Genomic DNA, 72,089 nt, shown 5'->3' on the forward strand with positions numbered 1-72,089 from the left:
AAAGTAAATAAAAGATTTTACAATCTTTTCTCTCTTTTACTTATACACGGTAGAAAAAGTAACCGTTGAGACACATGTTAGACATGCGGCAGTAAAAGATAATTAATGGGCACGGGTATTTAGTAATCATTACTTATCACATGCAGTTTTTCAAGGAAAAACCGTTCCACTTACCAAGTATCCCATTAATCAAGGTAGTTCAGTTTTATTTTAAAATTTCAAACTGTTCCCACTTAATAAATTTTTATCACTGCGTGACCAATATTCTGTAAAAATATGACCAATGAGAGAATGACCATTAATAAACCAAGTAAACAAATACTGCCATGTCAGAATCAGAACTTGATTTGTATCAGAGCTAAAAAGGTCATCAGAATATGGTTAGTATCAAGATTTAAAATGTTATCAGAATATCAAACGACTCAGAGATAAAATCTTGCATAAATATAAATTTCATTAATATATTGAGCAAATACATTTCATGAAATTTAAATTACAAGCTCAAAAGTACAAGATTGTCCTAAGCTACAATTATCTCTTCTTCCTACTCTCAACAAAAAGAACAGCGAGACGAATGATTCACTCCTGCTGTCGGAGAGCTTCCCTCCGTTCCTCTTCCAAACGCTCAAGATGGCGATGGTAGTCCATGTAGAAGAACAAGAGGTCTGTGAGGACCTCTTGGGGAACCGAGTCCCAGACATCATCAGGAATGGCAGTGACATGCCATTCCTGATGCCATTCAGGACACCTCAAATTTATAGTGAAAGTGTCATAGTTCAGAACTAAGTTAAAGTGAACCATGGTTGTGATGAGTGAAAAAGAAATGAGTTTGAGAGTTTGAGAGAAAATGAGAGATGTGTTGGCTGGAATGAGGTGTTGGTTTATATAGCCAATAGAATGTCAAGACACGCAAGGAAAATTGAATGGTTATAGGTAGAAATAATTATACCTCGTCTCCCTAGACTGATGAGAATAAAAACAGCCATTGGAAGTTTAAAACAGGATTTAATGCGCACACGAAACAAGTAAAAATTACTGTGCATAGACGTGTACCACTAACCCAAATTATGTTGACTGTTAATATCTCACCCAAACATATTCTGATTTTAAATAAGACTGTTTCAGATTTTAATAACAAATAAGTCAAGTAAAGAATTAGAGTTTATTATTAGAACTTAGACTTATATCAGAACTTAACAGTTATCAGAACATGATTCCTTAACTCGAAAAGTGAATGCCTATATCTGTAATTCTTGACACAAATTCTGATTTCGTTTCTTCAGAACTTAATCATCAGAATTTCCATCAGAACTTGTCCTCAGAATTTATGCAACTGACACTTAACGTTCATTTAAAACAACATTTATCACCACAGTAATTTTCATCATTCATATGGAGTGTATGTGTGTGTAGTAAGCTAAATATCAGATAAAGATTAAAGTCTGATTCACTTCAGTACATCTTAGAAATAAGGCATAACTAAGAACTTTGCTCAAAATCTGTCATGATTCTGAAGTCTACTTTAGAATGAGTTCATGCATGAATCCACCTCAACTATTTTGTTCTCATTTTATGCATTTTTTGAAATTCCATTTTACGGTGGCTTCTCAGTGTAAGTGAGTCACGACTGCTTATCAGAATTTATGCTGTTATCAGAGTATTTCTCCAGTAATCATAGAGTGTGAAAAGTCACCAAGAAAATATTTATGTTGCTTTTCTGATGCATATTACTTAATACCAGCAATGCACTTGGGTCTTCCCTTCCACATTTTTACTCTAGATCTCAAAGGAGTGCCTGATTTTTTATTTCTTTTCTTTTCTTTTTCTTTTAATAAGTGAGGCTTATCAGCACTTAGTACATTCACCAGATTTACTAACATCACAATTTAACAGATAAGAAGCATTATTCTAGTTTTTTACTTAGTAATAAAATAGACAAAGTAAACTTAACTAAGCTCAATATCAGAATTTGCTTGTGTCAACAGATTTCCACATAAATAATTACTTCATACATGGGACCTTTAGTATATTAGAGATTACTAGTCAGCATCTAGCACAGTTATCCTCATTGGATTGAATAGTCACAGAAACATTCATATCACTATCAGAGTTTAGAAATTCACATCAGACAACAATCAGTACTTAAGTAATTTTTAATTAAGCACAGAATACACAAAGATAGTAATATTTGTAAATACTGATCATAAAATCGGATGCATCAGAACAAAAACTAAGCAGATTTAGAGAAAGAACCTGAAACCATGCCAAGTTCATTTACCGATCTTGTAAAAGTAGCTTCACACAGTGGTTTTGTGAAGATATCTGCTAGTTGTTAATCTGTGGGAACAAAGTGCAATTCCACTGTACCTTCATCCACATGTTCCCTTATGAAGTGGTACCTAATGCTGATGTGCTTTGTCATTGAGTGTTGAACTGGATTACCTGTCATAGCAATAGCACTTTGATTATCACAGTAAATAGGGATTTTAAAAAAAGTTAACCCATAATCCAGTAACTGATTCTTCATCCAAAGAATCTGTGCACAACAGCTTCCTGCAGTAATGTACTCTGCTTCTGCAGTTGATGTGGAAATTGACTTTTGTTTCTTGCTAAACCAAGAAACCAATCTGCCTCCAACAAAATTGGCAGCTCCCACTTGTGCTTTTCCTGTCAATTTTACAACCTGCAAAATCTGCATCTGAGTAACATATTAGTTTAAAGTCTGATTCTCTAGGATACAACAATCCCAGATCAGTCGTTCCCTTAAGATACTTGATAATTCTTTTCATAGCTGTTAAGTGAGGTTTTCTTGGATCTGCTTGAAATCTTACACAAAGACAGGTAGCATACATGATATCAGGTCTACTAGCAGTTGGATAGAGTAGTGATCCAATCATACCTCTGTAATCAGTAATATCTACTGATTTACCAGTATCCTTATCCAATTTTGTTGCAGTGGCCATGGGAGTGGATGCACTTGAACAATCTTGCATTCCAAATTTCTAGTGTACTTGGTTTCACAAATAAAAGTTCCTTCTTCATTCTGCTTGACTTGAAGGCCCAGAAAATAGCTAAGTTCCCCCATTATACTCATTTGATATCTTGACTGCATCAGTTTGGAAAACTTCTTGCAAAGTCTGTCATTTGTAGAACCAAAAATGATATCATCAACATATATCTGTACCAAAAGTAAGTCTTTTCCATGGTTGAGGTAGAACAGAGTTTTTTCAGTAGTTCCTCTGTTAAATCCACTTTCCAGAAGAAACTAAGCTAAAGTCTCATACCATGCTCTTGGAGCTTGCTTAAGGCCATAAAGTGCTTTATCAAGCCTGTAGACATGATTTGAAAATTTGGAATGTACAAAGCTTGGAGGTTGTTCAACATATACTTCCTCTTCCAATTCTCCATTGAGAAAAGCACATTTCACATCCATTTGAAAGACAGTAAACTTTTTGTGAGCAGCATAAGCCAAAAATATCCTTATGGCTTCCAATCTAGCAACTGGTGCAAATATTTCATCATAATCAATTCTCTCCTGTTGAGAATATCCTTTTGCAACCAGCCTTGCTTTATTCTTTATAATTATGCCATCACTATCAGTTTTGTTTCTGAACACCCGCTTTGTACCAACAACAGATCTGTTCTTTGGTCTTGGCACTAGGGTCCAGACTTTGTTTCTTTCAAATTCATTTAACTCTTCATGCATAGCTTGCACCCAATCAGCATCTTGAAGAGCTTCTTCCACTTTCTTTGGTTCAGTCTGAGAAAGAAAAGAATTATAGAGACATTCACTTGAAGTAGTTGTTCTAGTTCTGACACCTGCATCAGGATTTCCAATAATTAAGTCAGGTGTATGTGATTTAGTCCACTTCCTTCAGATGGAAGGTTTTCTCTAGAACTGGATGCTCCCCCATGATCCATGCTATCTTCATTAACATTTTCTGATGCTCCCCCTGAAATTATGCTCTCTGAGATGGATCCTTCAGAAATTGAGTTTTCAGAATTATTAGAATTTGGCTTATCAGAACTTGATGAATCAGAAGTTGAAGAGCCAGTTGTATGTTCTGATGCTTCTTGAGATGTGGTTGTATCACTACACCATATTTGGCCTGTAGCAAGATTTTTTTTGGTGTTACAAGCAGAAATGTTACCTTAGATCACTAAAATTTGATCTAGGGTCACAGTTTTTTTTGTGTTACAGTAGAGGATACTAAATGTTACCATACACATGATAAAATTGCTATTGTAACATAAAATATAGTGTTAGTATTGACACTACAATTAGTGTTACCATACAACCAATTATTTAAGCTGCATTGTGATGGCGGGACAAAATTTGGACAAATTTTGGTCAAATTTTAAGCGGCTCAATTATAAAACTTTGACCCGCCTAAATATAAAATACTCTCTCACTTATCCAAAGAACCCCGTCAAAAGACAATCTCAAGCCTAATACTCTTGGTCTTGTTCGGTTCTAGCAATAGCTTTCTTTTCAAATTTGGGGCTTTCTTCTTGTTTGTTTTATTCTCTGATTTGTGTGTATGTCTTCTTGTTCTCTCATGTGTGTGTATATTAATTTTTTGTTCTCTTACTCCGTCTCTTATTTGTGCTTATATATTTATATGTGTTCAATTCATATTTATCTTATCTAATTTATGTTCGTCTTTATGTTTAACCCAAACAGATGAATTATTTAGATTTTAATATTCATAGACACTAAGAGAGGCTACTGACACTTTCGTGACGTTTGGTCTTCCTTCACTTTCGCGATTTGGTGCCCTTGCCTCATCTTAGTTTTGAGTATTCAGGTAATGCACTACTTCTTTAATTTTTGTTTAATCGATGATAAAGGGTATTGAAATTGACGATGCCCAAATTTCATTTTTATTAGTTTTTATGAAGTCATTGATTAATGTATTAAGTGTTTGATGAAAGTCCTCAAAGAACTATATCGAGCATTTACGTGTTACATTAAGAGGGCTTATTTCAATTTTGGAGCAATTACTTGACAACTCGTTTTTAGGACTGAAGAGTGTCATGAGTTTTATGTTTGTTAAAAAGGAAGGTACGGTATTAATGAATACGAGCCTGGTTTTGTGAAGATATCTGCTAGTTGTTAATCTGTGGGAACAAAGTGCAATTCCACTGTACCTTCATCCACATGTTCCCTTATGAAGTGGTACCTAATGCTGATGTACTTTGTCATTGAGTGTTGAACTGGATTACCTGTCATAGCAATAGCACTTTGATTATCACAGTAAATAGGGATTTTAAAAAAAGTTAACCCATAATCCAGTAACTGATTCTTCATCCAAAGAATCTGTGCACAACAGCTTACTGCAGCAATGTACTCTGCTTCTGCAGTGGATGTGGAAATTGACTTTTGTTTCTTGGTAAACCAAGAAACCAATCTGCCTCCAAGAAATTGGCAGCTTCCACTTGTGCTTTTCCTGTCAATTTTATAACCTGCAAAATCTGCATCTGAGTAACATATTAGTTTAAAGTCTGATTCTCTAGGATACCACAATCCCAGATCAGCCGTTCCCTTAAGATACTTGATAATTCTTTTCATAACTGTTAAGTGAGGTTTTCTTGGATCTGCTTGAAATCTTACACAAAGACAGGTAGCATACATGATATCAGGTCTACTAGCAGTTGGATAGAGTAGTGATCCAATCATACCTCTGTAATCAGTAATATCTACTGATTTACCAGTATCCTTATCCAATTTTGTTGTAGTGGCCATGGGAGTGGATGCACTTGAACAATCTTGCATTCCAAATTTCTGGTGTACTTGGTTTCACAAATAAAAGTTCCTTCTTCATTCTGCTTGACTTGAAGGCCCAGAAAATAGCTAAGTTCCCCCATTATACTCATTTGATATCTTGACTGCATCAGTTTGGAAAACTTCTTGCAAAGTCTGTCATTTGTAGAACCAAAAATGATATCATCAACATATATCTGTACCAAAAGTAAGTCCTTTCCATGGTTGAGGTAGAACAGAGTTTTTTCAGTAGTTCCTCTGTTAAATCCACTTTCCAGAAGAAACTGAGCTAAAGTCTCATACCATGCTCTTGGAGCTTGCTTAAGGCCATAAAGTGCTTTATCAAGCCTGTAGACATGATTTGGAAATTTGGAATCTACAAAGCTTGGAGGTTGTTCAACATATACTTCCTCTTCCAATTCTCCATTGAGAAAAGCACTTTTCACATCCATTTGAAAGACAGTAAACTTTTTGTGAGCAGCATAAGCCAAAAATATCCTTATGGCTTCCAATCTAGCAACTGGTGCAAATGTTTCATCATAATCAATTCTCTCCTGTTGAGAATATCCTTTTGCAACTAGCCTTGCTTTATTCCTTGTAATTATGCCATCACTATCAGTTTTGTTTCTGAACACCCACTTTGTACCAACAACAGATCTGTTCTTTGGTCTTGGCACTAGGGTCCAGACTTTGTTTCTTTCAAATTCATTTAACTCTTCCTGCATAGCTTGCACCCAATCAGCATCTTGAAGAGCTTCTTCCACTTTCTTTGGTTCAGTCTGAGAAAGAAAAGAATTATAGAGACATTCACTTGAAGTAGTTGTTCTAGTTCTGACACCTGCATCAGGATTTCCAATAATTAAGTCAGGTGTATGTGATTTAGTCCACTTCCTTGCAGATGGAAGGTTTTCTCTAGAACTGGATGCTCCCCCATGATCCATGCTATCTTCATCAACATTTTCTGATGCTCCCCCTGAAATTATGCTCTCTGAGATGGATCTTTCAGAAATTGAGTTTTCAGAATTATTAGAATTTGGCTTATCAGAACTTGATGAATCAGAAGTTGAAGAGCCAGTTGTATGTTCTGATGCTTCTTGAGATGTGGTTGTATCACTACACCATATTTGGCCTGTAGCAACACTTTTTTTGGTGTTACAAGCAGAAATGTTACCTTAGATCACTAAAATTTGATCTAGGGTCACAGTTTTTTTTTGTGTTACAGTAGAGGATACTAAATGTTACCATACACATGATAAAATTGCTATTGTAACATAAAATATAGTGTTAGTATTGACACTACAATTAGTGTTACCATACAACCAATTATTTAAGCTGCATTGTGATGGCGGGACAAAATTTGGACAAATTTTGGTCAAATTTTAAGCGGCTCAATTATAAAACTTTTACCCGCCTAAATATAAAATACTCTCTCACTTATCCAAAGAACCCCGTCAAAAGACAATCTCAAGCCTAATACTCTTGGTCTTGTTCGGTTCTAGCAATAGCTTTCTTTTCAAATTTGGGGCTTTCTTCTTGTTTGTTTTATTCTCTGATTTGTGTGTATGTCTTCTTGTTCTCTCATGTGTGTGTATATTAATTTTTTTTCTCTTACTCCGTCTCTTATTTGTGCTTATATATTTATATGTGTTCAATTCATATTTATCTTATCTAATTTATGTTCGTCTTTATGTTTAACCCAAACAGATGAATTATTCAGATTTTAATATTCATAGACACTAAGAGAGGCTACTGACACTTTCGTGACGTTTGGTCTTCCTTCACTTTCGCGATTTGGTGCCCTTGCCTCATCTTAGTTTTGAGTATTCAGGTAATGCACTACTTCTTTAATTTTTGTTTAATCGATGATAAAGGGTATTGAAATTGACGATGCCCAAATTTCATTTTTATTAGTTTTTATGAAGTCATTGATTAATGTATTAAGTGTTTGATGAAAGTCCTCAAAGAACTACATCGAGCATTTACGTGTTACATTAAGAGGGCTTATTTCAATTTTGAAGCAATTACTTGACAACTCGTTTTTAGGACTGAAGAGGGTCATGAGTTTTATGTTTGTTAAAAAGGAAGGTACGGTATTAATGAATACGAGCCTGGTTTTGTGAAGATATCTGCTAGTTGTTAATCTGTGGGAACAAAGTGCAATTCCACTGTACCTTCATCCACATGTTCCCTTATGAAGTGGTACCTAATGCTGATGTACTTTGTCATTGAGTGTTGAACTGGATTACCTGTCATAGCAATAGCACTTTGATTATCACAGTAAATAGGGATTTTAAAAAAAGTTAACCCATAATCCAGTAACTGATTCTTCATCCAAAGAATCTGTGCACAACAGCTTCCTGCAGCAATGTACTCTGCTTCTGCAGTGGATGTGGAAATTGACTTTTGTTTCTTGGTAAACCAAGAAACCAATCTGCCTCCAAGAAATTGGCAGCTTCCACTTGTGCTTTTCCTGTCAATTTTACAACCTGCAAAATCTGCATCTGAGTAACATATTAGTTTAAAGTCTGATTCTCTAGAATACCACAATCCCAGATCAGCCGTTCCCTTAAGATACTTGATAATTCTTTTCATAGCTGTTAAGTGAGGTTTTCTTGGATCTGCTTGAAATCTTACACAAAGACAGGTAGCATACATGATATCAGGTCTACTAGCAGTTGGATAGAGTAGTGATCCAATCATACCTCTGTAATCAGTAATATCTACTGATTTACCAGTATCCTTATCCAATTTTGTTGCAGTGGCCATGGGAGTGGATGCACTTGAACAATCTTGCATTCCAAATTTCTGGTGTACTTGGTTTCACAAATAAAAGTTCCTTCTTCATTCTGCTTGACTTGAAGGCCCAGAAAATAGCTAAGTTCCCCCATTATACTCATTTGATATCTTGACTGCATCAGTTTGGAAAACTTCTTACAAAGTCTGTCATTTGTAGAACCAAAAATGATATCATCAACATATATCTGTACCAAAAGTAAGTCCTTTCCATGGTTGAGGTAGAACAGAGTTTTTTCAGTAGTTCCTCTGTTAAATCCACTTTCCAGAAGAAACTGAGCTAAAGTCTCATACCATGCTCTTGGAGCTTGCTTAAGGCCATAAAGTGCTTTATCAAGCCTGTAGACATGATTTGGAAATTTGGAATCTACAAAGCTTGGAGGTTGTTCAACATATACTTCCTCTTCCAATTCTCCATTGAGAAAAGCACTTTTCACATCCATTTGAAAGACAGTAAACTTTTTGTGAGCAGCATAAGCCAAAAATATCCTTATGGCTTCCAATCTAGCAACTGGTGCAAATGTTTCATCATAATCAATTCTCTCCTGTTGAGAATATCCTTTTACAACCAGCCTTGCTTTATTCCTTGTAATTATGCCATCACTATCAGTTTTGTTTCTGAACACCCACTTTGTACCAACAACAGATCTGTTCTTTGGTCTTGGCACTAGGGTCCAGACTTTGTTTCTTTCAAATTCATTTAACTCTTCCTGCATAGCTTGCACCCAATCAGCATCTTGAAGAGCTTCTTCCACTTTCTTTGGTTCAGTCTGAGAAAGAAAAGAATTATAGAGACATTCACTTGAAGTAGTTGTTCTAGTTCTGACACCTGCATCAGGATTTCCAATAATTAAGTCAGGTGTATGTGATTTAGTCCACTTCCTTGCAGATGGAAGGTTTTCTCTAGAACTGGATGCTCCCCCATGATCCATGCTATCTTCATCAACATTTTCTGATGCTCCCCCTGAAATTATGCTCTCTGAGATGGATCCTTCAGAAATTGAATTTTCAGAATTATTAGAATTTGGCTTATCAGAACTTGATGAATCAGAAGTTGAAGAGCCAGTTGTATGTTCTGATGCTTTTTGAGATGTGGTTGTATCACTACACCATATTTGGCCTGTAGCAACACTTTTTTTGGTGTTACAAGCAGAAATGTTACCTTAGATCACTAAAATTTGATCTAGGGTCACAGTTTTTTTTGTGTTACAGTAGAGGATACTAAATGTTACCATACACATGATAAAATTGCTATTGTAACATAAAATATAGTGTTAGTATTGACACTACAATTAGTGTTACCATACAACCAATTATTTAAGCTGCATTGTGATGGCGGGACAAAATTTGGACAAATTTTGGTCAAATTTTAAGCGGCTCAATTATAAAACTTTGACCCGCCTAAATATAAAATACTCTCTCACTTATCCAAAGAACCCCGTCAAAAGACAATCTCAAGCCTAATACTCTTGGTCTTGTTCGGTTCTAGCAATAGCTTTCTTTTCAAATTTGGGGCTTTCTTCTTGTTTGTTTTATTCTCTGATTTGTGTGTATGTCTTCTTGTTCTCTCATGTGTGTGTATATTAATTTTTTGTGCTCTTACTCTGTCTCTTATTTGTGCTTATATATTTATATGTGTTCAATTCATATTTATCTTATCTAATCTATGTTCGTCTTTATGTTTAACCCAAATAGATGAATTATTCAGATTTTAATATTCATAGACACTAAGAGAGGCTACTGACACTTTCGTGACGTTTGGTCTTGCTTCACTTTCGCGATTTGGTGCCCTTGCCTCATCTTAGGTTTGAGTATTCAGGTAATGCACTACTTCTTTAATTTTTGTTTAATCGATGATAAAGGGTATTGAAATTGACGATGTCCAAATTTCATTTTTATTAGTTTTTATGAAGTCATTGATTAATGTATTAAGTGTTTGATGAAAGTCCTCAAAGAACTATATCGAGCATTTACGTGTTACATTAAGAGGGCTTATTTCAATTTTGGAGCAATTACTTGACAACTCGTTTTTAGGACTGAAGAGTGTCATGAGTTTTATGTTTGTTAAAAAGGAAGGTACGGTATTAATGAATACGAGCCTGGTACTAAATTTAAGGTCATGTTAGATGACCAAGGTCTGGAGGTTTGGGATTAAGGTGTTTAGAGAAGTTACAGAATGGAGTTAATACCTTTGACATAGTGCTCACTAATTAGTATGGACAGTTGACACGAACGGAGTACTTTGTGACAACATGGTAGGGGAATCGTATATTGAGAAACTCAAGATTTTAGACTCTAGGAAAGTTTGTTAGCGTAGATATTAGTCTTTGTGTAGTTAAAATATATCCTTGAGGTTCATGTAGTAGAAACAATATCACAAAACCAGAGTATGTAAATGGCTTCAGAGAGCATTGAGTTCATCAATTTGTTTATATTTCCAGGCATTGCTTGATCTTTTGGATCAAGTAGGAGATGTTCTTTTTGTTGATGATCCAACATCTGATGGTGCAAAAAAATTTACCTCCGGTGGTTTTGATGATGATATATGCACAAGATCCGGTACTACAACGGAACCAACTGAGGCTAGAAGAAAACCTTCAACTCTATGTTTTCTTGTGTAAGAGGTTTGATGCATTTTATCTATGATGTGCCTTTTCTTTTCTAAAAAGAGATGTATCTCTTTTAAGCCAAATTTTTCATTGTGTCTTTGAACAGGTGTCAGAAAAAAAGGCTTCTCAGTTTGACAGGTACTCACTATTCTATTAAGGTATGCATTGTACTGCCATTTTAAATTACACTTATTTAATTATAGTATAGTATTACAGTGATTAGATTTTCTGTCAGGTACTCCGGTTATTAAATGAACAAAGTGGAGAAGAGCGGGTTGTGCATTTATACGATGAGTGGTAAGTATTTAAAAAGACTTCTTCTTGGGATTGTATAACTGTTGCTAATGAGTTCATTTAAAGAATATTGACGAAAAAATAAAACCTTATACAATTAATGATATAAGATCTGTGGCCAGTTACCCTTTACTTAAATTTAATACATTCCTATAGATTCCCAGAAGCTTATTTAGTACCTTCACACCGCAGGCCTGTTCAATATGCTATTTAGCCACTTAAGCATGCCTATCATTTCGGATTATGAATTAATAGTGTAAAGGGGGTCCAAATCTTTTTGTGCCTATCACTGATTAATACCATATATCAAGTTAAAGGTTGTCACATGATAATCAGTCTAGTAGTTAATTATGTACATAGTCAGTTGATCATAATTAAGCACAAGAGAAAAAAATAACAACTTTCGGTAATGAAATTTTGAGAAATTTAGTAAGGTTGAATCAAGTCATTCCACACTACAAAGTCCAAAATAGGTACAATTTCAAATATATTTAAACATAGAAATTTAGTAAGGTTGAGCTTATATTGCTATATTTCACAGCCCAAACAACATGATACAAACTCATGTTCATTGTGCAATCCATTTTTCTCACTTTTTAATAGAGCTAAATTTGTAATAATTGATTTTCGGTTGTGCCCCTACCTTAACAATCTCTGGTTTTACAGATGACGACAACAATATCAATTGAAGATATAATGGTGTTTAATATAATGTTTCTAGCCTTACTATCTAATATAATCTCTGGTTTGATATTTGCATTGTTGTTAGGTCGTCTGCTTGTTTCTCAATAGGTTGGCCTATGCATGATGATTGTGATTTTTTCAAGTCAACAAGTGCAATGACACAGGTACTTTTCATTCAATTAAAAAAATAGTTTTCATATGAGCTTCTATTATTTCTTTCATTAATTTATATGCCAGGGAAAACAAGTATTATGTACAGCTCTAAGAAACACTGAAAAACTGTACTTTACTGAAACCCGTTCATCATGGCATATTTTTTGAAGTTTTGATCGGTTGTGGACTTTTCTGTTATATTGGTACTACAAGTATGTATTAACAACAGACAACCTAATATTATCTTTTCCCCTAAATGGATAGGCCTCTCGTATATTTTAAACAACTAGTTGAGAACGATTTCTGACTATAGTCTATGTTTATCATCGCGTGGAGTGAAATTTCTTTACTGGATGTATTTCAAAAAGATGTCTTATATAGGTTGTCCATAATATTCATCACTACTGCTTTTCTTTGCTTTCTACAAAGTATGAACTTTTACTTACATATGAATCCATCATATGTTTAGGTGTATTATAAGTCGAGTCGATGAACCATTACGTTTTATAGTAAGTCAGACAATTCTTAGCAGCATTAATTAGTCTGCAACACTGGGACCATTCTTGAAATTCTGTTTTTTAGTTTTGGATTTCAATATATTGATTTTCCTGCATCTTTATAAAATTAGTTCATTTTATAAGTTGGATGTCTCTTCTAAGAATAAACTGAACACCATGTTCTAGCCTTACACGAGCATCGATTCAAAATAAACTAAGCTCCCATGTCCCAACTGTGGTTACATCTTTGTTCCTTGATGTGTGAAATTTTTATCTTCACATTCTAAATTGCTAAATTTCTGTTGCAGCAAATCTGATAACTGCAGACAGTAAATTTTTGCATAAAGAGGAGCCCAAGTATTGAATATTGGTGATGCTGGTATGGTGAAAGTGCTCCCAACCAAGGCCATGGTGGTGGAGATTTTTTCCTTGAGTTGATGCATATACTGGCACCTGTGACATGAAGATCCAGCTTTTGGGATGCTTGCAGGGGCTACAAGTGGCGGCCAGGTGTATCCATGGATGTCGTCATGCTAATTGCTTCCAGAAATGTACTATTTGTATTGGAACTGATTCGTATTTTTAAAAAAATTAACGGCGTGTATAAAACTCCTCCCACAGATGTGACTTGGAACTTTGTATTGTGTTGAATTTGAACTTCAATTTGATTTTTTAAGTTAAATGTATATAAGTTTTTGGTGTTCCAAGTGTGACCGATTGATATATGATTGATATATTTATGTTAGTAAAAATTGGAAAAAGTGTTAAAATAAATACCAGAGTGTTAAAAAGAATGTTACAATAAGTTATAAAAATGTTACCAAAAGATTGAATTGAGTGTTACAATAGCAAATATGGTGTTACAAAAGAGTCTATTCCAACATATTTTTGGTGTTACTAAAGGGTAAAAGTGTGTTGCAACAGAACTGTGGTTACACCTTCAACTTGTTACAATAGAAATAGAAAATGTAACTATAGGTACTCTATTGTAACACATTGAGAGGTGTTACATAAATTTCAAAAAATGTAACCGTAGACCCCTATTGTAGCAGGCTCAAATCTAACACCCCCTTATTTTTAAAAAGTGTAACCATAGCCAATAATTTGGCTTTAGGTAACATTTTTTGGTCATTTTAACACTTTGTTTTGGTGTTGCTACAGGCCAAATATGGTGTAGTGTATCTTCAGTATGCTCCCCCTGCATAGGTGCATCTTCCTTTGGCGTAGTCACCACAGTTTCAATAACATCAGAGTTTAATCCATCAGAGTTTGCAGTATCAGGATTTAGACTGTCAGGATTTTCAGTATCAGAATTTAAGTCTTCATTTTCAAATCTCAACTGATCATGATCATTGAAATCTTCAAGTCCAGTAATCTTCTTATCATCAAAGGAGACATTGATAGATTCCATGACAACCCTTGTTCTTAAATTGTAGACTCTGAAGGCTTTTGTGGGAAGTGGATATCCAACAAAAATTCCTTCATCAGCTTTTAAATCAAATTTGAATAGCTGTTCAGGGTGAGTCTTAAGAACAAAACACTTACATCCAAATACATGAAAATAATTCAGATTTGGCTTCTTTTTCTTCACCGTCTCATATGGTGTCTTTCCATGCTTGTTAATGAGTATTGCATTCTGAGTAAAACAAGCAGTCTGCACAGCTTCAGCCCAAAAATAGGTTGGTAGATTTGCTTCATCAAGCATAGTTCGTGCAGCTTCAATAAGAGTTCTATTCTTTCTTTCAACAACTCCATTTTGCTGTGGAGTTCCAGGTTCAGAAAATTGCTTTATTCCATGGTATTTGCAGAACTCTTTCATGATCAAATTCTTGAACTCAGTGCCATTATCACTTCTTATGATCTTCACAAAATCTTTGACCAATTTATCCAGTTGCTTGACATGATCAATCAAGATAGATGCAGTTTCACTTTTTGTGTGCAAGAAATACATCCTTGTGTATCTGGTGAACTCATCCACTATGACCATAGCATATTTCTTCTTTGCAATAGACATGACATTCACTGGACCAAATAGATCTACATGTAGTAGGTGATAAGGCTCAAGAATTGATGATTCAGTCTTGCTCTTGAATGAAGATTTTCTTTGTTTTACCTTCTGACATGAATCACAAAGGCCATCAGGAGCAAACACTGATTTTGGCAGTCCTCTCACAAGATCTTTCTTGACTAATTCATTTACATTGTTGAAATTTAAATGAGAGAGTTTCTTGTGTCAATTCCAGCTTTCTTCAATTGATGCTCTACTCAATAGATATAATGCAGAACCATTAGTACTTGTTCAAAGCTTGGCTTCATAAATATTACCATGCCTGTATCCTTTCAGAACAACTTTTCCTGTAGATTTGCTTACAACTTCACGGTGTTTTTCAAAGAAATCCACATGATAACCTCTGTCACAGATTTGACTAACACTCAGCAGATTGTGTTTAAGTCCTGAGACCAGAGCTACATCTTTAATGATGACATTCCCAAGATTGATATTGCCATATCCCAGTGTTTTTCCAATGTTGCCATCTCAATAAGAAACACTTGGGCCAGCTTTCTCCACAAAGTCTGATAACAGGGCTTTATTTCCAGTCATATGTCCTGAACATCCACTATCCAGAACTAGGATGTTTTTCCTGTTGCCCTGCAATCACAAAGACCACTAATGATTAGTTTTAAGGACCCAGACTTGCTTGGATCCTTTGGCCTTATTAAGTTTGTTAACATTTGCAGCGGATTTAGCATCAGATTTTATGTTAACATTTTTCTTATCAGCATTTACACTATCAGACTTTGTATCAGAACTTACACTAGAAGAAACAATGCTAACTTTCTTTAAAGAAGGTTTTATTTGATAATAATCATAGTACAAACTATGATATTCCTTACAAGTATAAATGGAATACCATAAACTACCACAATGAAAACAAGGATTTTGTGGCCTATATCTAACAGACTGACTCTTAACTCCTGACTTTGAAGGTAAGGAGTTTATGTTCTTATTTTTCCTAAAAAAGAAGCCAGATGGTTAGAACTTCCACAGTTATGACATGTTTTTCTAGGAGCATTAGGAACAGGCTTATAATCATTGCTTTTATTCACACCTTCCTTTCCATTCCTATTTTTCCTAGGTGACTTTACCTTGTTTACATTCTTAACATCTTTCAGCTTATGCTTAAGCTGCTTCTTTGTCATTAAGCCTACGTTTACTTCAGTTGTCTTTTCCTGTTTTAGTTTGTCAGAAGTTAATTCCTCTTTAACTTCTGATTTCTCAGTATCAGACTTTACAGCTACAAACTTAACAGGTTTTAACTTTGGCTTTTGTTTAACAACTATAGGCTTAATTTCTACAGTTCCTTTATCATTTTTATCATCTCCATAACCTAAGCCCTCTTTCCAGATTCCACTACTTAATAAATTCTGAGTTGTTCTTCCAGAGTTAGTACAAGTCCTGATAATCTCTCTTTCTTTTTCTAACTCAGTTTTTAGAGATTCATTCATTTTAAGTACTTCATCCCTAACATAGAAAGCATCATCTCTATCTTTCTGAGTTTGATGGAACATGACTAACTCTTTTTCTAAATAATTATTCCTCTTTTTACAGGCAAGATTTTCAGAAGTTAATCTTTCACATGTTAAAGTTTGATCTCTATAACTAATGAACATGGTTTTAAGATATCTTCTCAACTCATTAATATCATCAGTATGAAAGGCATAAGTAGTTTGAGGTACCTTTAACTCAGCAGCTTCAGAACTGCTATCAGCATTTGCCATCAAGGCATAGTTCACCTCACTTTCAGAATCTGAAGTGTCTGTCCAGCTTTTCTTCTTTGTGATAAGATCCTTGCCTTTGTCACTCTTCACTTTCTTGCAATCAGGAGATATGTGGCCTTTCTCACCACAGTTGTAGCATTTGACATTTATGTAATCTCCTCTGTCAGACTTCCCTCCTTTGCCTTCAGATTTTTTGAAACTCTTCTTATCAGAACTTGCACCTTTCCTGGAAAACTTCTTTCCCTTCCTGAACTTTCTGTATGAAATCCTTGTGATTCCTTTCACCATAAGGGCACACAGCTTCATCATCTCTTCATCAGCATCCATCTCAGGCAAGCTTTTAGTTTCTGAGTCATCATCACTATCAGAACTTGATGACTCAGTATCAGACTTTGTGATGAGCGCTTTTCCCTTGCCTTTCCTTGAGGTAGCTGCCTTGGGGGATTCTTCTTCAGCCTTAAGAGCAACTATCCTTGTCTTTCCTCCTTTCCTCTTGCTTCTTTGTTCCATCTCAAGTTCATGAGTCTTGAGCATCCCATAAATTTCATCAAGAGTTGTTTCTTCAAGATTATAGTTGTCTCTTATAATTGTGGCCTTCAAATCCCAACTTTCAGGAAGAGCTAACAGGTATTTAAGGTTTGAATCTTCAATATCATACTCCTTATCAACTAGTGACAAATCATTCAAGAGTTTGACAAATCTGTCATATAAATCAGTCAATGACTCATTAGGCTTTGAGTCAAAGTGTTCATACTCTTGAGTGAGTATAGTCTTCCTGTTCTTTTTAATCGAATCAGTTCCCTGGCATCTTGTCTCCAAGGCATCCCATATCTCCTTTGCGGTCTTGCATTTAATTACCCTATTTGACATTACATTATCAATGGCACTATACAGCAAGTGTCGTACCTTAGCATCCTTAGCAATTGATGTGATATCTTCAGCAGTGTAATCACTCTTCTCCTTTGGTACAGACTTTACTGCTTCACCTGCAACTACAATAACGAGTTTTGTTGGCTTGTGAGGTCCTTCATTGATTCTGTCAAGATATTCTGGATCTGTAGCTTCCAGAAACATAGTCATCATCACCTTCCATATGGGATATTCAGATGGTTTCAGTATGGGAACTCTAATAGCCTCATATCGACTATGAATTTGAGTCTTTGGGGATTCTTCAGTTTTGGTGGGCTTGGTTGGAGTTTCTGCTTCAGACATGATTATTTTTGGATCTTAAACTATTTGTGTGTTAACAGATAAGCTCTGATACCACTTGTTAGGTCACACACACTGTAGAAGGGGGTTGAATACAGTGTATAGCACAATCAAATCAAATTCAAAGAACACAAGTAATAGAAAACAAACTTTATTAAACTCTGTTACAATGTAGAACTGTCCTCTCTCAGTGATGAACAAATATCACGAGAGCTGCTAGGGTTACAATGAATAATATTCTCGATAATGATAACACTTATAGTGTAAACCCTATGTCTGTGTTTATATACTACACAGTTACAAGATAATCGCTAATTGATATGGAATATAATTCTGCTTCCTAAAATATATCAATTAGTTATCTTTTCTTCCAAGTATTCCATTCTTCACAGAATTCCTTCTTCATGCATATCTCTTCTTACGTTTGTCTTGATCTTCTTTCCTTTCAATCTGCCGCCTTCCTTATCTGAAAGTTTCCTTTAAGTCCTGGTATTATCTCCTGATAAATATCTCCTGAACCTTAAGTACTGATAACTTAAGTTCTGACTTCAGTGTAAGTGCTGATTTCAGTTAAGTACTGATTTGTCCTATTTAAGTAAGATCTGAAAACTAAACACAAATCATATTAGACATGACATTATCAAATATATCTAACAATACTCAATAATCAACTTATACTCGCTTTAATCTCGACTATTCTTCAAATCAAACTAGTATAACTCATACGAGTACACGATTCATTCACAACTAAATCTTTACGACCGTAACTATCACTTATAGCTTTTAAAATCAATCAACTTAGTTCCCTATTCTTTTATTCCTTAATTCGAACCACATACCACAATCAAATAAAAAAATCCATAGTTATTCACATATATACATCCAATCACTCTTTTGATTATCAAAAACCAAGTTTTGACTTTAAGTTCATATGGCCTATTCGGCCTTATTGCAAATACCAACCACAAAATCAATCAAATACTCACTTAGTTCACATAAACACATAACTCATTCAAAAACCTTTAAAGAATCATTTTCCTTTCTTTTAATCATCAAAATTTGAACCATAACCATATATATACAATCAAATTTCTCAAAAATTACACCATGCAACTTTAGTTCTAGCATAATCCAACATTTAAACTAACATCCTTTTCTTTATTAACAAAATTCGAACCAAATTATACATATATGCTTACATGCAATTCAAGTTCATCTCTTAATTAAATCAAACACTCATTTTATTCATAATTTTCGAATTACACATCAAAACATCACTTAGTGACTCAAACCCTAATCAAATTTTCCAATTAAACATGCATGCATTCACTTAGCATCAAACCAATCTCTTTTAGACCCATTTTTCATCCAGCTATAACCATAAATTACAACTCAAGAACCAACCAATGACATGCATCACTAATTCTTCTTTTAAACCAACATGCAATCTCATTTTTTACTAATTAAACTTAGTTTACACCAAGATCAAGTCACAAAATCCAATTCCCTTTTTATTAGTACAAAAGCCGAACTAAAACCTCAACATGCAACCTTCAAATTTTGATTTCTCAAGCATCCAATCAACTACACAAGTCCAAATACTTTTAAAATAATCATAAAAATCCTTTTATCAATCAACACACTTAAATTTCAAAATAAATACAAAACCCTATTTGAACATTTCAAGAAACCAAGACATGCAAAGGCTACATACAAGTTTTAAAGTGCATAAAGCTCAAAAATCACATTATTTCAACTAGCAGATTATTTTCTTAAAATCCCACCGGCTCTCCTTGGATCATGGTCGGTGGTGGTCGAACTTAAGAGTGCCCATAACGGGTCTCCTCTTGAGTTTTTAAACCATAAAATCACTTTAAACTTCTCTTATGATCATATATCAAAAAATCACATTTCCTTGAACACAACCATGGAGATGGAACTATGAAACTTATATAAACACTTACATGCAAGTGGTGTTTGAGTAGTATATCGAAAATAAAGACTAAGGATGATAAAATCTTTGAATTTGGGTGAGTTTTTGTTGTTGCATGCAAGAGAGAGAAGAGAGATGGAGAGAGAGCCGAGAGAGAGAGAGAGAGAGAAAAGTGATCGAGAGAGAGAGAGAGAGATGAGTGAGATGAGTGCCACGGGAAAAGAAAAAAAGAAAGGGGGGAAAGAAATGAGTTATATATAATAGGGGTCAAAGGTAGTTTAGTAATTTACTAATTTCCCTTTTTATTTGATTTCCTTTCTCTTTTTACTCCAATAAAATAAAAATTGAATATTAAATATATCTATCTCAGAAAGTTGAAAATTATTGTGAATGATAATTTTAAGACGTAGATCTCAAAATTAGCTTTCCAACAATTACTCATAATAAACTTTTGAGCGTACGGTTGATTTTATATGATTTTTACAAGTTCACGCTAAAAATAGCATTTTAACACATAAAAATTATTTTAAAACGCAACGATCATAAAATAAATCCGTCTATCATTTTTAGAAAGTCTCTAGGACTATTTCGAAGATAACAAAACAAATTCCATGCTTTTACCTTACTCAGATAATTTTATAAAAATGTACAAAGGTTAAATAAACCTTATTTAAATCAAATAATTCCCTTAAATCCGTAAAAATATTAACAGATCACGTAATCACGCATACAGAAAAGCAAGCACATATACTCACACATCACAACTCATGTCTGATCATAATTTTTTCCCTTTTTATTATTATTATTCCTCTTTACGCGTACCGGGTCATATTTTGCCTGTCGGCCCGACGCTCAGCGTTTTAATTACGCTTCATAATTACCTTTACCAATTGACACGTCACTAGAACGCAATACTTTACTTAAACATTCATTTCACATAATAACACATAATTCACATTTTAAATACTTTAATTCCTTTTTAGGACGGGTTCCGTTCTACCTGACGGCTCGACAACACAGCTTAACTCCTGAACTGACTCTTTAAATTGGAATGCTTATATTTACACTCCCAGATACTAATATACAATAAGGACAATTAATTATCACTTAATCACATAATTTATAATCACGGCACATAAATCACACTTTATTCACTTAATTATTTCACAAAATTCTCAATCGTCACACACATAATCTAGATTCAGATGTAGTGTGACCAGCTTTGCCACAATCTCGACATTTCTCATAAGGCATCTTATACTTCATAGGAGCTCGCTTGTAACCTCCTTGAAATGCACGTTTCTTGATTGATTCACATCCTAAACCTCCTTTATCAAGAGAAGATTTTTGTTCACCAAGAAGAGCATTCAAAGTTCTTTCTCCATGAAAGCATTTTGCTAAATCCTTTTCAAGTTGTGCCATTTTCTGCTTTAATTCTGGAACCAGGGGATCAGGAATACTGTCTCTTTTGACAGTGTCTGGATCAACAGAAATTGACTCTTTCTTTAAAGCTTCAAGACAAACATTTTTCATCTCAATCTCGTTTTTGAGATATTGATTTTCTTCAGTAAGTTTTGAAACCCTTTCAAGCAAAGATTTGTTTTCAGCAACCAAGGCTTCCTCCTTCATGGGGTCATCCATTTCACTAAGAACTTCACTTAATGCTTGTTTTAAATAAGCATTCTTTTCTTTTAGCTTCTTAACCAGGACCTGCAATTTTAACATAGATGAAGATATATTTGAATTATATTTTATATTTTCTACCTCATCATTGTCACTGGAGCTGTCCTCAAGTCCTGCAAAGCAAAGTTGAGCAACTTCATCGTCTGAATCGATCTCAACATCAGATTCATCATCACTCCAAGTGATTAATACCTTCTTTTTATTCTTCAGCTTGTAACAATCCTTCTTGAAGTGCCCTTTCTTTTCACATTCAAAACATGTGTCCTTGCTTTGATTTGTTTTATTCTCCTTGCTCGGATTAGATTTGAAGTCCTTCTTTGAAAACTGTGACTTCATAGGTCATTTGGAGGCATTCCCTTTGGCAAGAAATTTATGAAACTTCTTGGTTAGAAGAGCAATCTCTTCATCAGAATCATCAGGAGACTCATCAGCTTCGGCATTGAGTGCAAGAGTCTTTTTACGAGGAGTTTCATCTTCATCATCATATCTTCGTAGCTGATTTTCGAACTCTTCCAATTCACTGAAGAGTGTTAAAGTGTCCATTGTTGAAAGAAGTGTTGAATCCTGCAGAATTATAACCTTGGGAGCAAACTTCTTTGGCATTGCTCTGAGGATTTTCCTATTGATCTCAGATTGAGAAATGATCATTTCCAGAAGTGAGATAGAGTTCATCAATGTCAGGAATCTCCCTTGAGCATCTCGCACGCTTTCATCTTTTTCCAACCTAAAACCTTCATAGTCACTCATGAGCATACTTAATTTTACTTCACGTACCTTAGAAGTGCCTTCGTGGCTGACTTTGATCGTATCCCAGATCTGTTTGGCAATAGTACATGTTGATACTTTTCTTAATTCTGTAGCTACCATGCCATTGAGAAGTGAGTTCATAGATTTAGCATTGGAGTTCATTGCATTCACTTCTTCAGGAGAGAGATCCTTGAGGGGTTTTGGCTTCCCATCTTTCATTAGAATTGTAAAACCATTTTCTACTGCATCCCACTCGAATGCATCACGTTGAAGAAAGATCTTTATCCGGAATTTCCAGTCATTGTAGTTTTCAGCACCTTGGAGCAGTGGTGGATAATTATTTGAATACCTATCTGGTTGAGCCATGGATCGCTAGCAAAATAAACACTAAAAAGAGAATTAAATGCACCCACTCTGATACCAAATGAAATTCAAAGGCTCGATAAATATGTAACAACTACTAATTGTCAAAGCAAATGGGACAGTCTCTTATGTAAATGGGACAGTCCCTTAACAAATGAGAAAATGTATGGGACAGTCTCAATAAACAGCAGAATAGAAATAACAGAGATATAAATGCAATATGCTAAAAACTGAAAAAGTAAAAACACCAGAAGTTTTCACTTGGTTCGGCCCCTACACTTAGTCTATGGCCTACATCCAAGTCCCTATGCCAACTAGCATAGAGAATGTATTATATCAACTTTAATAAAAGAACTTACACTCTTTTACTTGATCACAAGTATAGCACTTGAAAGAAATCATTTCCCAAGCTAAACTTGCTACATAGCCAACTGCTATTCCTTAGCCCTCTAGCTACCTTGCTATACTTTGGAATCAAGCTTGCCACAACCCGGCACAAAGTCGATATGAATACACGAGTACAAATAAGTATAAATATGTTGATTACAACTCAAACTATATCTTGTTCACATGATGTATATCTCGGGTATAAAGAACAAGAAGTGTTTTCAGATATAAAGAATTGACGTGAAAGCATTACTCGAAATCTGAAAATATGAGTTGTATTTATAGGAAAAGTTCTAACAGACTTTATTTTCAAACAAGGATAAGATAGATAAGATTTGAAAACAAGTTTGTTTGAAAAAATTTGAATGAAAACTAATCTGTTAGTTGTTTGAAAAAGATAAACCAGGTAAAAGATAAGTCTTGAATAATTCAAACTTGGTTTATAAGATAGAGTTTATTTGAGATGAAATTTATCCAGTTAAACAAGATTTACACAAACCCTAACAAATATATTCTGTTGAAGACTGCTTCTGGAAGATATCTTGATTCAAACTGCGTAGCTATAATCCCGGATCAGATGTCTGTTACAATCGGTTGCTAAAACCAATCATCATAAACTCGTACTGCAACAGTATGTTCCGTGAAATCATGTAGGCAGGTGTCCTGTTTCATCCTCCAGATCTGTAACAAGTTACATATGAGTCCAAACTTGAAACCCTATTCCACTTGACTGTCCATTGAAAGTAACCTTATGCAGTAACTAAAATAGTGATTGTTCTATGCAGGAGACAGTAATGAGCAAGGAATAAACTACAATGTGAGGAGTTGCATGCAAATGCATGTCATGACATGGTAATATGTTGTAAAAAGTAACTTTGCAGTTGAATCATCTGAACATAAATCCAACAACTGACCAGTAGGATCCCACTTGACGACATTCACTTCACCCTAAGTAGTTATAATTAGTTAAAGTCACGACTTATAAGTGGATACAGAATAGATTACCTTTAAGAGCTTAACAGAATAATATTCCTGTCGACATGTTCTCAGACATCGCTCTGCCACATAAAGCATTAGGAGAACAAAGATGTACATCCATGTCTGAGACACCAAAAAAATGTTTTCAGCAATTCATCAATACTATGTTATACACTGTATCTGATCTGCACAATCAATTTTTATATCATAAAATACTTCATAAGATATCACAGAGTCACGTTAACTCTGTAATATCATATTGGATATTGTATTTTTTGGCAAATCTAACCAGCCTATTACCTCATTAAACGCTGTAAAAATGTTCTATAATCATCGTCATAACGGTAGGGGCAACAATAAAATTCAAAAAATTCAATATTCGTCCGAAATATTCATATTCGTATTCGAGAAAAAAACGGATATTATTCATATCCGAAATAAATCGGATATTATCCGTATTCGAATCCGATGATTGCGGATGCGGATACGAATATAGGCGAATTATCCGTTTGACATCCATACTCAACAGGCATTCTACTAGAATTATTCGTTCACATCCTTTATCTATATAATACACCAACATGTATATAAAATTAGTGAGACATTTTATTTAGTTGAAATGACTAATTTGCCCCTATATCTAAAATTTAGTTAAAATGTGTTATTAGTTGAAATTGAACTCGAGCCTATACATTTAGAAATAAATGTTCATACCACTACATCATGTTGTCACCTATGTTTTAGTAATACACATAATATGTGTGAGTCGTAAATAATAGGACATTTTATTTTTCACTTCAAACATAATTAGTAGATAATATGAATAATTAATTATAAAAAAAATTAAGTTTATCTATCAATTCATCTATCTTCCTACATCCACATGTATCATCATGTTAGATATTTTTAGAAGGCTAAACCAATAAATAATGTATATAAAAAATGTTGGCTTGATTTATTATGATTTTTCATAGACTTGACCCGATTTTCGGAATACACTCAGTATTTATTTCAGATTATCTCACGATCAGGTGAAGATACGGGCTTGGTACTCCCAAGTTTTTTTTGCAAATTCCACTTTGTTAAAACGATATGTATAGTAATATCATTAATTAAACTATGTGTATGTGACTTTTTTAATAATGATGAATTCTTAAAGAGCAAAATTTGAGATTTTAAATTCTTATTTATATTTCATACAATATTAGAATATTTTTTTTTATAAATTTATAAAAAAAATTCTAACAGTTAATGTAATTTGGAAAATGTATTGACTTAAACGATTTTTAACAATACTCCATTTACAAAAAAATGTAAACTGTATATTGTTTCATATAATTTAAATTACATATATTAAAAAGTCTTTGAATGAAAAATGATACTTCTTTTAATTGTTTATTTGGTACGAAATAGTACAATTTTATTAAATAATTATTAATATATGAATAAAATTTATGCAGAGACTAAAAATATGATTTTATTCGATCTATTATAAGTTAAAAATGAAAAATAAATGCATTTATCACAAAAATTATTGTTCTATCAACATTAAAAATTAGAAATTTAAGTATTAATATTTATGAAAAATTTATCGAATTTAGAAAAGTTTGGCACGAGAAGCCAATATATATAATTATTGAATTTGTATATGAAAAAGTTTGAAATCACTTATGAACAAAACGAAAAACGATTAAAATAATGGTACATTAGTATTATACTAAAAAATAATATGTGGCCTGATACCTACACTATCACACACAATGACATATCCTAAAGTACACGTTTCATGCATAAAAAGTATATATGACTATCTTTGTTAAAAAACATTGTCGCTTAAATTTTAAAAACATTATACTAACACTTCAACATCAAAATTTTTATATTGGGCAGAGACATCTTTTACTTCATTTTTCATCATCTTAGACTATTTTATCAGACGTCACTAACAATAAAAATATTTTTTATCACTATCAAATCACAGAAAATAAGGAGAATAAATGTAACACAATAAACCGTTACTTAAGCGTCTAAATAATCATTAAGGCTAAATTCCTTTTGATGCTATTTTTATGGTTCAATTAAATTATTAGGGATTACATACTTTATTTTTTAACTGCAAAAAGCTTACATTTCAAAAATTATAAACACTATATTACGATATTGCTTGTAAACGGCCCGTGCCTCGCACGGGCTAATATACTAGTAGTAGATAAAAAGGGAGGTTATTGTTATTGTGAAAAATGGAGATGTTAAGAGTGCCATTTGTGATGCGCATTTTGGCACTTTTTATAGCTATTATACATCGTTCCATTAATGCCCAGGCCCCTGCACCGACTCCGGCTCCTACCCAGTGGTACATTCCTACTTCCCTTTTCCCTGCATTTATTATTTATTACTATCCCTATGGGTCCGTAACGAAAACTGGCTTCAAAATGTACCGTATGACGGTTCTAATTTTCAGTGTTTTTGTAAATGCAGGAGCAGTGATAGACCAAGGCATTGCTTATGAATTGATGTTGCTGGATTTGGCACTCAGCTATATCATTCACTGATGTTATTCTTTCAATTCTATTTAGGGTTATGATGATTATAGCTAGCTAGTTTCAATTTTATGTCTCTATTGCTTGGTTTTTTGCTATTGTTTGCTTCTATAATGATTCTTTTTATTGTATATTTTTAACTTTTTAATCTTAAGTCTTCTAAATTAATTTTTTCTGGAAATTTAATAATTTATTTAATATACTAGAATTTCAAACAATCACCTTTATATCACTTATAAAAAATTAAATATATATTAATGTTTAAAATTATAAAATATTATTTAACCACATATCAACATCCAATTTTCGATTCTAACTTTCAAAAATGTCTCCCATCCATGTACAAAAATTTCACGAAATTTGAATCAAAATCGTAACTTGGCAAATATTATTTGTAACGTAAATAATCAATACAATGTAATAAGTTAATAATTATTGTACACAGCTATTGTACATAATTATTGAAAAAAATCATGAAAATTCTATTATTTTATAAAATTGTTTTTACATAACTTTCCTATATTTAATTATTCTTTGCCACATAATAAAATATGATTATCTAAAAAAGATTAAAATAAATATTTAAAGGTGAAACATGATTTGTTTATTTTATAAAATGCATTATAAATCTTTTAACTAGTGTTAACCTAAAGTAAACAAATTAATATTAGAAAAAGTTAACATCAAATAACTTTGAAAAAAGGTGAACAATTTTATTAACAACTTTTAGAAATGAAAAGATAAAACAAAAATTTATGTTTTAAACTTCATACTACTACAGCTAACACATATTAACAAAACAAAGATTATTTTTAAAAAAATATTCATACTTAATTTAAAACTGCTCATTTTATAAAATATGTTATAAATTTTATAATATGAGTCACTTATATTAATATAAAATGAAGATAAATTGATAAGTCATTTATTAAAAACAAGAACATATATATGTTTAATGTGTTAAGTGTAACAAAACAAAGACTATTCTTAAAAAAATATTCATACTTAATTCAAACCTGCTTATTTTATAAAATATGTTATAAATTTTGTAATATAAATCACTTATATTAATATAAAATGAAGATGAATTGATAAGTTATTTATTAAAAATAAGAATATGTATATGTTTAATGTGTTAAGTGTATGTTTTCTAATGTTTGTCCAAAGACACACAATAAATACTAACTCTCATGAGTTTTGTGCATTTTGATTGATCCTTTAATCATAAATATTGATAAATATTGATGGACCCCTGCTTGTACAATAAGTCTACCAATAAAAATGTACCAAACTCATAAAATTTAATGTTTATTCTGTGCCCATTAGAAAAGACAGTTTAATATTAACCTGTTGTCAATTCTGCACATAAAACAAGTGAGGTGAATAACTCTGCACAGAAAACAAGTGAGGTGTATCTATTTAATATTAGCATTTTGTATAACTCTGCACAGAAAGGGATATTATAGTAATTTCTGATTGAACAAATTTTTATGATGGCCTCAAAAGCCCAAAGTGGAAAGCTGAATGGACATGCAAACCAACATTCAAGTTAGAGACATATATGGTTGAATAACGGGGGTTATCGTTATTTGCCGAACAGCCTGCCCCAATTCTGAAAGCCCGATTAAGGTGAATGCGGAAGTTCCCAAACAGGCACTCAGTGTCATGGTTATGCTTTTCTTCTTTATCTTCACAAACTCAAGTTATGAAACTAGGCATAGATAAACAGAGGAATTGTCTTAACCAAGTCCCAACCAATCACTATTAAGAAAATCTAGTGTTTTCGTTTTTGCTAAGAACGTTGAAATAACATAAAGTATTATTTAATTGAAAGATTTTAAAGCTGAAGAAGATTATCATGTGATCTGTCAGCATTGTATGCTCAGAAACTATTATGTGTTTCACTATTTACACTTATTTTGAGTTTTATATAAAATATAGTTTTCCAATATTTTTAAAAAAAGAATTTGAATAAAAATTTAAACGTAAAACTTTTATTAAAAAAAAATAAAAATAAAATGGAATTATGCTTTAAAGAAGTATTGAAAAATATGTCAAAAAATAATATATAGAATTTAATAGAACAGAAAGAGGAGTATTAAGTATTATTTTTCGTTACAACCTGTGAACATGCACAAGTGTATATGTATTCCTAAACAAAAAAATACTGTAAATTCGGTAATCTTTTAACTTGCACTGTTTTAGTTCAACGACAAGAAAGGATGGAGGTGGTTGATAAAAAAAACGGTAAAGAAAAGGTGGTTGATAAAGAAAAGTTCGTAAATAATGGCCATTTGCCTGTGTAAGTCCTACTAATTTGCTATGGTCGAGAAGATATTCAACAATTTGTACTAGAATCATGAATCATTGCTTGTATGACGGGTGGTATTACAACTTGATTTTTTTCGGTAAGCTCTTTCGCCTACAAAATTTCCTGGGGGATCGTAGTTACAAGTGACAAAATACCACTGATTCCTACATTGAACCTTAGCACAGCCAACACTGACAGAGTTATGCCAAACCACTTGTGTATAATGTAAACAATCACCCCCGTTACACTTATTGCTTCTGTAGTCAAAAAATTGTTTTTCATCTACCCACATTTTAACTGCCTCGATAGGTGATAAATCCCATGAGGCTTCAGCAATGTTTTCACCATAAGCACCATCCGAATGCTGTAACTTACAATCTTCAGCCCTCTGGACGGCATAATTCTGAGCATAAGCTGCAACAGTATCGTTCCATATGAGAGGTGCAACTCCAACTTCAGCCCGAGCTTTGTTGTGAACAACAAGAAAGTCCTGTGATGCTAGAGGATCAATATGGTAAGAAGCTTTGTTCAAACCTTTTAGTGGATTGCGTAGAGGGAAAGCCACTGCGAAAGGAATCAAAAAAATGATGACTAAAGAAACATTAGACAACCCCATTCCCATTTCTGGTTATGGAAATGGAAGCACATAAATAACTTATTTATACACAACTGTAAAACAGTACGGATGTCTAGACTTTCAACTGTTCTTAAAAGGACAAATCTACCAATAGAACTTCTAATAATAAAATTAAAATGTTTGTACCCTGATGAAAGGCTCACTTAAATTTAGAAATGAGGTTACAATTTAGAAGTTTCTCATGAAGTTAACTGAACCAACATAAAATAGGATCTTGGTTCTTTGCAAATAGCATCTTCAATACAAGTCAGCTATTACTGTAGTCCACTAGTGATACAGGTTCGCAAGTCACCTTATACACAAGGAGACTCGCTCTAAAGATAATATGTAAATTTCATCAGAATAATCTCTACAAATTTTGGAAGAATTAACAGGTAAACCTATGGATTTTCAATTAAAAAATTACAGATTCATCAGGTGCAGAGTATGGAATACCATGAAAATGGTCAGAACATATAATAAGAAATGAGGATGTTGAGATGAGTGTACCCTTCTAAAAAATTGTTAAGTTCTGTACTTATATTATTTTGTAAAATATAACAGAATTATTTAAATAGGGATTTAGGGGGTGGGTTTTTTGGTAAGATACATATGACAAAAAGAGTTGATCATCACATTAATATAAGGGATAAGGGAATCATGTGTGTTGATATTTTTAGTCATTTATTAAATTGACAATAGGGAGGGACCATTCACAAGCGAAGTTTATGTTCAAAACATGGTGGTTCAGTAAGCTCAAGTGCCTTTTTCCTATATGTATGCGAAAATGATGAGTTATGCTACAAACAAGATAAATTGTTTTTTATTCTTAATTTGCATACAAATTTTGGTATGAATAGAACAAGCAGGCTCTCATCATTCAATTTTCAACATAAGAAATGAGAAATGTTAATTTCAGTAACATGCCTGGAAAATGACATCTATTCACATGCTCAGTACTACTAATTAATTAAAATGTCAAGGGAATATTAGTCAATTGTACAGAATGCATATTGCATATGGGAGGGAATCAAGGGAGAAGGGACTAAAATACACACAATTTGACTCGCATTTAGATAGAGAAAAGATCACAGACCAATTTTCAAGCCTTGTGATTTGCCGTGTTTCTTTCAGCTCCTCATCCAAGCTCTCCATTTGACAAAATGCCATATTTACCGGGGTCCACAAGTTATGACACAGGTTGAGAGCTCTATGTTAGAAATATGTTAGGAACATTGTTAATCACTAATTAAGCAATTATAATTTAAAGGCTAGGTTTTAAATATAAAAAAAAATTATAATCAAGCCAAAAGTAAAAAAAAACTAAAATGTCAAAATTGTATTTTCGATCAGAATTCAAAACAAATTTGTAAATCAATTAAATAGCGGCAAGTTAGCCACTACTATTTGTGAGCATATCCCGTTGTTTGCAAGTTCTTTTCGATGTAAATTTCAAGATTTTGTGGAAATCTAATTTATAGTGCAGAGTACGATACATGTAAATAAAGGTAACAGTAAAAGGCATACTATAGATGTCAATGCAGATTGAACAAACGTGATTCTGAGACTAGAGAAAGATTTTATCATGAGCATTTCCAGTATCAAGTCGACTATTATATCCTCTACTCTGTCAATTCACTATGTTATATAAAATTAATTGTTTGAGAACTCCAAATATCGTCTCTTTAGAATTTAATTAGGGATTTGAACAGAAGATCAAACGCCAAATTAATAACCTATCTCCTCAATAAAATTTGTAAAACAAGTATTTTGGTAATAAAACTCGGTATGGCCTTGTAACATCTCAGCCTTGGATAAAATAAATCGTAAGGTCATAATTTTCTGACCAAGGATTTCTTAAACCATAGAGAGAACAATTTTTATAATTAAGAATAAGAAAAATTCAGGTCCTAACCTTGAGGTATTCTAATTTGGCGATGAACAAGTCATTCCAAATATCTGTAATTCCAGGTAAGCACCAATGCATGCAGTCATCATGTTTCTTTCCACCAGTGCTTGATGGATGGGCATCTGCTCTAAATTCACTCATGCTGGTTATTTCCAATAATTTAAAACTAGTGCCTTTGACAGCCTTGAGGTGCACATTGACAAGCCGTGCTTCCATATTTGTTCCATTCTTCTCAAGAGAGAAAAATTCTTCAACCTGGAAGTGAAGCAATATGTTTAACAATGCAGAAAGTGAAGCAAAACACATGGAAGTATGGATGTAAGACTTACTGGTTATACTTGGCGAAAAAAATAAACTTGCCAGTAATGCTCAAATATAAAGATTATTTAAAACTAATGACTTTTCATGGAATAAAAAATGAAAACTTCACTTGCCTGTTTTTGCCTCAAAGGATGCAAGCGCTGACAAGAACCACCAGTGTCCCAATCACCTCCTTCAAAATGACGGGGGGATTGTGTGCGAAATAGTAAAATTGTGCCAGGTCGCTTTCTTGCCTCCACATATGATATCTACACATGAAATGCTCAAAACCTATAAAAAAATGCTCAGCAGAATTCTTTCAGTGACATGGTAATTTATTTTGTATTCTCAGCAAGATTATCCACCAATGATAACCATTTTATTTAGATAAGCATGTGCGAAATTGATTAATTGGGAAAGCAACACATGTTATGTACTTCTGTTTTCGACATACAAAACCACCTAAAAAGAATCTAGAGTATTCAGTCATGCGTTTTGAATAGAACTACATATTATCCTACAATGACTCCTGTCTTCCACATCTCAGAGTTATCATAACCAATGTAGTTAAACAAAGCTCATATAAAAAGAGCTTTCTTAATAATGAGGAAACTAAAAATGTCCATATAAAATTTATACAGCTTAAGTTTTACATTTACCTTTCTTACTGACAATACATACACCCTTTGTATTTTCGAAATGGAACACGTGTCGGTCACCAAGTTAAAGCAAGCCACCAAGAGAAGTCTGAATAATAGTACATGGATCCATGCGCGCGCATGTGCTTGCTTTTATTAAAAATAAAGGTGCATGTGTTTGATTCTACTCTTTACAGTAGAATTTTATTTTTAAAATAGGCTTGAAATTTAGAATATTGATTACATAATGGAAAAGCGGACACTTGTGAAAAAATTTGTTTTATTTTTCATATTCAAAGCAACATCGTAGCAGCTCCCCAGTCCGGATTAACTAAGTTTTGTTATAGCTTACTAGTTACTATTGAGAAAGTGATGTATTATTACCATGTTTTTTAACACCAAATCAAGACCATCGTCAGGAGATATTGGAGGGACCAATGGCAGATCCTTTTCAAAGAAAAGCACGGGCGACTTTGCAGGGTCGAATTTTGAAGGAGCACGCCACCTACAATGATAGCCAAATGAATAACAGTAAGTGTGAGCTGAAAAAATGCTTGCATGATATCAGACCCCTCTAAGAACAGTTTTGTGAGGATATACTATAATGTGAGGAGAAATATTACTACATGGGTGGATTGCTACTAGTTTACTTTTTCTGCTGATAAATCATAGGATTCTAATACAACTCTGTTCAGTATATTTTCGTAACAATTCAAACAACATTTAGAACCCACTAAAATGACCTATTCCTCCAACCAGTTACCCAAGCGCACACCAATACTTTCACTAAATACGCATTTCAAATATATTGTGGAAATTAAATGCACCAAGGGGGAAATATTTACATTAGTGCTTATGTAAACAGAGAAATCAAGTGATGTACTCTGAGGAGGTTGGATTGGGAGAGTGAAGTAATACCAGTGCCCTGTGTTGAAGATTAAAATATCATGGAAAGTTGGCGCTTCTGCCCATGTTCTTTCTGGCATATCAACATCAATTCTATAACCCTCTTCATATCCAAGATTACTTAACTTGCCATCATCATCATTTGCAGACAACCTGTAGACAACCGTAACAAAAAAGGATTACATATTACCTAGATACGGAGCCAACCAACTACGTAAATATATAAGCCACTAGTTGCCATGTTTTTATGTCCAAAGTTACAGCAATTAGTAATATAAAAATAATCTAACTAACATTGTCCCTCTATGTTACTCATATTAGGGTCTGGACACAATACATATCCAAGAGTCGGACTTGGAAAATCTAAATATTGGGGACACAGGTACACTATCCTATATTTGGACATGGGTGAGGGGGCACGGTATAATATTAATATACCAGTATTGTAAACATATGCTTTAACAAAAAGTAACATTAAAAAGCATATTAAACTCTGTGAAGGAGTTTGCAAAGTAGGCGTCTTCCCTACTTATTTCACATTTCTGCTTCGTTGTTTTTTTAATATGTTTAACTTTCTTGAAATTTAGCTTATATGTTTGTCTTTAAGTTCGTCAAAGTGCTCATGTTAGTTAAAAAAGTCAGACATGAAATAAGTGTCGTGTCTGAGTATCCATGTATCCGACACGGCATGATAGTTATTAAGGCAAATTTGGCTTACCTACCATACCGTACCAAAAGATTAGTCCTGTGATACGCAACAGTAAGGTTGTATCTAAGAAATGTGAAACCACGATCAGCTCCAGCATGACGCCACTTTTTTACTTCACTAGATACTTGTTTCAAAGTACAGAAAAAAGAAATAAACATGTTCCGATTTAATGAGTCACCAACAAATCCTGCACTGTTAAACTGGCATAAGATTGAAGCAGCATGACACTCTACAAGCAACAATGCAAATCAAATTAAAACCTCTCGTCTGCGAAATGATATAATTTATTAATTAAATATTTGTTACAAATCAAAACTCGTGTTCTAGCATAAATTTAATTATCAACCCATCATATATCATTTATTCCCCAAACTAGTGATAATTGCAATTCATAGAAACTAAAAATCTCCTTATGACTGAAAGTAACATTCTGTAAAAAGGTACTTGACATACAAATATATCGAAGATTTCATTCAATTAAATAAAGCTAATAATAAAAGCTAACAGACTGCAATTACCTCTACACCAGTGTTCCATAAACCAGCTTAGGTACCAAATAAGCAACCTAATTTCGTGAAAATCAGATCATTATGCTTTTAAGAAAAAACTGGTGGAAATTTTGAGGTAAACTAAAAAAGTTCTTAATAAAAGATTGGAAAAGCAGAAGATGGAAAAAATGAAAGCATGTAACAAACTTTGAAATTCGACAAACCATTAAAATGTTTATATTAAACACTCATGTTTGTCAGTGTCATCTGTTTATTAGTTAAAAGAAAAATTAAGATACATTTCATTAGTACTCAAATGTACCTTAAGCGAACTGACTTCCTGAGCTTGCTCTAAAGTTTTACAAATAAATTTATTAATCTGAACTAAACCGAATCAAATATATACATCATCAGCAACGTATCTACCATTTCTTCCAAATTTCATTATACAGAAAAAACTTAAAAAATCAATTACCAATTCATTACTAACCTTGATTAATAATACATTTTTAATAAAAATGAGCATCTGGTACCCATACTAATCTTTTAAATAGGCTCTACCATATTACTGCCTTTTATAAAACCAAACAATATTACAAACATTTCACTAAAACCAATGCTTATTTATATAAATAGAGACTACTAATTCTTCTCACTGTTCTCGCACTAAAATCAATTTTCGCCAAAAATCATTACCTATCTGTGTATTGTTCTCACTGCTCTCACAGTCAAAAAAATGTTCATACCAGAATCATCACCTACACATACATTTAATAGAGAAATTCAGAAGAGGGAGTTACCAATGCTGGAATCTCGATACGCATTTAAAAACGAAAGAGGATCGAATTCCGGGAGCACACACTGATGAGGCTTCCAGCGCCACTTAAAAACATCAACCGCATTGGATTTAGCATTACCTAAACAATTCCATCCCTTGTATATCTCATTACAAGTACTAGCATTGTATCGCGGAGACGTAACTGTTTGATCGTAGATCCATTTTCCATGGGAGTAATTGCAGAATGTAGGGACATGATTAGTTGTGTGGCGGTGGTGAGTAGGAGGATAAGATGTTTTGTTGGGAGAGAATGTGAGGAGAATGGAGAATGTGAGCAGGAGAGAGAGTGTCAGAATGTGGCGGTTCACGGCGGTGGTCATGGTAGTCTCCGGTAAGTTTCAGGTGTGTGTTTTCTGTTTCTGTTCTGAGGCTGGGGGAATGAGTTAGATTTGTACACTTTTTATGACATGCTGTGTTCACAGTGTACTTGCATCTGACTGTCAATAATGGAAAAAATGCATTGTTCTAAAAATCCCCGATTTTTAAAAAAATTCCCGATTAATCCTTAAAAAATATTTGGCCGATCTATTTTTTGAAATCCGATTAATATTTATAAATTATTTTTGAAATATATATTTCATAATAAATAAGGTAAATATATTAAATATTATTAAAATAATTAAATATATACGATTTTTGTTCCGATTAATCCTGATTTGCCGATTAATCCCTAATCGGTACCTAAACCGATTAGTACCGATTACCGATTTTTACAACCATAAAAAAGGAAGCAATTACACTTTCCTTTATAATGCTACATTATATTCGCGCAAAATTATACCTAATACTTGATTACTATTATCCTAATTAAAGAGTAATACTCACTTCCTACAAAGAACGGAATTATTATTTTAAATTAAAATTCTTATGTAACTTCTCTTTTTTAAGAAAAAAATAATACTCCCTCCGTCCCTCCCAATTGTTATTGTTTATCGGAGAGTATCCGTCACGCATTTTAAGATAAATACAAAGTATAGTTCTATAACTTTTTTAAAAAAATTTATTTTTCTGAATAAAAATAGAATGTTTAAATTTTTATTCAGAAAAATAAAAAAGTTAAAAAAATTTAAAGAATTATATTTTTTTCTTCATCTTAAAATTCATGTCGGCACTCTCCCAAAAACGATAACAATTGGGAGAGACGGTGAAAGTATATATTTATATCCTAGGTAACTTGAAAATTGCAATCACTCTGTCAAGGTTGGGGTTGCTTTGAAATAAGCACCAAATACCATGAAATTTAGTTGCATTGCTGTGTTACAAGTACAACCAATGCTAAATAAGCATTTTATTTAATACAAAATAAAAGAAATGCAGGCAACATTTATTCTCTATTTTAAATCTATTGTATTATTAATCGATACCGAATATATAGTATCACTCCTAGTGTGTACGTGTTGGAAATCTTTTCTGTGTTCCCTGTTTATATGAATAAAAGAAACTGGTTGTGATAAACGAACGAGTGACTGAGAATTAAGCAGAGCATGAAGGAGTCGTCTGTATTTAGGATATCACCCTTCATAGCAATCTGATTTCAGACGTTGATCTCGCGATTCAAAGTTGAAATGAACTTTATATGATAGCAAGATAACATAATACAAGTATCTGCAAAAGATTACAAAGTTTTTTTTTCTTTACAATTATAAAGACAAATGGTGATAATATATATTAATCCTTCATAGTTCTATGTTTGTAACTAAAACCAAGCTACACTGCCAGAACTTTGGCCAACAAAATCTTTAATTTATAGTTCCAACGATAAGATTAGAGAACATAAACACAAGGTTGTTACTGCAGCAAATACTATCTTGCTGATGTCAACAGAACTTGTTGATGGTGTCCTTCGGTCAAAAATATCTGTGTTTCTGGGTGTTTACTTGTGTGATTTAAGGTGGAAAATCTGGCAGTCGGGAGCGTATGAACTTTTGGTTGCAGCCTGCTCAAACTTTTTGGTGCGGGATTCGTTTTCTTGCAGGCCAATCTGAACAAAATACCTTATCCACCAAGATGAGCTTCGAAGTTTGGCCTTCACAAGAAGAATAGAGGATGTTATTCTTTCAGAACGTTTGAGCTATTACTTGTCTTGTTACATCAAGTTAGTTCATGAATCCGTTGAAGCTATGTAGAATAATATATAAACAAAGTAATATAGATCCACATGTAAATTGACTGCTTTCAGTACCATTTATATTCATTTCAAACATAATAGTAGTTCACTAAACCTAATGGTAGTTTAATTTTTCTTCTCAAGTATCCGGGAAGTATTCCTTTGCCGTATGTCACTAGTAACTTTCTGTAAATTATATATCTTTCTTTGTTCTGACAATCACTCTGGGTATGAATTACCGTGTCTCTATTACCTCAAAACTTATGTTGGGCTCATTGTGATAACATGTCATTTATAAAGAAAGGAGGAGTTCTAAAATGTATCACTAGTTTTATAAAGAAATGCCGCATTACTTGAGCAATGGCCATAGAATGGTAATGTTCTGGCATTAATATCAAAACTCAATATGTCAATCACACCTGCTATTTATTAAGTTATTCAAAGTTCAATATTAACACATTTGTGACAGTTAAAACATCCATGAACTTACCGGACGACCAAACTTGGACAACTCTGCTACTTTTGCTCTACGTTGTCCAGGATAACCTGCCAAAAATACAAAAGTTTCAGAGGGCTTTGAACCGTAGCTTCTCAATTTCAGTAGAAATTAATAATATTATATCAGTGTCAGCCATTGTACAATCACATATCCTGAATAATGGCTTACTTATATGGAATAATGAAGAACTATAATATATGATATTCAAAGCAGGTTCCTTGTGGGGTAGTAAATTATCACATACAACAAGTAAACTGATTTGCATAACGTAAGAGCACAAGCCTTGAGTAATTACCAGAGAAAACAACAATACCATCAGCAGATACTCTTGCCAGTTCAGGAAGAGTTTTGTTTAGGTATTTAGGCGACAAGTAATCTAAGGCATCGGACACTATAACAAGAGAGAATGAGTTTCTGCTGTAAGGAAGAGAATACTTAATATCGGCAACACGCACAATCCCTTTATGTACAAGACTTCTGCATTTCCCATCAGCATCATCTAAATCATAAGGCTCAACTCCCCATGCTTCAGTATCATCTTCTTTCAATAATATAGATACGACTGAACATGTTTCTGGTCCTACATGGAGTACTTTGTGCATACTGTCACCATATACTTTCTTCAGAAGTGGAATGGATTTTAGAACTTCTGATGAGCATGAAGCACCGGCTGCATATACCCAGAAAACCAATTGGTTTTTAGCTTTTTAGAAAATGATGAAGAAACGATGTGGGGAAGCCATATGCAGGTGTAAAAAAATATACAATACTTTTTTTGTGTGTGCGAGTATGCGTGAATGCCTCTTGATCTGTATATTCCAATATATGCAGTTCTTCAAATGCTTTTGTAAAACTCAATCAATCAAAGATAAATTATTCCCAGGTTGACAAGAATTTAATAAGGTTTTGCCAAATATAGATCACAACATATATGTGCGAAAATTGGTCAAATAAACCTTAAAAATTAATGTTTCAAGATGAAGTTAGGCTAAAAAATAAATCATAAATTGCCAAGGTAAATTTATAGCCTTTATTTTCTAAAACCTACTAAATTTGTAAACAAAAAAAATCAGCCATATTTAAACGAAGCAAAAAAATTGGTGCCATGTAGATTAATAGCAGTAAGTTACCTTCAAGTTTCATTAGTGCCTCTTTCCCAACGCTGCTTCCGCCTGACAGACAAAGAGAGAAAATTGCAAAACAGAACCGATAAAGCTCTATAAGTTGTGCACCAAAATCATGGAGGAGATTATTACTGATATTGAAGTATATACTCATTTGGATCTGTTTCAGGACTGAAGATATTCTATTCTTTTACAGAAATTATAAGTGTATAGAAGTTGTAATGTTGTGTAGTAGATAAGGATATTATGGAGCCAACACATGTGAAAATATTTTAGCAGAACCAACCAACAATTACCTGACCCGCTATATAAATAGCCAATAATCAAGAAGGCGCCCTGAAAATTACAAAGAAAATTTATTAGTTAAGTTTACCAGCAAAACATACCCATAAAATTAACAAAGAGAATGAAAAAAGAAAGTGGTTTGGCTGGAATTAAATATCCCAAAAACACACCTACATGTTTGTAAATTCACAAGGACTGTAAATATCTAACAATCTTGGATATAACTGAGAATTACCAAAACTACTAGCAAGACAGATAGTACAGGCGATGGTCGTGATTTGGGGTTCAAGGAGCCCACGAAAGGAATACTTCCACCATCTTCAAAACGTCGAGAGGTGCTTGTTGGCCTCCTTGACATTGCTATATAATTTCTTTGAGCCTCTGCAACATGAAGCAAAAGTTAATTCAGAAACTAACATCATAGTGACATACTTTTAAGCACAAGAAGATCATGGAACTAAATTGATGAAAGCACTATATATGTTGAATTATCCAAAAAAAATTGTCATAAGTAAGAATGTCATGTCCATTTATTTAATTCTACAAAAATGTGTAACAAGATAATGAGACAACTCCCCAAACACCGCAACTACGATATAATCTACATAAAATAAGTAACAAGTAACAAACGTGAAAAGAAAACCATGAATCACCAGTACATTACAACAACTTTCCCTATTAGGCTATTAGTGTTTCGCTCATAAAACTATGACCGGCTATTGATCATGTCGTAGAAAACAAAAAAAAAATCATATATTCCTAAAGATTGTCTAGGCATTGCCTTGCTCACCATGGGAGAAACCAAACTGGATTCCCAGAATGTACAAGCCCATTTCTTACCACTCAAAGATCCCAAACATACACAATAAACTAGCTAGCCCCCAAATCAAACTTTCTTTCGTAAACTAAACTAAATCAAGAACTTTTATCTAAATATACTTCAAAACCATTAAAGATCACACACCAAACTACAGTTCACTCTTATTCAACTTAAGTAACTACAATTTAGTGAAACAGAAGCAAGCAAAAGCATATAAAAACAAAATTATCAAAACATCACTACATTTACACACATACACATATATATTAACTTGGTAATGTGAAGAAACAATCAAAAGAAAGAAAGATTTACTTGGGTTTTTGAAGATGGAATGAGCTGGAGAACTTTGTGATGTTGTGAATGAAAATGGATCTAGATCTGCTTACTTAATGCTGTGATATATATACACGAGTGGTGTATGTGACTTTAATTACTACTTTATTCATATATGTATATATACCTGTATGTATATTGTTATTGCATACACGCACGACTATACATGAAGTGATGAACGTAGTTTGTATGGCATAAAACTTGTCAGTGGAAACTGTAACTATTTGTGTCGGCGTGTGTGTGTACTCTGGAAAGGTTCTGTCTTTACCTGGAAACTGACAAAGATAAAAAAAGTAAATTGCATTTTTGTCAACTGGATTTTAATTTTAAATAAATTTCTAAATTTCGGTTATTAGAAAAAAAAATTATTAAAAATTGAAATATGATGGTCAAATATTGATTTCGTTTTTTATCAACTGGCTATTTCTATTGGTCGTCTTGAATATATAACAAAGCGACAAATGTTGGAAATTACAAAATTTATAAATTGTGTGTTCAAAGTAATAAGATATTTCTTATCAGTTATCCCTAATTAGATAGTAGTATTCATTTATGCAAAAAAAAAAACAATGTATTTAGCTAAAATGTCAATACCAACCCTCAGGTGCACTCTAGAACAAGGGGAAAGTAGGCTGATGCAGCAAGAGAGCTGTGGAAGATTGATCTTTATACCAAACAGATGCATAGATTGACCCCCTATACAAAAAGAAGCAAATCATGTACCATTGAGTTGCTCAGTAAAAACTATGACAACTTAAAAGCATATTTATATAGCCTGTAGAGGTAAGATAGGAAGTAATCCTACTATGCAGAGTTAATATTTCCAGAAACAATCCCTTTTTGAAAGACATAACAGACTCAAATGACATCAAAATACATGAAACAAAACAGACTCATAAGCTCTGGAATAACCAATTGCGTAGTTTGTGGCCATGCATGCTAGGAGGTTCATTGATGTATTAGCTGGAACCTAAAATGGATACAAGTATATTTATCTCCCGGTAGTTGGGATAATAAAACAATAAACATACAACAATGATTCAGGGTAAACTTGAAATGTGAAACAGAAATGCACAATACAGAGCCAAGTACATTGGTAAAACAACATCATATTCATATCATCACAACTGCTAGTGACATCATTCGAAATCCCACGAGAAGACCCTAGTTCAAATTACTTCCTGCCAATTGTCATCATGTCCATTCAAGCATACCTAACTTCACTTTCTGTGAAAGAAGCATCTAGTGAAGTAGTAATGCATCCAGTAAATTGTACATGAACAAATTACATTTAAACCAACTAAAGTTTACACTTTTGACAAAGTTGGATATGGGCAATAAAAACAGCTCTCACTTGTGTTCTTTGTGTCGTCTCTCATCCTTTCTTCTATTCTTCCTGCTATCCTTGGACTTCTCTTTTGATTTGTCCTTCTTACTATGCTTACTTGAGCTAGCCTTCTTGACTTTTTTAGACTTTCTATGTTTTTCCTCATCAGATTCTTCTTCCGAAGAGCTCCAGGAAACAAAATGTGAAGGCTTTTCTGGACCTAAGATAGCAGTACGGTCCCTTTCTTTTCTAGAAACCACACCCGTTAATGATAAGTCCTCCACATTGGAATCCTGGCAAGGGGGAAGATATGGCCCTGTTTCATCCATTCGTGACCCAACAGCACCTCTACCGCGTTTGACCCTGTCACCAGCAATCAACTTGGGCTTAGCCATCAAAGTTACTCAACAGATTTTTTTTCCAGACACTTCCAGACACTGATAAGAATTAAGAAATAAACCATAAAAAGATATATACGAAAGGAAAATGCACATGCATTTCAGACAAAATAACTAACCTTGAATTCAAAAAGTTCTCAATCTCATCATCCTTCAATCCTCCTTCAACCAAAGAGTACTGCTGATTACTTCTTCTGCTCGACTTCTCATCATCAACATGCCTCTTATCTTTGTGAGTCCTAACAGTTTTGCTTTCATCACTCCGTCTTATTTTCAGCCTGTCTTCCATATCATAATCCCTGTAGCACATATCACTGCTGCTTTCATCACTCCATTTTCTTTTTAGCCTATCATCCACCTCTTGCTCCCTGTAGCTCCTATCTGAGCTGTTTCGATCTCTCTGTCTCCTTTTCAACCTATCATCCAACTCTTGTTCTTTTTGTCGTATTCTCCACATCTCATCAACTTCCACAGCTCGATTAGCTACATGAACGAGCAGGGTATTAGAGAAAGGTATGAAACGAAAGGATTCAACATACTTAAGCATATACAATTATACATATTTGAAGAAGACACCAAAAGATGGAAGAACTTCATTTATTGTTTTAAGAATAAGCTCATTGGCTTTTTAGTTCATGTACAAAGCCTTCGATTTTTGTGATCTTTCCTCAAAGAACCATGACTAGAAAAAAACCAACAGAATGATAACCCAAAATGGATCAAAACATGCAAAATCTACATGAAAGTGGTCATAATCTGCTAGCTAACACATGAACTTGAATTTCTTATAATGATCGACTTTTGAGGTAGGCACCACATGAACTTGAATTTCTTATATTGATCGACTTTTGAGGTAGGTTTAATTTTTTTTTTTCAATAACACTAACAGAGGGAAATTATAATATTACATCAGATTATAGGTAAGGTACCTACACATATAACATCCAGAAAGTATGATATAGAGAAACCAGCAAATTCACTGCTGTAACAACATTGAATGCTTGGAAACATCAAACATCATACAAAAAGAGGTATGAGCAGATAGTCACATAAATTAGCATCTTTTCTTTGAGAGTGACATTTAGAATAGGTTTAATTTTCTTCAACATAAAAGCTATACAACCTATTAATAATAATGCAAATGCAAGTAACAGAACCAACCCTGCTCTAAAAACCTATAGACGTTACAGAGAGCACACGTGTATTTGACGGATAGCCCTAACTACAAGAATGTGCATGCAAGTAAAAGAATTAACCTTGTTGTACACCTAAAACAGTTGCAGTGAGAAACCGTGAATTTGGCCGACCCCTGACATTAGGCTGACGCAGGTAAGCATGTACTCCATCTTGCTCAGCTTGTCTCCGCAATTCGGCTGCCTCTTTCATAAGAATTGCAGCTATCCTATTCTCCGTCTGTAAATCCATCTCTGCTCTGCAACAGAAAATATAATAACATCATTCATCTCTAAAGATGACAATTTCATCAAACATGATAGTCATTCTTTCCAAATAATTAAAAAGTCAAGCTTTATGGTAATTATTCAATTTATAGTTGTTACAAAGAGACAGGTACAATCATACAACCCACAGGCTAAGAATCACAATGTCGCCCATCCCAACATACAAATCCCGAGTCATACCCAAGACAAAGACACTAATCCCAATCACATCCCATCCTATATTATCAGTACATAAGCTACGAGTACACAATATAAAGGCATAAATAGTACAGAAACATAAAATGTAAACTTAAGGCTATTTAGTTTCGCAATCGAACCATAGCATTTCCCATATCTTCTGACAATGTCAACTTTTTTTAAACCCTAATTCCCTTTCTATTACTAAAGCCCCAATTCAATTGTGACAATACAAATTTAAACAAATTCAATCATATTAACAAACAAGGGCATAAATTTACCCTAATTTGCAATGTTCCTAAATCATCTACAACTAATTTTAATACCATGCCAAGAAAGGATGCAACAAGACAAAATCAAAACAAACAAACCATCTAAATATATAGAACAAGTCTAAAATTCTTAAAGAATAATAAACAACTGAAAAAATTTGAATTTTTAGGTTATGAACTCTAAAAATCTCACCTTTTGTGAAGAAATGAAAAGATAAATTTGATGAAACGGAGAAGTGGGTAGTTTAGATTGCTGCAAATCTTGGAGACCCTTTTCACCCAAAATTGAGATTTTGAATCAGAGACACCACGAATCGAGAAATAGAATTGTGCTGATCGATAATCTTTCTTCTTTCTTGCCTGTTTATTTTCGCAATTCTTTCCGATCATTAACGACCAAAATGTCACTGTTTGAATGAATAATGTCCCGAATAAAAAGGCCCAAAATATCATCATATAACGGGATATAAACTTCCGTTTTTAAAAAATAATAAAATGGAGCATCGTTCTCCGTTTTTGTTCTTTTATATTTAGAAAAAACTACCGGTTAAACATTACGGTACATAAACTCTCGTTTTTAAAAAACACAAAAACGGAACATCGTACCCTGTTTTGCTTCTTTTATATTTAAAAAAAATTACTCGTTAAACATTAAACACATACATTACACGAACAAAATACAGAGCTGTAAATTGTCTGGGGAATTTTTTGTGAATTGTGAAGTCGTTGATTGGAGAGGGAGAAGTGCGATTTTTAGTGCAAGTAGAGCTTCGAAATTAAGTTACTTTACTACGTCAATCATGAATATTGAGGTAATTTTCAGAATTGCGTCCATGTTGTTTATTGAAATTACCCAATAATAAATATAGTTTGATTTGTGTTTATATAGTTTAGTGCATTACAAGTTATCAAGAATGTGAAACTAACCCATATTATATGTTGTCCAGGATAGAAAAGTTATTATTCTGTGATAATGTACATTTCGAAATCAATAACCCTACAATACTATGTTAATGTGTTGTTTTTGATGTGTTGCTTTTATTTTAGTGGTTTTTAATGAATGAATTAATGGTTGTTTTTAGTCTTCTAAGTTTGCAAATTGATTAAAGAAGTGCATTATTATTTAGAGTTGTGTATAGGGATTAAAGAAGTGCATTCTTATTTAGAGTTGTTTAAGGGATTATGAAGTGATGGCCTCTGATCTGGAGAATCTTGATGGTGGCCACTGTGCCTCTAGGTTTTGCGCGTTGATGAGTTTCCTATCGTAGCGTATAAAGGGAATGAAATATATAATTTTCCAGAACCAGCAAAAGCCCCAGAACAAATGACAATTAGTTACTAAAGAGACTGAAGCTTTCGTAATAACTAGTTTCTTCTTTACCCTTGATGGTTACTATTAATTTGTCTAATAATTTAATCCCGCAATGCCTGATTAACCGTATTTGCACCATCATCAGAAAAGTTTTTATTGTCGATTGTAGATACACCATCATCGTCTTTAGCTAATAGCTAAAGACGATTAATTATAATCATCAGAAAAGTTTTTAGTACATGTTATAATCAACGTGATCTCTTTGCAGCTGTTTGGTTGATTTTGTCAACCCGTATAATATCTACTTATTTATTTATTTTTTCATTTACATTATGTTATGTAAATTGTTGCCATGATCTTAGGGCTAGAGTACAGGGGCGCCGTATGTGTTCACTAGTCGACGACTAATCCGCCCAAGTTGACATCAATTCGACCAATTTAGTCGTTGAAAAATAGTTCTTGGAAAACCAGCAACAACTTGATAACAATCATCTAATGTAAACCTGGAGTTAGGAAGCAGTTATAGTAGTACTGAAGCTCTATTATCATCTGATGCAGACAATACAGTTCATGCCTCATGGGTTTATAATCACTTGTTTGTATCTGTAACATTTAGCATAAGTTTTGAAATCTTGTGTGTGATCATGAACATTCATCTAGTAGTGCATTAGTAGTTGATTAAAATTCCGAAACTTAAGGGCTTTTCCCAGAGAAATGTGGTTAGTTCAAGTCTAGGAAAACTTGGTACAGTACTATAGTTTCTGTGAAAATATACTTTCTATGAGAAATTTGAACTTTTGGAGAAAATGGAACTTTAGACTCTTGTATATATATGTTTAAGCTAAACTTAAAGTGTTGCCAAACAGGCACTATGTACTTCTAACTTATAACATACTTGTAAGTGTGACCGAATAGATATATATGAACTTTTTATCAATGTGATCTCTTTGCAGTCTGTGGCTGATTTTGTCAAGTACAGTATTATATTAACTTATTTTATACTCCTATAGTCTTTCAATTACATTATGTTATGTGTTTGTTATATAAACTAAGAGGTGTCATGGGTTCATAACCACTTGTTAAGTTCCTATCTATAACATTTAGCATATTAAACAAAATGTGTTTGTTATGTGTTTTTATTGTCGGTTGTAGATGCACCATCATCGTCTTTAGCTAATAGCTGCACCTGGTTCACTTAAAATATAGTATTTACTATGATTCACCGCCATTTGAGTTGCCATTAAATAAGACACTTTATAATGGTAAGGAAGATAATTAACAGGTCTTTGTTCTTATTGGCCTTCATAATTTCATTTATGATAATGTTAACGTGGATATGTTATGTGACAGGTTTTGATCATACTTGTTTATGTTAATTTTTTAACTTGTTTTTCTATATATATGAAGGACGTGCATCTGGGCCCTGTTAACCCTACCCTTCTTCATCTTCAGCATACACATAGATCTTTAGATATTTGGAGGTTAGGTGGTGGTGATATGTTGAAGTGTCGCCGAAAAAACCCTAATAATGAAGATGATATTCCACCACTAGATCTTCGTATGGTCCCTTTACTTCAGTCTACTGGTTTTTATGGCGTTGTTCGAGTTGCATCTTTACAGCTTGATTGGAGTCTCATATCAGCTCTTGTTGAGAGATTGTTAGGAATATGTTGTGTACTTGATGATAAGCTAAACAAAACACCTTAGTAGATTTAACTTAGTGAATTTTTTAGCACCCCACGGATGATCAATTATAGTCCCAACGGATGATTCAATATAGTCCCGACGGATGACTAATTGATATCCATCGGGTGAGTAGCTTATGTAACAATAAGTCATGTAGCACATTTCTGCAAACAACTTTATATAGTTTCTGTAGTAGCTTATGAGTCATGGAGACTGCTAGTAGATGTGCAGAATAGGTTAATTAAATGTAAATATAAGATGTCTTATAATTCTGCACAAATGAAATGGAGTCAAATGATAAATGGCTACCCGACGGATGATTAACAAAGCTACCCGATGGATGATCAACAAGGCAACCCGACGGATAACAAGCATTTACCCGACTGATGATCAATTCAAACATCTGTTGACAATGATAACACAGTCACATGCGTTGGGTGTTTGCAAAAGGAATGTGGCAGCCTGTTTAGCAGGAAAATGAGAATAAAGAAGTATTACCATTTTCATGCTAGCTATGAAGGTTTTCAAAGATGCTGGAATAGAGTAATGAAGTAGTATAGAGTTAGACTTGATAGTTTTGTTTTATTATCTTGACTTTTTGCTATGTAAACTTGGTGATATATAAACCAAGTGCAGCAAGTAGAACAACAACTAACAAGACTAAGAAAATACATTCTCAGAAAAACATTTGTAAGCTGTATCATTTAGCATTTCTCTGCAAGTTTTAGTTGTTCATACTTGTAAGCAGCTGTGAGCTTATTTGAGCCACACAGAGTTCTCTCGATATATATATATATATATATATATATATATATATATATATATATATATATATATATCTGGTGGATACATTCAAATCCACTAGAAAGTTTTAAAGACTTGTGTTTTTATTACTTTTGTCTTGATTTATATAATTCTTTCATTTCGCACCTTGCAAATCAAACACATATATATTATTGAGTTAGAACCATTTTTCGTAAATTTTAAAAAGAAGCCAGAATTACATTCAACCCCCCCTTCTGTAATTCTTGTTTTATTGTTAGGGAATAACAATTGGTATCAGAGCAAGCTCTTGAAGTACAAAGAGTTTAAAGATCACAACAAAACAGCAAGATGGACAAGAAGGATATTGGAGTGAAGATTCCATTTTTGGATAAAGAAAATTATCACCACTGGAAGGTGAAAATGCACCTACATCTTCTTTCTCAAGATGAGGCCTATGTGGATTGCATAGAAAGAGGTCCGCATGTACCAATGAGAGTTGCAACAGGGAATGAACCATCTGTTCCCAAGCCTAGGCATGAATGGTTAGATCCTGATATTGAGCAAGTCAGGAAAGACAAGAAGGCCATGAATATATTGTTCAATGGAGTTGATGGTGATATGTTTGATAACATCATTAACTGCAAAACTGCCAAGGAGGTTTGGGATACAATTCAGATTATCTGTGATGGTACTGAGCAAGTAAGGGAAAATAAGATGCAGCTGCTAATTCAGCAATATGAGCACTTTCATTGTGAAGATAGTGAGTCTCTCACTGACATTTTTAGTAGGTTTTAAAAACTACTAAATGCTCTGAAGTTGCATGGAAGAGTCTATCAGACAAAAGACTCTAATCTCAAGTTCCTTAGATCTCTTCCAAAGGAATGGAAACCAATGACATTCTCACTGAGAAATTCACAGGATTACAAGGAGTTTACCTTGGAGAGACTGTATGGCATCCTGAAAACTTATGAGCTTAAAAAAGAGCAAGATGAGAGGATGGAGAAAGAAAAGAAGAAATGAGGGTCCATAGCACTGGTTGCTGAGTTGGAGAAAGAGAAAGAGGTGAAGGTAGAAGTTGTTTAGTCTACTTCAAAGGTCTGTGAAAACAAGGGCAAGGGGCCGGTAGCAGAAAATGAAGATTCTTTGAGCCAAGATGATATGGATGATACTGATGAGCATCTTGCATTTCTTTCTAGAAGATTTTCCAAGCTCAAGTTCAAGAAAAACTTTGGAACAGCTAAGCCAAATAGAAACATGGTGGATAAATCAAAATTCAAATATTTCAAATGTGGCTTGGCAGGGCACTTTACCAGTGAGTGTAGAAAGTCAGATTCCAGCAAGAAGAAGTTTGAGCCTGTGGATTATAAACAAAAGTATTTTGAGTTGCTCAAACAAAAGGAAAGGGATTTTATTACACAAGAAAATGACTGGGCAGCAGATGGTCTGGATGAGGATGAAGATGTCAGTTATGTCAATCTAGCCCTAATGGCCAAGTCTGATAAAACAGAGACAAGTTCTTCAAGTAATCAGGTAATCACCACTAACCTTGCACATTTATCTAAAGCTGAGTGTAATGATGCAATTAATGACATGTGTACAGAATTATATCATTTGTGTGTTACACTTAAGTCCCTCATTAAGGAAAATGCTAAAATCAAATAAAACAATTTATTTTTAAATGAGATGAATAATGTGCTAGATTCTCAGTTTATTAAATTTGAAAAATTGAGAATAGAATGTAAGATTGCTAAGGATGAATTAACTAAGTCCTTGAAGAAAGAAGAGATTTTGAAGAAGCAGCTTGAACGAGAGCAGAAGGTGATTAAGGCATGGAAATCATCTAGAGATGTCCATGCTCAAATCACCAAAGTTCAAGGAATTGAGTCCTTCTGTAATGCAGCCTGGAAAAAGAATAAAGAGAAGCTGGAATCCAATTTGGTTGAAGGATTGCTAATAGATGTAGACTCGACGGATGATGAGAGTCATCCGTCGGATAATCAAAAAGATTATCCGTCGAGTGACATAAATCCTCATCCGTTGGCTGTGAGCAAACCTGTAAGTAAAGCCAAACTTGCCAAGTTAAATGAAAAATGTAATAACCCCAATTTTTGGGAAATTTTTGAAACCCTTATGAATAGTGTTTTTGCTGAATGAGAAAACTTTTCATGCCACACTATGTAGGGGTTCTGATATGGATATTCTGAGATTTTATTAGTACTTTATAAGGGATATAAGTGTATGTAAAGATCGTCAGAATCCAAATCCGAACACTTTGATTTTTCCCGGAAATACACTAGATACGGAAAGATTTGAGAAAAAGGTAACAGGATAAAAAGGATTTAAATTAAAGGATTATAGGAGAGGATCATAAAAGGAATATAATATATTGAGAAAGGTTAAGGGAACCTAAGTAATAAGATCCCGGGTATGATCCTTCAAACGATAAACGAAAACGAAAGCTAAGCGAACCGTATAACAGATCAGCGGTCATTAGGCAAACAATTAGGAAGTTAATCAAAGGGATTAGAGAGGATGATGTCACCCAACCAATGAGAAGAGGACAAGGAGGGGAGGATGACATCATGAGGATGATGCAAGCATGACATAAGAGGGAAGGAAATGTGGTGGAATATTAACCACACAAAGTCAAGGCTACAAAGGGAATTAACCAAAAAACAAGACAAAAAGCAACCAACCAAGCAAAACAAATCACAAAACACCAAACCTTCCATTTCTTCATGAAGCTCTCGGCTTCTTTCTTAAGAATTGGGAAGTCCAAGCTCCTCCACTTGCCATTTTACAAGGTAATTATCCTAGCTTCTCCTAGTTAAGTTACATACTTCCTAGAAATCTTAGCTTCAAAATCCTTTCCTAGCATTTCCTATAAATCATTCAAGAAGATGGTGAATAGTACTTTCTTGAAATTAATTTTTGTGTTCTTGATTTCTTTGAAAGAACAAGCTTGTAGGAGGTTAGATTAAGGCTTCCATGGGCATTCCAAGGACCTTTCATGGATTAAAAGCTTCAAGGAAGGTATAACTCTTCATGGTCTTAGTTTTAAGTTTTGTTGTTTAGATTTCCTAATGTTTAGATGATGGGTTAGTGTAATGGGTGTGTAATCATGTTTAGAGCTTGTTATGAGTAGTTTAGTTGGTGAGAGGCATGATTATTGTGTGTTTAGAGATTGGTTGATTTTGTGATATTTTTGGAGTTGGAAATCTTGGTTATTAGTTAATGAACTTAAGTAAACTCTTAGTTCATAATTGAGAAATAAGTATGAATTGGAAATATTGAATTGTTGGGGCTGTTGTAGTATGGTATGGATGGATGTTGGTTGTATGAATGATATGAGGTTGAATTGTGGTTGTTTTGAATTGGTTTAAAATTGGGAAATCGCGTAAACATAGCCGTCGTAATGTCCGATTTACTTTAGACTGCTTTTGTTCATAACATTAGGACCCGAGAACCCCCTGCTAGTTTATGACCACTGCCATGTTTAGATAGCTCATGTTACGAGCTTCGTTTTGATATGTAGTTCGTTCGATTCCGATGCACGGTTTAGGAGAAACGACCGTTTCAAGTAACGGCGTTTCGCGAACAAAACTTTTCCCCTCTCCTTACTTTGAAACATAGGTTAAAGACCAAAAAGGGTTAATTAATGTATGAAACATTTATGGTAAGTGTGTTAGGCAGTTGGTAAGACACTCGCGAAGGAATCGCTTTAAAACTCGTAAAGGTTAAATTATTAAAAATGATGGAGCCGAGGGTACCCGAGTGACTTAAGCGAATCAGTGAGCGCAAAACAAGCGTTAGAGTCTAAGTTAGTTAAAGTATAGATTTACAAGTGACTTTGGTTTAATTCCAACTTACTTGTTGTTTATAGGTTACCAGACTCGTCCCGAGCCATTCGTAACCCCAGTCGCTCAGGCAAGTTTTCTACCCGATATACTGTTGTTGTGATGTAAATATATGTATATGCATTATCTTGTGATAGTGCATGATTGTTATTAGCAAATTTTGCGATATATTGGAGCATGCTGATATGGATATATGCATGTCTGTTTCGTAATCTGGTTATCTATCTGTTGATTTCAATGCTTATAGTTGCATAATACCTATGCTAGAAATAAGCAAGTAGTTGCGTATACCCTTAGTATAGGGGATAAAAGGTGAACATATTTCTAAACCGGGAGTCGATGTTCCCGAGTATATTATATATATATATTTATATATATATGGATATAGTTTTTAAAACTATGGATCGAATAAGGTTTATTCGATACCTTTATTTTACTTAATTGAATATTAATTTGAGTATTCATTCGAGGGCTTATGACTCAGTTTATTTTATTATTTGAATATTATTTGAATATTCATTCGAGGGCTTATGACTCAGTTTATATTATTATTGAATATTACTTGGATATTCATTTGAGGATGTATGAGTCCTTTATTTTATGAATATTATTTATAGTATTCATTCGAGGTATTATGACTCCGCTTATTACTTAATAATATTCTTTATTGTATTAAAGAATAAGGTGTCGATAATCAAACTTACTTTTGATTATTCAAATAAAGATATTACTTTCGTATAAGTATATCTTTGATTATTTGCTATTCATTTCAAGTATAAGTTTTAATACTTCTACTTCAATTATTTTATAAAGATTATTCTTTATGGGAATATTATTTAAATAATAATATTCAGACATTTTCTAAATATTCTGGGGACTGATTTACTTCATTAAATCAGCTTCACTCCAAACATTCTTAAAAATGTTTTGCGAGTCTTCAAAATGATTTTTTTAAAAGTTAGAGCGGATCCCAAAACTCATTTTTTTAAGATCCTCCTTTCGAAGGGGATTTAAATACTCGCTCAAAACCTGAGGGATCCGGCTCTGTGGTGTGTTTTATATTCGCAACAAGGTTGCTGTTTTGATAAATGAATTGATTACTTACCCAACACTCGGGAAGTAAAATTCTTGGAACAAGTTAATCCATTAACAGGCATCGCCTGGGAAATATCGGTGAGTTCTCCTTTCCAAATAGATACGACTTCTTGGTGGAGCCGTATCAACAAGTTTCTACTTGGGGAAAGTGGGGACAAGCTTTACGTTTCAGAGTCATGGATTTCATCTGAACTAGGAGTGGCGTAAGTGGCCGAGTAGCGCCGGCCCAGCCTTATTATATTGGCCCAAATGGCCTGGAAGTTCCGCTAAGGCGGTCCATTCCTTAGGAGTTCAGTGTTCGGTTGACAAGTAAATCCGACAGGTTCTCCTCTACATGTAGAAAATGGTGGGGTTGTACTACTACGACTGATCATCGTAAGTGGTCTTCCTGGCGCGGTAAACTCCCGTAATGAGTTCATCATCCAATTGGATAATTTTTGCAACACTACCCAGAGCACTTCGATAGAAAGGCTACGGTTGGGCGATTGTTGAGTGTTGGCAGGGTCAAGTTTTCAAAATGATGTTTACATCAAATGAAGTATCTCGTAACTTCATTTTATTTTGATAATATTTTAAAGATTTAATCTATTCAAATCTTGCCTTATAGTCTCATCTATGTGATGAACTTTTGAAGCTAATTATAACTTGAACGGTGGTAGTTCAAGTAGTATTTGGGAAAGATATAAGTATATTGGGGTATCTTGTAACTTCATCTTTTAAACTTATATCTAATTAATAATTGTCTTATGAATGACAAAGATTTTCAGAAAAACGTTGAGACAAGGTTAGATATATGAGATCACCTTGCAACGATATTTTTTTTATACAGTTATACACTGGGACTTTGTGTATATTATGCATGGAAGAGAACTTCCAATATTTTGAAAAGTATATATGTATATATATATATACTGAATATTTTGCGACTTCATCGCATTAAGATATCAACTTGGTTCATTTCTTTTGACCAAGACTTTCATGAGTACTATGAGAAGGCTCATATATTGTTAATCATTATACATATTATTTTGGTGGGCTTGCTGCTCACCCTTGCTTTCTTCTTTCATCACACAACATCAGATAGACAAGATGAACCGGACCAAGCTCCCGATTCGCAAGAAGTTAGGAGACGTTCCGCAGTTTTCTAGAAGCACTGATGCCGCCATAGCTGAGGTAGGAACTACCAATAGGCTAGGCTTTCAACTTTTGATGTATCAGATTATGTATATTTATGAATTGTAATAATGGCAAAGAAATGTAAATTTATTCAGAAACCTGTTTAAGGTGTATTGGCATATAATTGTGGAATATAACGACTTGTGATTATTTTTGGATATTCATCTCTGAGACTATAACTTGTGGTGTGTGTGTTTATTGTGGGGTCACAGTACAGAGTAGTTGATCATTTTTTTAGATTGGGTGTTGTTAAGGGAAATGGAACTCGTGACAACCCGGATCCCCGACCCCGGATTTGGGGGTGTTACAGAAATGGTATCAGAGCTAAGCGTTATAAACCTCAGAGATGATGGGACGTTAAGATAATAAGTTCACTAAGATAATAAGAACTCTTGCCAAGTTCGTAGTCGGACTACCTAACGTAGTACTGACAGTTAAAACCCTTATGGGAACCCTTATAAATGTAACGATAGAAGCGTAGTTCGTTATCGTATATGGTAGCGGGACTCTGAACCCTGAAGTTGAGGAACATCAACGCGATGATGTTTTATTACTAATTGGAGATCAGATTGTGGATCCAATAGAGCGTCCTAACGCAGGACCGGATGATGTTGATATTGAGGATGTAGCGGTTGAGGATGTTGTCCTAGAAGGGATAGTTGCTGAGGAGGATCCCATGGAGGATCCTGACGAGATTGGATAAAGGACCACTGATGAATTGATGACCCTGGTTGGGTCGACTACCAGAGGTAGGATTGGCCGGTAACTACCAGAGGTTCGTTCAAGTTTGTAAAGATAGTAGCCCCTTTAACGCGGCTTACTCGTAAGACTGAGAAGTTCGAATGGACAGAGAAATGCGAGAACAACTTTTAAGAACCGAAGCAAAGGTTGGTGACGTTCCCTATGTTGGCGTTGCCGGATGGAAAATGAGATTTTGTGAAATGTAGTGACGCTTCGCATAAGGAATTAGGGTGCTTCTTATACAGCACAGCAAGGTAATCGCGTACGCGTCAAGATAATTAAGGGAATATAAAATTCGATATCCCCACCCATGAGCTTGGGCTCGTGGCAATAGTTTTTCCCTAAAGATTGGAGGCACTACTTGTATGGAGAGAAGTGCAAGATTTACACAAACCATAGGAGCTCTAGTATCTTTTTACGTAGAAAGAGCTCAACATACGCCAGAGGAGGCGGTTAGAGCTAATCAAGAATTATGATTGGGAGATTCTTTATCATTCGGGGAAAGCCAATGTGGTGGCTGATGCCCTTAGTAAAAAGGAGAGACTCAAGATGATAATGACTTTGGGAGGGTTGATAAGAGATTTTGAAAAAAAATGGAAATAGATATGAAGGTAACCGGAGCCGATACCGAAAAGTTGTTTGAGATTGCAAAACAGCCCGAATTATTGGAAAGGAACATATTGTGCCAGAAAAAGTGATGAATGAAGGCAGAGAGCCAACAAATAGATATGAGATTAATACCGAGAGAGATGATAAGGGAATAATGAGGTATTCCTATAGAATTTGGGTTCCAAATGTTTAAGAGCTTAAAGATGAAATCTTAGATGAAAGCTAGTTTGAGGAATAAGAGTTAGAGCAAACCCTGAATGTGATAGTCAGGGAGGACGCCATCAAGATAGAAGGAACCCATAACATAATGAAGTGGAAAATGAGGATTTTAACGTACAAGATAACCCCAAGTATGGGAGAAGGATGAAACATTCCATACTAAGGAAACGGAAAGTCGAGTAAGGAAAGGAGACCCGAGACGGTACTCCTATACGGCAATTCATGGACCTGTCTAAAGAGAACTTAGACTATTATCCCCAACCACCACCCTGAGGGGACAATGCGGCAGGAAATTCTTTCATGACCTTTAAATCGTTAAGCTCTCAGAGTTCCAAGGAACAGGTTGACCTAGTCGAGGCAAGAGCCTGGCTAAAGGAAATATAGGAATCATTTGAGATTCTAAATGATTGACGAATCACAAAAGACTGTTTTTATCACTCACCCTCCTAAGAGAGAGACCACCTGCTGGTGAAAGGCCAAGGAAGGCACGGAGCAAGAGATTATAATAAACTGATTAAAGTTCAGCCAATTGTTTTCGGGAAAGTAATTCCCAAGGTTATGGAATAGTGTAAAAGCTTTAGAGCCAGAACAAAGGCAGACGAGTATGATGAATTATGAATCTAAGTTGTAAAAGTTATCAAGATTCGTTCTGAAGACACGAATCCAGAATGACGGGATGTTTGAAATCAATGCTTATGTTGTGTTGGTTCATGAAATAACGATAAGAGAAAGGAATATAAAGGCAAGAGAGTTTGAGGAATGATAAGGGAGTTGGGTATGAGGAAACCCTAAAGACTCGTAGACATAGAAATAGAAAAGTAGGTAATCATCCGGATGAGAGTGATTCACCATGAGTTAAAATGATGGTTGAAGGTATAAGAGATACATATATTTTATCCCCTGTAAGTTGGGAAGATTCGAGGAAACCTTGAGATAATTCGAAGGATAAATAATGAGACGCGGATAGACTGAGGAGACAAGAAAGTAATAAATTAAGAAAATTGGGTGAAGGAAGTGACCTTCAAGAAGGTAAAGTATAAGACCGGTGGCATGATACCCAGAAAGGGAGACGCCAGATATGAAAGATATCCCAACATTGAGATGACTGTTGAGATAAACAACAAAAGTAAATAAGGAATTATTAAGAAGAAGTTCACGTTGAACATGACCAATATCTTCCAGAACATCCATGTTATCATTACCAAATCAAGAAAGAAAAGTGGATGACCATTGTTATCTTTTGGAGGCCATATGGATTGACCTCAATTTGAATAAGGATGCTATTATGAAGTTAGGTATAGACTATCGAGGTGGGAATGATTGAATAAGACACCCTTATCAGGGATATATGACTTGATTTATCCATGGAAGGATGCAGGTACCTTTTAAAGGTGGAATTAAGGATAGAACATCAGTAACTTAAAATGAATCCTAGGGGAATGCATAAAGGTTGGAATTTCACCCTTAATAGGGACAGTATGAGTTTTGACAGTATGATTTGGAAAGGGTTAATGTAGCAACAACCTTTAAGAATCAGTGGAGAAATTTTTCAGAAGTATATAGATAATGGTTCTAGTAATAGTAAATGGTATTTTAATATGCCCTGTATCTAGGGAATACAGGAGGAACGATTGAAGGATAACCTTAGAGGTTTTACAAGGAGAAAGGTAATATTCAAAATTTTCAAGAATAGAAATGTTGATAAAGGAAATATGACGTGATTATAATGTTGCCAAGTGGGGCACGTGTTAAACCACGAGAAAGTATGGATCGAACCAGTAATGGTCGAGATTATTCAGGGCAATTAGGACTTAAGATAAAAGATGTTCTAATTATGATTTAGAGTCAGTCATGACAGTGATTGACCTCTAAAGACTGAGGCAATAACTTATGGAAAAATGGTGATTTTTTTTTTACTCATCAGATTTTAAGGAAAGCATTTTCACATAAGCTGTGATTGAAATAAGGTAGAAAATTTATTAGGAGATGGTTAAAGTGACATTGACTGTAAGGAAATTTTACTATCAGGAAAGGCCAAAGAGGTGGCCGACACTTTAAAGGTAAGAGGATAATTATAGGCGCTTGTGCCAAAAGAATACAATGATGATGGTTAAAACTGTGAAGGTTGTATTATGGTTTGGAAGATTGACATTCCTTCTGATGACTGTGCAATACCCAACCGTAATAGTAGTTCGGTAAAGGTTTAATTCGTGTAATCGCCAGGAGCGGGCTATCTATCTTAGAAGGTACCATCTTGAGAATGAGCCAGGACTATATTTCAAAAAGGACTAAACAAACCTTTGAGTTAAGTCTTCTATTGAAGGTATATGATTAAGAATGGTATTAACCTGCTATCGTTGCTTTGAGCAAAACTCTTCTGCAAATTTTATCTGCTTCATGTCATGTATGTATGTCAGAATCAGGAGTGTACTCCATGAATCATGAATGGTGATTATGTTATCTCCTTAGAAGGATTTGATACGACATGTATGGACTCCGTATGGTTAGCTATTAAGATTTCATGGAAAGTGAATGATGACAGTGGGTCAGTGGTGGACCATAGTAAGGCAACAATGATTCTGCGAGTAACGAGCTGATTACAACCGTGAGAGTTGTATTGGAATGGATGTTGAGATTGAGTACCACTAATCGGGTCGTGGTAGTGTATAAGTTATCATTGATAGACTAATTAAGTAGAGTATCTACCTATTGAATATTTATTCCCTCTTATGAAAAGAGAGTCGTATTACTATATGAGGAAGGTTGCGGTGCAAGCATAGAACTCTAGTAACGGTGATGTCTAAAATGAGATCCCAGGTTCGATTTTCGAAATCGGGGGAGTTTCAAAGGTGATTGTGTATAAGCTCGAGGAAGAGCATGGGTCCATAGAATGATGGACGGAATAGAAATATTTAGGCATGGGAAATACGATGCTATAATACTTGATACTGATATAAATACGTATATGTTTTGTTCTCCTATGACAAACCTCTATAGTTCAGAGGTAGGTTCCAAGCCAGATATTTTGTGGCAGTATATTTTTTTTATATATATAATTCTCTTCAGTTCGTTCTTTTCTCTTCTCTTCATTTCATGTAAGTTGAGAAGAACAACCCTTCCAGAAGGGGAGGTATTGCCGAATGACTGTCTATCTGTGTGATAGAAGCCTAGTAGGATACCAACTATTGTTTAATTGCTTGTCAAGTACTAAAGGCTGGCCACCTTCTGTACTAACTATGCGATATAACAAGTGTTCATGATCATAGTGATCTCTCAACAAATTCCTTTACTTCTATTTGATTGATCAAATTTTGGAAAATAGAAACAACTGAAAAAGGAGTAATAAAGTTATGGTGGTATTCAGAATGGGAACACATTCGTAATACTAAGGTTGACGTGGTTATTAAAAGGTTATAGAACGCTAACGAGCAAAAGTATAACCAGTATAATATTAGGAACGAAAGGTAGTAGCGATTACGAACTCGAAAAGAATGGGTATTGAGAAGCAAAAGCTCTAATGCAAAACACTATAATGAGAGTCTGTGCAATAGACTTGAAAGAATTTGGAATGATCACTTAACGCGGATTTAGTTATATCACGACAATAGATCATATGTCATTATCGAGGTGTCACCTTATGAGATCCTTGAGGGAAGATAATGTCGATCTCCCTTATGTTAGGATGAAGTTGTAGAGCGCAAGATGCTCGGACCCGCAGTAGTCCAAAGGACCAGGGATATAATAGATCTAATCAGAGGACGGCTGGTAGTAACCCAAGATGGACATAAGAGGTATGCTGATTTGACTCAAAAAGGACAAAGAGTATGAAATAGGGGGCCTAGTAATGTTATAGGTATCCCCTTGGAAACCCTTGAAAAAGGATTGATGAGGTTCGGAAAGAAAGGAAAGCTAAGTCTACAATTTGTTGGACCCTTGGATATATTAAGACGTTTGGGAAGTTAGCATATGAGCTAGCCCTACCCCCGAACCTGTAGCAAGTTCATAACGTGTTCCACGTATCAATGTTAAGGAAGTGTAATTCGGATGCCAGACAAATAAGGGCATATGAGCGCATAGACATGCAACCAAACGTAACCTATATGGAGCAACCAGGAAGGGTATAGAGTAAAAAGGAACGAGTGCTTAGGAGAAGGGTTATCAAACTAGTAAGAGTTTGATGGTAGAACCACAATGTGGGAAAATTTACTCGAGAGTTAGAAAGTGCAATGCTAAGAGAGTATCCCTATTCATTTTCTATCTGATTCCGGGACGGAATCCTTTTAAGGAGGGGAGACTGTAATAACCCCAATTTTTGGGAAATTTTTGAAACCCTTATGAATAGTGTTTTTGCTGAATGAGAAAACTTTTCATGCCACACTATGTAGGGGTTCTGATATGGATATTCTGAGATTTTATTAGTACTTTATAAGGGATATAAGTGTATGTAAAGATCGTCAGAATCCAAATCCGAACACTTTGATTTTTCCCGGAAATACACTAGATACGGAAAGATTTGAGAAAAAGGTAACAGGATAAAAAGGATTTAAATTAAAGGATTATAGGAGAGGATCATAAAAGGAATATAATATATTGAGAAAGGTTAAGGGAACCTAAGTAATAAGATCCCGGGTATGATCCTTCAAACGATAAACGAAAACGAAAGCTAAGCGAACCGTATAACAGATCAGCGGTCATTAGGCAAACAATTAGGAAGTTAATCAAAGGGATTAGAGAGGATGATGTCACCCAACCAATGAGAAGAGGACAAGGAGGGGAGGATGACATCATGAGGATGATGCAAGCATGACATAAGAGGGAAGGAAATGTGGTGGAATATTAACCACACAAAGTCAAGGCTACAAAGGGAATTAACCAAAAAACAAGACAAAAAGCAACCAACCAAGCAAAACAAATCACAAAACACCAAACCTTCCATTTCTTCATGAAGCTCTCGGCTTCTTTCTTAAGAATTGGGAAGTCCAAGCTCCTCCACTTGCCATTTTACAAGGTAATTATCCTAGCTTCTCCTAGTTAAGTTACATACTTCCTAGAAATCTTAGCTTCAAAATCCTTTCCTAGCATTTCCTATAAATCATTCAAGAAGATGGTGAATAGTACTTTCTTGAAATTAATTTTTGTGTTCTTGATTTCTTTGAAAGAACAAGCTTGTAGGAGGTTAGATTAAGGCTTCCATGGGCATTCCAAGGACCTTTCATGGATTAAAAGCTTCAAGGAAGGTATAACTCTTCATGGTCTTAGTTTTAAGTTTTGTTGTTTAGATTTCCTAATGTTTAGATGATGGGTTAGTGTAATGGGTGTGTAATCATGTTTAGAGCTTGTTATGAGTAGTTTAGTTGGTGAGAGGCATGATTATTGTGTGTTTAGAGATTGGTTGATTTTGTGATATTTTTGGAGTTGGAAATCTTGGTTATTAGTTAATGAACTTAAGTAAACTCTTAGTTCATAATTGAGAAATAAGTATGAATTGGAAATATTGAATTGTTGGGGCTGTTGTAGTATGGTATGGATGGATGTTGGTTGTATGAATGATATGAGGTTGAATTGTGGTTGTTTTGAATTGGTTTAAAATTGGGAAATCGCGTAAACATAGCCGTCGTAATGTCCGATTTACTTTAGACTGCTTTTGTTCATAACATTAGGACCCGAGAACCCCCTGCTAGTTTATGACCACTGCCATGTTTAGATAGCTCATGTTACGAGCTTCGTTTTGATATGTAGTTCGTTCGATTCCGATGCACGGTTTAGGAGAAACGACCGTTTCAAGTAACGGCGTTTCGCGAACAAAACTTTTCCCCTCTCCTTACTTTGAAACATAGGTTAAAGACCAAAAAGGGTTAATTAATGTATGAAACATTTATGGTAAGTGTGTTAGGCAGTTGGTAAGACACTCGCGAAGGAATCGCTTTAAAACTCGTAAAGGTTAAATTATTAAAAATGATGGAGCCGAGGGTACCCGAGTGACTTAAGCGAATCAGTGAGCGCAAAACAAGCGTTAGAGTCTAAGTTAGTTAAAGTATAGATTTACAAGTGACTTTGGTTTAATTCCAACTTACTTGTTGTTTATAGGTTACCAGACTCGTCCCGAGCCATTCGTAACCCCAGTCGCTCAGGCAAGTTTTCTACCCGATATACTGTTGTTGTGATGTAAATATATGTATATGCATTATCTTGTGATAGTGCATGATTGTTATTAGCAAATTTTGCGATATATTGGAGCATGCTGATATGGATATATGCATGTCTGTTTCGTAATCTGGTTATCTATCTGTTGATTTCAATGCTTATAGTTGCATAATACCTATGCTAGAAATAAGCAAGTAGTTGCGTATACCCTTAGTATAGGGGATAAAAGGTGAACATATTTCTAAACCGGGAGTCGATGTTCCCGAGTATATTATATATATATATTTATATATATATGGATATAGTTTTTAAAACTATGGATCGAATAAGGTTTATTCGATACCTTTATTTTACTTAATTGAATATTAATTTGAGTATTCATTCGAGGGCTTATGACTCAGTTTATTTTATTATTTGAATATTATTTGAATATTCATTCGAGGGCTTATGACTCAGTTTATATTATTATTGAATATTACTTGGATATTCATTTGAGGATGTATGAGTCCTTTATTTTATGAATATTATTTATAGTATTCATTCGAGGTATTATGACTCCGCTTATTACTTAATAATATTCTTTATTGTATTAAAGAATAAGGTGTCGATAATCAAACTTACTTTTGATTATTCAAATAAAGATATTACTTTCGTATAAGTATATCTTTGATTATTTGCTATTCATTTCAAGTATAAGTTTTAATACTTCTACTTCAATTATTTTATAAAGATTATTCTTTATGGGAATATTATTTAAATAATAATATTCAGACATTTTCTAAATATTCTGGGGACTGATTTACTTCATTAAATCAGCTTCACTCCAAACATTCTTAAAAATGTTTTGCGAGTCTTCAAAATGATTTTTTTAAAAGTTAGAGCGGATCCCAAAACTCATTTTTTTAAGATCCTCCTTTCGAAGGGGATTTAAATACTCGCTCAAAACCTGAGGGATCCGGCTCTGTGGTGTGTTTTATATTCGCAACAAGGTTGCTGTTTTGATAAATGAATTGATTACTTACCCAACACTCGGGAAGTAAAATTCTTGGAACAAGTTAATCCATTAACAGGCATCGCCTGGGAAATATCGGTGAGTTCTCCTTTCCAAATAGATACGACTTCTTGGTGGAGCCGTATCAACAAGTTTCTACTTGGGGAAAGTGGGGACAAGCTTTACGTTTCAGAGTCATGGATTTCATCTGAACTAGGAGTGGCGTAAGTGGCCGAGTAGCGCCGGCCCAGCCTTATTATATTGGCCCAAATGGCCTGGAAGTTCCGCTAAGGCGGTCCATTCCTTAGGAGTTCAGTGTTCGGTTGACAAGTAAATCCGACAGGTTCTCCTCTACATGTAGAAAATGGTGGGGTTGTACTACTACGACTGATCATCGTAAGTGGTCTTCCTGGCGCGGTAAACTCCCGTAATGAGTTCATCATCCAATTGGATAATTTTTGCAACACTACCCAGAGCACTTCGATAGAAAGGCTACGGTTGGGCGATTGTTGAGTGTTGGCAGGGTCAAGTTTTCAAAATGATGTTTACATCAAATGAAGTATCTCGTAACTTCATTTTATTTTGATAATATTTTAAAGATTTAATCTATTCAAATCTTGCCTTATAGTCTCATCTATGTGATGAACTTTTGAAGCTAATTATAACTTGAACGGTGGTAGTTCAAGTAGTATTTGGGAAAGATATAAGTATATTGGGGTATCTTGTAACTTCATCTTTTAAACTTATATCTAATTAATAATTGTCTTATGAATGACAAAGATTTTCAGAAAAACGTTGAGACAAGGTTAGATATATGAGATCACCTTGCAACGATATTTTTTTTATACAGTTATACACTGGGACTTTGTGTATATTATGCATGGAAGAGAACTTCCAATATTTTGAAAAGTATATATGTATATATATATATACTGAATATTTTGCGACTTCATCGCATTAAGATATCAACTTGGTTCATTTCTTTTGACCAAGACTTTCATGAGTACTATGAGAAGGCTCATATATTGTTAATCATTATACATATTATTTTGGTGGGCTTGCTGCTCACCCTTGCTTTCTTCTTTCATCACACAACATCAGATAGACAAGATGAACCGGACCAAGCTCCCGATTCGCAAGAAGTTAGGAGACGTTCCGCAGTTTTCTAGAAGCACTGATGCCGCCATAGCTGAGGTAGGAACTACCAATAGGCTAGGCTTTCAACTTTTGATGTATCAGATTATGTATATTTATGAATTGTAATAATGGCAAAGAAATGTAAATTTATTCAGAAACCTGTTTAAGGTGTATTGGCATATAATTGTGGAATATAACGACTTGTGATTATTTTTGGATATTCATCTCTGAGACTATAACTTGTGGTGTGTGTGTTTATTGTGGGGTCACAGTACAGAGTAGTTGATCATTTTTTTAGATTGGGTGTTGTTAAGGGAAATGGAACTCGTGACAACCCGGATCCCCGACCCCGGATTTGGGGGTGTTACAAAAAATATGGATCAGTTTCCAAAAACTTTATTTCAGGAGAATCTAGTCAAGTGAAGAAGGAGAAGAAAGTGAATGTTGGTCATCTGTCCATCAAGCAATTGAATTACAGACTAGAAAAGATTGAGGTTAAAACAGAGGCTAAAAAGAAAAACAATAGAAATGGGAAAGTAGGGATTAACAAACATAACAACTACACGCCTGATAAGTATGCTCCAAGAAAAATCTGTGTTAAGTGTGGTAGTGTTAATCATTTTTCTGTTAATTACAAACTTGCCATGCCTACTCCCATATTTGTACCATCTTATTTTCCCAACATGAGTGTTATACCTTATATGCCTATGAATGTTATGTCTGCACAGAATATAAATGCACAATTTGCTAATATGTCATTTGCACTTAATCCTTATTATGCTTCATTTAGTATGCCTCAAATGCCATTTAGCATGTCCTACTGGAATAACATGTTTGCAAATAGCATGCCATTTCCTGTTAATAAAATGTGCATGATAATTCTGTTTTAATGACTGGTTTCAAAGGTCCAACTCAGATGACTAAGGATGAATCTGATATCCCCAAGTCAAATGAGATAAAACCTAAGAAACAAAAGAAGAAAGCTAACAAGGCAGGACCCAAGGAAACTTGGGTACCAAAATCAACTTGATTTGGTTTTAATATGTGCAGGGAAATAGAAAGAATCTGTGGTACTTGGATAGTGGTTGTTCAAAACACATGACTGGAGATTCTACCCTGCTCACAGAGTTCAAGGAGAGAGTTAGCCCAAGTATTACTTTTGGAGATGACAGTAAGGGTTATACTGTGGGATATGGCTTGATTTCTAAAGATAATGTCATCATTGAAAAGGTTGCCCTAGTGGATGGTCTCAAGCATAATTTACTGAGTATCAGCCAGCTTTGTGATAAGGGAAATTCAGTAACCTTCAATTCAGAAGCCTGTGTTGTGACAAATAAGAGGAAAAACAAAGTGGTTCTCACTAGAGTGAGAAAAGGAAATGTGTACCTAGCTGACTTCAACTCATCAAATGCAGAATCTGTTACTTGTCTTCTCAGTAAAGTAAGTCAAGATGAAAGTTGGCTATGGCACAAGAAGTTGTCCCATCTAAACTTCAAGACCATGAATGAGCTTGTCAAGAAAGAACTGGTTAGAGGTATTCTTCAAGTGGAGTTTTCTAAGGATGGACTGTGTGATGCTTGTCAGAAAGGAAAGCAGATCAAAGCATCATTCAGAAAGAAGCCTGATTCAATAATTGAAGAACCTCTGCAATTGCTATACATGGATTTGTTTGGACCAGTCAATGTGTTGTCCATCTCAAGGAAAAGATTTTGCCTAGTAATTATAGATGATTTCTCAAAGTTCTCTTGGACATATTTCCTAAAGTTTAAAGATGAGGCTAGTGAAATCATCATCAATCACATAAGGCAGGTCAACAATCATCCTGATTTCAAAGTTAGAAGAATCAGGAGTGACAATGAAACTGAGTTCAAGAATTCTGTTATGAGAGCATTTTGTGAATAGAATGGGATTATGCATGAGTTTTCAGCAGCAAGAACTCCATAACAAAATGGAGTAGTGGAAAGAAAGAACAGATCACTTATTAAAGCTGCAAGGACAATGCTTGAAGAATCAAAATTACCAACATACTTCTGGGTTGAAGCTGTAAATACTGCATGCTACACTCAGAATATTTCTTTGGTTAATCAAGTAAAGTTTATGACACCTTACCAATTGTTCAAGAACAAGAAGCCAACCCTAAATTTTCTTCATGTCTTTGGCTGCAAATGTTATATCTTGAGAAATCAAACTGATCAAAATGGAAAGTTTGATGCTAAAGCAGATGAAGGAATTTTTATTGGATATGATGTTGGTAAAGCATATAGAGTTTACAATCTAAGAACTAACAATGTTATGGAATCAATACATGTTGTGTTTGATGAGAAGAAGATTGAAGGACTGCAAGATGGAGATTACCATGAGAGCCTCAAATTTGATAATGTGGAGATGGTTAGTGATGATAGTTATGATCAAAGTGATCAGGAAACAATGACAAAGGATATTGCAGAAAAATCTACTACTAATGAAGCACAAAATTCAACATCTGTCAAGTTGTAAAATGCTTCATCCGTCGGGAGACAATCTGCTTTATCCGTCGGGAGACAATCAGCTTCATCCGTCGGAACTCAAAATACACCATCCGTCGGGTCATCAAAAGAAGCTGAAAGTCAGAATAGATCACTCAAAGAAAGTTCCCTTTTCTCAAATCAAAGATCCATAAACTCAGGGGGAGTTTCTATTAATCAAAACTCAATTACACATCAAGATAACAATGAGGCCTCTTCATCTAGAGCTAATCTACCTCAACAAAGAAAATGGACAAAGGATCACTCCTTTGAGCTCATCATTGGTGATGTATCTTCTAGAGTTCAAACAAGGAGAGCAACTCAAGAAGAATGTCTATATAGCAGCTTCCTATCTAAGGAAGAACCAAAGAAGGTAGAAGAAGCTCTATTGGATCCTGATTGAATTTTAGCTATGCAGGAGGAGCTAAACCAATTTGAAAGGAATAAAGTATGGAAGCTGGTACCCAAGACTAAAGGAAAGAATCCAATAGACACCAAATGGGTATTCAGAAACAAGATGGATGAAAATGGCATAGTAGTAGGAACAAAGCTAGATTGGTTGCTAAGGGCTATTTTCAAAAAGAAGGAATAGATTTTGATGAAACCTTTGCTCATGTTGCAAGACTTGAAGCCATCAGAATTTTCTTAGCCTATGCAGCCCATGCCAATTTCAAGGTCTATCAAATGGATGTCAAGAGTGCGTTTCTAAATGGAGATTTGGAGGAGGAAGTCTATGTGAGTCAGCCTCCTGGTTTTGAAGACCCAAATTTCCCAAATCATGTCTACTATCTTTTGAAAGCACTCTATGGACTGAAGCAAGCACTTAGAGCCCGGTATGACACTTTATCAAAGTTCCTTTTGGAAAATCACTTCACAAGAGGTACTGTGGATAAAACTTTATTCTTTAGAAATGTTAATGGATCTAGTATACTAGTTCAAATCTATGTAAATGATATTATATTTGGCTCTACAAATGAAAAACTTTGCAAAACGTTTGCCAAATTGATGCAGAGTAAGTATGAAATGAGCATGATGGGAGAACTAACTTACTTTCTTGGTTTACAAGTTAAGCAAGTTAGTGATGGAATATTCATTAGTCAAACTAAATATATTCATGATCTTTTAAAGAAGTTTGATCTAATGGATTGCACATCTGCAAAAACTCCCATGGCCACTGCAACTAAACCTGAATTAAATACTACTGAAAAGTCTGTGGATATTTCAAGTTATAGGGGCATGGTTGGGTCACTTCTGTACTTAACAGCTAGTAGGCCAGATATAATGTTTGCTACTTGTCTTTGTGCTAGATTTCAGGCTGATCCTAGAGAATCTCATTTAGTAGCTATTAAGAGAATTTTCAGATATCTCAAGGGAACACCAAACTTGGCATTTGGTACCCTAGAGATTCTGGTTTTGATCTGACTGGTTATTCAGATGCAGATTATGCAGGTTATAAAATAGGTAGAAAAAGCACAATAGGAACCTATCAGTTTCTAGGAAATAAGCTTGTGTCCTGGTTTAGTAAAAACAAAATTCAGTTTCTACTTCTACAGCTGAAGCTGAATATATTGCTGTTGGTAGTTGCTGTGCACAAATTCTATGGATGAAAAACCAATTGTTGGACTATTGTCTACAAGTGGATAGGATTCCTATTTTCTGTGATAACACAAGTGCAATTACCATCACTGAAATTCTAGTACAACATTCAAGAACAAAGCACATAGACATCAAGTATCACTTCATAAGGGAACATGTGATGATTGGTACTGTGGAACTGCATTTTGTTCCAAGTGAAAAACAACTTGCAAACATATTTACCAAGCCACTGGATGAATCCACCTTCTCAAGGTTGGTAAGTGAGTTAGGTATGCTTAATTATTCTTGAATTATTTTAGATATTTTGCAAGTTGTAATGCAGCCAGAAATTTAATTGATTTTTCAGTTTTGGATGAAATTTTGGCTAAGTCAAAATTTACATCCCGACGGATGATCATTATCCATCGAGTTCGATCATCCATTGGAATAAAATTTATTAATAAAATCAATTATTTTTCTGGAATATTTTATAACTCGACGGATAACTGATTTATCCTCATCTGTCGAATTATCTCAATCCTAGCTGTTAATTCTCTGAACATTATCCATCGAGTATACTTACAGTTTGTAAGCATAACACGACAAATAAGTGACGGAATTTTTACAGCTTATTTTTTAAACGGCTATTTTGGGCAATTTTTATTGGTCACTTTATTTTACTTTATTATTTTTGACAGTTATTTTCTGAGATGGTATAAAAGCAATTTCACTTTTATTCATTTCTTTTATCATTCTCAAGATTCAATTGCTCTGATTTCTTTCTTCTCAAAAGCAAACTCTCTCTCTCTCTCTGCAAATTCCAAATCTCTAACAATGACACCTGTAGTGAAAATCATGTCTCAAACTGGTTATATCTATGAGAAAAACAACTGCTCAGCTTTGGTGAACAAGGAGATTCAACAGTCTGGTGACCATCACAAAATGATGGATTTTGTGAAGAACTGCAAACTCAACTATGCCATGCTGGAATCACCCACCATTTACTGTGAGTTTGTTGAAGAGATATGGACAACTGCAGTGTACAACTCAACAGACAAAACCATCACATTCACTTTGAAAGGTAAACAGTTTTGCATAAATAGTGATGTTATTAAAGCATGCTTCAAGATTCCTGATAACACTGTAACTGCCTCACACACAGACTCTGACATTGTTGATATGCTTAATTCGATGGGCTATGCACTCACTACTTCTAAATTAAGTGAAATTAGGAGGTTGGGTCTTAGGAAAGAATGGAGTTACTTGTGTGATGTAGTAACTAAGGTGTTTTCTGGTAAAATTAGTAACTTTGATTCTATAAACATTTATATGCTTAACATGCTTTACATGCTAGTAATGATAAATACTTCAATTTTAGTGATTTAATTTTGTTTGAGTTAGGCTTTAAGTTAGGAGAGGTCAATAAGAGAGGTAGAAGTGTCTATTATGCTAGATTTTTCAAGATGCTTGCTAACCATCTTGTTGAGGAAATTGTAATTGAGAACCCAACCAACAAGCTGAATTGTTGGGTTCAAGAAAGAAGGATAATTGCATACTTAAACAGAGCAAATCATCACAAGGAGTTTCCCTTGTTTTAGTTTCCAGTAATGGAGGGACCTCAGGTAAGTGAGGTAATTTCTTCTGTCTCCACTCTTCCAACCTCATAAATTTCTTTGCTTTCTAGTGTAGCTATGTGATAAGTGGCATTTTATACCACTTAGAAAGTCTTATAATAGCTTGAATTGATGTCTTGAAATCAGGTATTTTGTGTATTTGATGCGTTTTTTTAGTGTTTTTTCATTTTAGGGTATAACTTCCGTATGTAGGAAGAATTCATCAGAAATAAGCCTAGGGAAGTGCTTGGCATTGGTTGTGGGAAGTTAGGAGCAGAACGCGGCAGAAATCGGGAGCAGAATGAGAAATTTTCCAGTAGCCTGCTGGGCGCCCGCTCATGAATGCTGGGCGGCCGCTCAGGATGCTGGGCGCCCGCTCAGGAATGCTGGGCGGCCGCTCAGGGTCGAGAATTTTAAATACTGATTTTTTATAATCCTTATTCTGTTGGACTTCTGAGACGGCTGGTTCTTGTGGGCTTCTATATAAGTAGTTTTCGGAGACGTTTCACAAAAGGGTGGTATCAAGCAAGGAGCAAGGAGAGAAGGAAGAAGACCGTTTTAGCACATCGCAATGAAGAAGAGGAAGCATACGTTTTCTTGTGATTCTTTTATTCATTGTATCAGTGGATGCTAGTTTTCTTTACTTTGAACCTTATTACTCTTGTAACGAACTCTGGTTTTAATAAGTATTTTTATTAGTTTATATTGTATGTTATTATCATGTTTTTATATGAATCCATGGTGACGATGAGTTCTATCATGGGCTAATCGTGATCATGGGGTCGTAACGGATTTACTATGGATTTCTTTAGTTAGTTGTTTAATACCTTAGTGTGTGATGATTGTATGATATCTAGCATAGGTTGTGCTTATTCGTCTTATGTGCGTCGCGAACATATAAGATAGTCTGTTAATCTCCTGTGAAGCGACGGTGGATCTCGAGGTTTAGAACTTGCCATGCTAGCATAGGTTCATGTGTATGTATGCATGATTAGTGGGTAACTCTAACCGTTTTACTTGCCCTGTGTAATCATAAAGAATAACTTGTGCTTAAATCGTTATGTTGTCAAATTCTGTAGACATATACGGTCTCAACATAATTGATTCCTATTCAACTTCTATCTTAATTGTGGATATTTGGTAGAATGGTATTAGTACTACGAAAGTTGGCTTTTATCAGTTTCGTGTTGTTCGATTAATATCATCACCATTACATGTTAAGGGTAATAACAATGACTATTGAAGGAAGTAGTAATGAAGTTATGATCTCATGAGTGTTTAATATTGTTAATTCAAGTGTCAATTAAGTGTTTAATTCTCGTAGTTAACTGTAGTTAATAATTAGTTAATCAAATTTAAGTGTTATTGGCTTGACATTAAGAAGTAATCATACATTGGTGAGTAAATGTTAATTGAACATAATTAGTCTGAGTCTCTGTGGGAACGAACTAGAAATTATTCTATATTACTTGCGAACACGTATACTTGCGTGAATTATTAACGTGTGTTTTATGCCTAACAAGTTTTTGGCACCGCTGCCGGGGACTCGACGTAATTTTTTAGTTTATGTACTTGCCATTAGTGGTCATTAGGACTCATTGATTAAAACGTGTTACTTATTGTTTTCGATTGTGTTTCAGGTACTCTAGCGAGCGTTTATGCAAACACGTTCTCACACTCGCAAGAGAACTTTAGATACGGCTAAGGAGACAGACTCAGTTCTTGATATTCCGGAGAAGATAGATTTTGAAGATTTGGATAAAGAGAGTGAGCAGAAAGAACCAGTAATCATGGGTGATCATATAGTTCCGGCAGATCCAACTCTTATAGACTTTTCTCGGCCTGAAATTGATGACATTCAGTCAAGCATCCTTCATCCGGCTATTCAGGCTAACACTTTTGAAATCAAGCCGGGCACTATTCAGATGGTGCATAATTCTGTTTCTTTCGGAGGTGCTGCGACTGAAGATCCCAACATGCATATTAGGAATTTTGTCGAGATCTGTAGTACTTTCAAATACAATGGGGTTACTGATGAGGCTATCAAGCTGAGGCTTTTCCCATTCTCTCTGAGGGATAAAGCTAAGGACTGGTTACATTTTGAACCAGATGGGTCCATCACTACTTGACAAGATCTTGCGCAAAAGTTTCTGGTGAAATTTTATCCAATGGCCAAAACTGCGGCTATGAGGAGTGCTCTTACTCAGTTTGCGCAGCAACCTACAGAATCTATGTGCGAAGCTCGGGAGCACTACAAGGAGATAATGAGAAAGTGTCCACATCATGGTATGCCTGACTGGATGGTGATCACTGGTTTTTATAATGGTTTGGGGGCCCAATCTCGGCCCATGCTCGATGCAGCAGCTGGAGGCGCCTTGTGGGCCAAAAGCTATACTGAGGCTTATAATCTATGGCTGTAAATGAGCATCAAAACCAAACTCAAAGGATGATGCCTGGGAAGGTAGCAGGTATTCTGGAAGTTGATGCAGCTACAGCTATTGCAGCGCAGCTCCAAGCGTTGTCTTTGAAGGTAGATTCTTTAGCCAACTAGGGAGTCAATCAGATAGCTATGGTCTGTGAGCTTTGTGCAGGTTCTCATGCTACGGATCAGTGTTCTCTTGTTAATGAATCTGTTCAGTATGTGAACAATTATCAGTGACCGCAGCAGCCTGTGCCAGCTACTTATCATCCTAATAACAGAAATCATCCCAATTTCAGCTGGAGTAATAATCAG

The 72,089-nt window shown here is 34.5% G+C and overlaps 4 protein-coding genes across 8 annotated transcripts; all 4 read right to left on the reverse strand.

Annotated features, from left to right (window-relative positions):
- Positions 1-28,771: 28,771 nt before the first annotated feature.
- On the reverse strand, positions 28,772-29,347 carry LOC141699773 (pathogenesis-related protein 1A-like). The gene has a single exon (XM_074503630.1). It carries the CDS (start codon positions 29,345-29,347, stop codon positions 28,772-28,774), a length of 576 nt encoding a protein of 191 aa, XP_074359731.1.
- On the reverse strand, positions 29,151-35,526 carry LOC141665762 (protein trichome birefringence-like 13). 3 transcript variants are annotated; one of them, XM_074471747.1, is made up of 9 exons: positions 35,092-35,227; positions 34,322-34,368; positions 33,813-33,990; positions 33,107-33,247; positions 32,573-32,693; positions 31,685-31,819; positions 31,257-31,505; positions 30,438-30,551; positions 29,151-29,289 (listed from the first exon to the last, which is right to left on the reverse strand). In XM_074471747.1, the coding sequence occupies exons 2-8, from the start codon at positions 34,338-34,340 to the stop codon at positions 30,531-30,533; spliced, it is 864 nt and encodes a 287-aa protein (XP_074327848.1). In that variant the 5' UTR covers positions 34,341-34,368; positions 35,092-35,227; the 3' UTR covers positions 29,151-29,289; positions 30,438-30,530. The 3 variants fall into 3 exon arrangements, with proteins under 3 accessions (XP_074327848.1, XP_074327845.1, XP_074327852.1); XM_074471744.1 differs by lacking the exon at positions 34,322-34,368 and having other exon boundaries at positions 35,092-35,526; XM_074471751.1 differs by lacking the exon at positions 34,322-34,368 and having other exon boundaries at positions 33,813-33,995; positions 35,092-35,228.
- A 1,156-nt stretch (positions 35,527-36,682) lies between these two features.
- Positions 36,683-40,462, reverse strand: LOC141665775 (putative pectin methylesterase CGR3). The gene is made up of 7 exons (XM_074471758.1): positions 40,277-40,462; positions 39,380-39,525; positions 39,156-39,195; positions 38,866-38,907; positions 38,031-38,405; positions 37,727-37,782; positions 36,683-37,155 (listed from the first exon to the last, which is right to left on the reverse strand). The coding sequence occupies exons 2-7, from the start codon at positions 39,500-39,502 to the stop codon at positions 37,003-37,005; spliced, it is 789 nt and encodes a 262-aa protein (XP_074327859.1). The 5' UTR covers positions 39,503-39,525; positions 40,277-40,462; the 3' UTR covers positions 36,683-37,002.
- Positions 40,463-41,234: 772 nt separating this feature from the next.
- On the reverse strand, positions 41,235-44,341 carry LOC141665782 (uncharacterized). 3 transcript variants are annotated; one of them, XM_074471764.1, is made up of 4 exons: positions 44,125-44,339; positions 43,279-43,454; positions 42,142-42,505; positions 41,235-41,987 (listed from the first exon to the last, which is right to left on the reverse strand). In XM_074471764.1, the coding sequence occupies exons 1-4, from the start codon at positions 44,319-44,321 to the stop codon at positions 41,648-41,650; spliced, it is 1,077 nt and encodes a 358-aa protein (XP_074327865.1). In that variant the 5' UTR covers positions 44,322-44,339; the 3' UTR covers positions 41,235-41,647. The 3 variants fall into 3 exon arrangements, with proteins under 3 accessions (XP_074327865.1, XP_074327870.1, XP_074327874.1); XM_074471769.1 differs by having other exon boundaries at positions 43,279-43,449; positions 44,125-44,263; XM_074471773.1 differs by having other exon boundaries at positions 41,926-42,061; positions 44,125-44,341.
- Positions 44,342-72,089: the final 27,748 nt, after the last annotated feature.

Source organism: Apium graveolens, chromosome 1 (genome assembly GCF_009905375.1).
Source record: "Apium graveolens cultivar Ventura chromosome 1, ASM990537v1, whole genome shotgun sequence".
Lineage (NCBI taxonomy): Eukaryota > Viridiplantae > Streptophyta > Magnoliopsida > Apiales > Apiaceae > Apium > Apium graveolens.

What these genes read in the sequence shown, in the direction of transcription:
- LOC141699773 (XM_074503630.1), bottom strand. Translation starts at nt 29,347, where the DNA reads ATGGGAATGGGGTTGTCTAATGTTTCTTTAGTCATCATTTTTTTGATT.
- LOC141665762 (XM_074471744.1), bottom strand. Translation starts at nt 35,449, where the DNA reads ATGACCACCGCCGTGAACCGCCACATTCTGACACTCTCTCTCCTGCTC. An exon ending in CTTTTGGTACGGTATGGTAG is followed by an intron (nt 33,248 to 33,812) that starts GTAAGCCAAATT and finishes GGTTGTCTACAG; the next exon opens with GTTGTCTGCAAATGATGATG. An exon ending in ATCCTTTGAGGCAAAAACAG is followed by an intron (nt 31,506 to 31,684) that starts GCAAGTGAAGTT and finishes CTTCACTTCCAG; the next exon opens with GTTGAAGAATTTTTCTCTCT.
- LOC141665775 (XM_074471758.1), bottom strand. Translation starts at nt 39,502, where the DNA reads ATGTCAAGGAGGCCAACAAGCACCTCTCGACGTTTTGAAGATGGTGGA. An exon ending in CTATTTATATAGCGGGTCAG is followed by an intron (nt 38,908 to 39,155) that starts GTAATTGTTGGT and finishes TTTGTCTGTCAG; the next exon opens with GCGGAAGCAGCGTTGGGAAA. An exon ending in GGCACTAATGAAACTTGAAG is followed by an intron (nt 38,406 to 38,865) that starts GTAACTTACTGC and finishes GGGTATATGCAG; the next exon opens with CCGGTGCTTCATGCTCATCA.
- LOC141665782 (XM_074471764.1), bottom strand. Translation starts at nt 44,321, where the DNA reads ATGATCGGAAAGAATTGCGAAAATAAACAGGCAAGAAAGAAGAAAGAT. An exon ending in TGTTTTAGGTGTACAACAAG is followed by an intron (nt 42,506 to 43,278) that starts GTTAATTCTTTT and finishes TCGTTCATGTAG; the next exon opens with CTAATCGAGCTGTGGAAGTT. An exon ending in GAGAACTTTTTGAATTCAAG is followed by an intron (nt 41,988 to 42,141) that starts GTTAGTTATTTT and finishes TGCTGGTGACAG; the next exon opens with GGTCAAACGCGGTAGAGGTG.